Source organism: Prunus mume, linkage group LG1 (genome assembly GCF_029339155.1).
Source record: "Prunus mume cultivar Tortuosa linkage group LG1, ASM2933915v1, whole genome shotgun sequence".
NCBI lineage: Eukaryota > Viridiplantae > Streptophyta > Magnoliopsida > Rosales > Rosaceae > Prunus > Prunus mume.
The window spans coordinates 25,745,472-25,797,381 of NC_142698.1; the positions used below are offsets into that span (position 1 = coordinate 25,745,472).

Sequence of the window (51,910 nt, forward strand, 5' to 3'; positions counted from 1 at the left end):
AAGGGCTATATGTGATGGTGAGCAATGTTATGAATTCTCGCATGCATCCAACCACTCTTATCCAAAATTGATCATGAAACTAATATTTGTACGTGATTTCTTGTTATATAATACTATATGTCAAATAGCGGTGAGACTCATTTGTTTAAGTGAGATCTACTACTAATTGAGATGTGGTCTGAGATAATCAGTATTTAACCCCTTTTTTTTTTGAGAGTTTCATAAAACACCCAAAATGAGGTTGAAATTATAAAAAAACAACACCCAAAACACTTTATAAACACACCCAAAACTCATCATTACACACACTCAAAACTCATTTATAAACACACCCAAAAAATTGACTTTTGAGTTGATTTTGAGTGTGTTTCTATGTTTAAATAGTGCTTGATTTTTTTTAAATACATGTCTAAGATTGGGTTTATTTATAAATTTGTATTTTTTTTTTATGACAGTTAAACCATTAAATTAAGGCTTCTTCCTACGGCTTTGCCTTGAATCTCAATTTTCTCATTGAATTTGCAACAGGGTCAATATGCTCTTGCGCTTGCATTCCGTCCATTTTATCAATAACATCGTTAAATTGCTGACGTGGCATGAACATTTAGTAATTTTAGTTATGAACAAAATTTTAAAATCCAAATTAATCTTCAAAATGTACAATATCATAATTTAAAAAAAAAAAGCTTCAAAAAACACGGTTGTTTTCTACCCGTCTTTAACTACACATTATACATATTCAAGTATGGGTAAAGCGGATATTGATCCCCTTGCATAAACAGAATCACGACAAAGCGGACAACTGGGAGCCCTAGATAGCCACTTCTCAATGCACCATCTGTGAAACGTATGCTCACACTTAAGAACCCTGCACTTATCTTCTTCCTCAAACTCCTCCATGCAAATAACACACTCGTCACTGTGAAATCCAACTCTCTTGTCCACTCGATACTTGAAAGGTATACCACAACAGATTAGCCGTGGCCGCAGCGGCGGTCTTCTGGCTGATCTTCTCGTTCTTGGTGGTGCGGTTAATGGTGTTGTTATTGTTGGTTCCCCAGATTCAATGTCGTGCGTTGGATGTGCTCTTTGATCAGCAGCATTTTCCCTGAGGATCCCATAAATGATGGCGGCTACTATCAGAATGCATAATAGCATCAGCACCACGGTGCGTACATAACCAAGCTCTGGTGGCGGTGAAGGCGGTAACGAAAGAGGAAGAGGCGGAGGAGCTGCCGATACCATGCCGGGCGGATTGCGTGTATGAGGTGAGAGTAAGCCAGTGTGGTTGTTTGTACAAGGATTACAATTAATATATACTTGAGGAAAGCCTAAGTCCTAATGGCATAAGGAAAAGAAGAAAAAAGAAAAGAAAAGGAAAGTTTCTAGCTAGTTTAGGATTTTGGCTACAAAAAGTACGCACGGGAGGTTTGGGTGTGAGTAAGTGCAATAGTCTATATGCTTGAGCGGCAAGCTAAACCCCTACACTTGGAGAAAACAAAAAGATTGGGGTTTTTCTTTTCCTTTTTGACCGGATGTGAAAAATCCAAATAGTTTACACAAATCCTCAATTAACTATACATAATAGATATTGACGGTTGTGTGAACCTGATTTTGATCTCCTTGCACAACCCAAACACAATCTCGACAAACCGGACAATTGCTGGCCGTAGCAAGCCAATCATCTATGCATTTTTGGTGAAATGCATGCCTACAATTGAGAAAGCTGCAATATTCTCCTTCCTTAAACTCCTCCATGCAAATAACACACTCATCACTGCAAATTCCTATTCTTTTGCCCACTCGATGCATGAAAGGTACACCATGAGAGATTAGCCGCGATGGTCTTCGTGTTCGCCGTAGATTTGTCGTTGTTGGTGCCCCGAATTCGATGTCCAAGAGGGTTAACGTTTGATCAGTCCTTTGATTAGCGTGAAAGTTTCTGATGAGCAGGTATATGTTGATGGCTACTAAAATCATTAGTAGAATGACATGGTATGATTCTACAACAGCGTGCCCCAAGGAATAGTACCTATCAAGAGGGCTATGTAGCAATGATAGAATTAGGTTTGTTGCCATTGATACCTGTGAAAGCGGTGGACGAGGAGGAGGAAGAAGAGTGAGAGGCGCCGCGGATGGTCTAGCGGAGTGTGTATGTGTGTGAGAGGGAGAGGGAGAGGGAAAAAGTTCAGAAATGTACTTATCCAATATCATTCTAGCCCAAATATTAAAAACAATTAAAGTACAACCGCTTGTTAAAAAGACACAATTCCTAACATTGCTCACAATATATATGTATATATATATATATGCGCATCCCATCTCATATATATGTGATGTTGACATATTTTGCGTTCTTTTAATGGCGGTTGTACTTTAATTGTTTTTTGTATGTGGATTGCATCTCAATCCAACAAATTATTTGTATGGTAGATTGCATCTCCGATTGAAGTGAGACTCCTTAACAAAAGAGCAAAGAATAAATCCTAAACCAAAAAAACAAAACAGAGAAATTAAATGAACGCTTCAAATTTGTTTTCTAACTCTCAACATACTCTTCAAATTATATAATAAATTGTGTGTGTGTATATATATATTAATATAGCGATATGGGGGAGGGGGAAATCAAACATAAGACCTTGGATGGGTAAATACTCTTAACCACTCCAGCTATAAGCCTCTTGTATTTGTATCACAGTTATTAGTTACTAGTCTCTTCACACGCGCAGAACATGCCTTTTATTAATCAAATGCACTAAGCACGACTTACAAAATTTAACCATGCCCGTATGAAAACAGTAATTTGATAGGTAAAGTTTAGGGTTAGGGTTGGAGGAAAAGCAAACATCTTCAACTTTGCTAAGATTGAGATGCATAGTGGAATTGAACATAAAACTTTAAGCACAGGGGAGAGAAGAGAGATGGAAGAAAAATAACACCCACATTGAGATATAATTGAGATATAAAGAAAATTCAAAAGTGGACAAATTAGCAAATAACCTTCAATATAAAGAAAAACTATTTGTCTTATTGCCAAAACTCCAGGAAACTAACCAACACAAATGCTTTCAAAAGATTTCAAAAAATTATTGATTTAGTTTTCACACTGTCATATAGCAGTAACAAAAATGAATAACAACCACCTATGTACAACATCCAATTGTATCATACAAAATCAAATGAACTTGGTGCTTCAAGAAAGTACTAGAATGTCAATGACACAATTAAGTGGTCAAACGATATCGGATTCAAGTGATTTTTTGTAGAGATGATTTTTGAATGATTATCTAAAACGTAGATGGTTTGGATTAGTGAAATACAATGCGGAGTGAGCCCTACAAAGTTGTCCTTCAAATAAGCTAATTTGATTTGAGGGATCTCTCAATGGAAGCTCTGTGTGTGTGTGTGTATATATATACATATATTTATGTGTGCCTTTGAATATTAACTAGCTAGACTTGATTTCCATTTGTGGTAACGCACACTTCGAACCGAAGCACGGCAGAGAGGACAGTGCTTCTTCCTTTGTAGCCATTTATCGATGCATTTCTGGTGATAGATGTGGTTACATGTCGTCAGCCAACACCGGTCCCCATCCTTAAACTCCTCGAAGTAAATTGCACACTTGTCACTGCTAAATATTTCTGTCCTCGGCAAGTCTGTGTTTGTGTGTGTGTGAAGACCCTTAAGGCTTGTTGCGGTGTTTGGGATTCAAGACCGCAGGTTTGGTCATTCGTTGGATTATTATTTCTCTCTTTACACCAGTACAAGAAGAGGACATACATGACGGTTATAGGCAAGATTACTCGAACTATTAGTTGCATTAAGTGTGCTGTCGGTGATGGTGGTTGAGGTGAAGGCGACGGTGGAGGAGGTAGAAGAGTCCGAGCCACGGCTACCATGGTGAACTACTAGTTGTGTATGAGAGAGTGAGATCCAGTGTTAGGTACCCTGTACAGTTTTTTTTATATACATTACTTTTCCATTAGGAGCCTAAATTTTTAAGGGCAATGGTCAATGAAGGACAATCTAAAAATTGACTGGAGGTTTTGGGTGTTGTGGTAGCAAGAATCCACCACTATTGTAAATTGACTGGTTTCCCCTTGCAAAAGTACTTAATGGAAAAACTTCCCGTCGGGGAACGAATTTACTGACAATACCATGACGATCAAGGTTTGGGTTTACGTAAAGGGAAGGATATCCCTTGTCCCCCGTAAAGGTTTGGGTTTACGTAAAGGGAAGGATAATTTGCTAGGCTTTGGAATTGGCTATAAGTTCGTCTTTCTCTTGTTTGGTCTTGTTTTCAAGTGTTTTCATGTGGTCCTGTCCTCTCTGATCACTTGGCTGTAATGTTTATCGTTTTGAATGATATTCACGATTTCGACCCAAAAATGAAATAAAATGACCCATACATATCTACACACACTACAAATAGAAAAGTTATTCCCCGAAGTTATTGGTGGTAAAAATACAATGCACAAACTTACAACCACAAAAAATTCCCAATTAACAAGTAATTTTGAAGAAAGAAACCACAACATTAAAAACATTATTATTATTTTTCTTCTGTCTTTGAAATCTGAATATTGACTAGGCAGTACTGTCGACTTGATTCTCTTGTTCGGTTTGTATGCTTTGAACAGAAGCACGACAAAGTGGACATGGTGGTTTGCTTTCCTTGTTGGTTAGCCACTTATCAACGCACTGTTTGTGAAACGGATGCTTGCACTTAGCAAGCAACCGACACTCTTCCCCATCCTTAAACTCCTCCAAGCAAATTGAACACTGATGAAGATCCTCATCATCTGTGTTAAGATTGCTGCTGTTGTTGTTGTTGCTGCTTTCGATTCGATACGTGAAGACCAATTGAGGTCTGCGGGGGATCCGTTTGTGCTTCGAGATCGACAACGTTATCATTGGGCCTATTACAAAATTTGAGGAAACAGAAGGCCGCAAAGAGGCCAAACCATGCTAGCATTAAACCTAAACCAAACATGTCAGCAAGCCTAGGATTATCAATAATTGAAGGTGATGATTGGAAGCAGAGGAGGGAGAGGCGTCACGCAGTCTTCGCTGGTCGAAATAAGACGAAAACAAGGATTTGACATGATGTCTGTAAGCGTGTAAAGAGAGAGGAGATGAATTAAAGAGCTATTTAGCTTATTATATCTGGCCAATATATATAAGAAGTAGTTTCTAAACCAAATTGGCCTCGGAGATTGAAAGTCCACTTCTTCTTCTACTTCCTAAGAAGAAAGTGTGTGAGCAAGAGAAGTACTTTTTATACAAATTTATAAATAAACCAATTCTAGACATTTTTATAGAAAAACCCCAGCAATTTAAACATAGAAACACACCCAAAATTAACCCCAAAGTTTTATATAAATGGATTTTGAGTGTGTGTAATGATGGGTTTTGGGTGTGCAATGCTTAAATAGTGCTTGGGTTTTTTTTAAATAAGCCCCTATTTTGGGTGTTTTATGAAACTCCCTATTTTTAAAACCAAATTTGGCAAGGTTTTATATCAAATAAAATACATATCATCTTTTGTTTCTGCATCTCAAGTCGGTTTCCAAAACCAACATATATATGTAAACGTCCCATATCCTTGAACTCCTCGAAACAAATTGCACACTCTCTTCACTGCTACACGTATATTTTTCTATTCCTTTAGGGCCCGTTTGGTAATTATTTGGATCCAATTTAATAATTAAAAAAAAATAAGTCTAAAACTTAAAAAACTCATTTGATAGACTCCTTTTTAAAAAACCCAAACTCTCACCCAAAACAAAATAAAAAACTCGCCATTATTGAAAACAAAAAAGTGAGGTTTTAAATTTCTCTCTCTCTCTCTCTCTCTCTCTCTCTCTCTCACATCAAGGCCATTGAGGTCTCCTTTGTCCACTACCCAACAGGTATGAACCCAGGACTTCAAAATTGAGTGGGCTAAATTTACCTTACATATAAACCTATTAAAAGGACATATTACTACACGGCACAAGTGAATTTTATTGATAACAAAAAATACACATGGGAACATAATGAGCCCCTCAAAATGCATCTAGCACAACCTTAAGTAAAAACAACATTAAACTACAAGAAAAAAACCATTGGTTTTTTTTAATACAAGTGATCGTCTAAAGAGGGATGAGGTTTCTTGTAACAACCAGGTCCTTAATTAATATTTAATTATTAATTTATTTCAATAAAAGACCATTATACCCTTAGAATATTTTAATGGTTTAAAAGTTGACTTTTTGACCGGGAAGGATTTTTGAGATTTCAGTTATACTGTTGCGTAGAGCTCAGCGAGATGAGTCCGTAGACACGTAGTGGACTCAAATAGGAGTTGATCGTAAGTAGTGGCATAACCGTAAATATCTCGAACTTCAGTTTTTATAAACCCAGATTTTTCTGCAGTTAGACAGGCTGACCACCAACTTTGGGAGTTGTTTTCTCTCAGCTCTGACCCCCAATTCAGGCAATACCAGTGCCCAATGAACCACAAAACCTCCCTCTTCCAGCTCCAGCCTTTTGCCGCCTCGATCCGCCACCATAGTCGCCGGAAACAGCCACGAAACAGCGTGTTGGTCGTTTTTGACAGAACTTCCAAGCGTTCGTTCTCCGTCGTCCGGCCACCAAATCGGACGAGTGAGGTATGGATTTCTAGCTATTTTTCATGCTCTAGCTGCTAGGTTGGGTAGGATTTCAGAGATTTCAAGCGTAGATCGTTCGATTTTTAAGTTAGGTTTTAGCAGACTTTTGGGTCACTGTTTCAGCCACTTCCGGCTAGTTTTTGGGGTAGGTCCAAGAACAAAAGTGGTTCCAAATAGGGTGTTTTACCTAGGGTAGGAGTCTTGAGCCGTGGTTTAGAGTTTTTCCGGCAGAGTGTTATCGCTTTAGGCACCAAGCGCTGCGGCGCGTGGGCAGCAGGGTGGGGACCAGAGTCAGCCCTAGAATAATTTCCTAATCCCCACGAGCACTAGGATTTCGCGGATCTTAATTCGGATAACGTTTGAACCCCGAACGGATCTCGCCTAGTGGGTGATTCCGGGTTCAGAGGTTTGAACCGTTGGATCGTAATCATGTTCCAGTATGTTGATCAGGGTAATTTCAGGATTGTATATCATTTGACGGATCTTAAAACGGAGTCTCGGATACTCCAGAAATGTCAGCCCTAGAGTAAGGTTTACTGATAAAACAAACCGATTACAAGTCGAGAGCAGAGAAAGAACTACGCGTGGCTTGAATCCTCGATGAAGCGTGGCGATCTGATTATCAGCGCAGCCACGAGTTAAAGGCTCAGTGTTTAGGTTCTTGTTTTGGGCATTTTGGTCATTTACGACCCACGGTTACCAAGTGTCGTTTTAAACAGGATTCGGCCCGGATTTCAAAGTGGAATTTGGGTCGAGTCGTTTCATTTCTCACACATATACTAATAAATAATATATTAATAATGATGTTGAGAGGTTAATAATAAAAAAATACAAGCAATTAATAAGTAATTTTGTGAGGAAAAGATTAGCAAAATTAAAGAGTGGTAAATGATTTTGGTGGTGTGAAAATTTTAAAGAAATATGTGGGTTTTATAGGGAAACTTGAATGGTACAAAAACTTGAATGGTATTAATTTTCAAAAAATTGCCATTTGTATTAATTGCGATTGCACTAACAATATCCAATCATGCATGGGTAGTTGGAGCAGCTTCAATGAGTGTGAGTATTACTTTTTAAAAACCAACCGTTGGATGAGCAAAGGTTGGTTGAGTGCATGGGCACTGATGAGCGAGTAGATATAGTAGCTGCGTTAAGGAGAGTGAAGCAGCTCTTAAGTGGTGGTGTGTGGGGTGCGCTTGAGTGGGCTGGGTATTAACGTTAGGTTATAAAAGATCACAACACCTGGGCTATAGCCCAGGTTAGCATGTGCATAGGTCTGTCCCTGCTACCCGACCCAAAATTGATCAATTTTTTTCATGTTTTCGGTTTCTATTGAAAGCTCACAAATTTTCCTTTTCTTTTTTTGAAATTTCAATTTGGAGATCTAGGGTTTTTTATTTTAATTTTAATTTTTTTAGATTTTCAAAATAGTTTGGAGTTCAATACCAAACAAGTTTTTAGATCTTAAAATTGGTATTTGAAAACTCATATTTTAAAAATGAATTATAATTTTTTTACTAAAACACCTAAAATGGAGTTGAAATTATAAAACTTTTTTTAGTTGAGGGGTTGATACCAAATATTTATAAATTTGGAGTTTATTTTTTTTTAGTATGATACCTAGGGCCTAGCAATTCCTTACATATATGTGAAGACCCTGGGTGTACCTCAATTTGCACTCATTTGCCATGAACCAATCTTATTCTGACACGTCCTCTTTTTGAAAAGTAAACTACAAAAAGGTTCGAAAGATTTAGATTCTTGGTGCTAGGAAATAAAATCCCTACCTTTATTTTTTGCAAGAAGTATATACTTGTCAGAAAACAGTGCAAAGGAATTTCCTGTTAGAAAAACCGAGAGAGAGAGAGAGAGAGAGAGAGAGAGAGAGAGAGAAGTAAAAGTCTAATCCTGTAAAAATTTACAATAAAAGCACCTTACATTGAATTGCTATGCCTTTATCCAGGATTCTCTTTTATGATTCAATAATAAAACTGAATGTGGGATTTTAAGGGCTTTCTCACATACCAACATATCTTTGTTTCCTGCCAAACGATAACAAACATAGATAACAAAATAAACCATGTATATATATATGTGACAAGAACTCCCAAAACCCTAAAAAGGAAAAAAAAAGCCTACATATTAATCAATGTTTTCTTTTGCCCTGCTTACAGTTGTACGCACTAGAGACTGTAGCACGACAAAGGGGACAGTGCATCTTCTTGAGTAGCCATTGATCAATGCATTCTCCGTGAAACGCATGTTCACACTCAAGCTGCCGACATTCTTCCCCGTCCTTAAACTCGCCCAAGCAAATTGAACACTCCGAGTCAGTGTTAGTAGCAATTGCTTGGTTCTTTGTATATCGGAAACTTGACGCCTTCTTCTCCGCCAACAGCGCTGGTGTTTTTGCAGCAGTGGCTTGGTTAGGAGGAGGGTGAGGCTGTTGTGAATGATTTCTTTGTGCTTCGACATCATCAATTGGAGTATTTAGCTCCCGTATTCTTAAATACAAGCCGCGGATAATGAAGGAACAGAGGATGAAACAGGTTAGGAGAGCTGCGAGTATAAAAGAGGGGTCGTCAATCGAGAAAGGAGGAGGAGGTGCTGCTGGAGGAGGAGGAGGAGGAGACATGGTTGCTTTTTAGAGTTGAGAAAAATACAAGTGATATTATGTATTAATCTAATCTAGGGAAATGGAAAATACATCCATAACATTAAGTTTGTACGAGCGAGGAAGATGTTTAAGAAAGAGGACGAGGAAGACTTGATATATATATATATATATATATATGGGAAAAAGAAATATCAATCTATATAGATTTTCTTCCTGACAAGGAATTAATGTATAGAGGAGTCATAGACAAGGAATTGTAAACTTAGCCGTTTGCAATTAATGTAAAGAAAAAGAGAAACTACTAAACAAGAAACAAAAAAGAAAATCTACTAGATACCCCAAAATAATTTCAACAACATCATCGTTCTTTCTTTGTTTTGTACTAAGAACAGGAAATATCACGATACGATGATACAGAAAAAAAGAGAAAGCAAAACATACATTCTATTTGAAGTCCACAAGACGAGCCCCAAATAGATTTTCTTTCAAGTGAGTGGGGCCTCATGAAATATTCAAGTGTGGCCCAAAAAGCTCGTAACTAGATTATTATTATTTTTTTAAAGGGAAAGCTCCTACTAGAATATTTGTGTAAATTCATGTGAGTAAAGGTTCGAAATCTCTAGATACCTAATGAACATATGTGTAAACTCCCCTCCTTCAATCACTCGTATTAAAAAAAGTAGTATAGTAAGAATCGTGAAGATGATGTGACACGTATACTCTCTTATGTTCATAAGTCTTGGACATTAGTCTCATTTACTTTATTAATTACTTGATTGTTTGATTGAGTTTGAATTCCCACCATTTTGTTATTAACCAATCCTACCAAATTGAAATATTAGGCTACCACCTCAACATTGTTTGTGAAATTTTAATGTTTACAATCATCATCATAAAGTGGTGGTGGTGCTGCTACAGGAGGAGGAAGAGGAGGCATGATTGAGAATAATGACAAACAATAGTTACCTTATTTATTTATAAAACCCTAATCACTAATTAATTCAGCAATAGGCACAATTTCCAATCTTATTAGGATAAACATTTGTCTTGTTCGAAACGACATCGTCTTGGACGTATTTACGAATTTGTTGATAACTTGATATATTGATTCGGGTTAACTTTCCCCAATCACAAAGTCCTTTCGTTGACGCTTTTGCTCTTCGAGAAGCTCCGCTTCGCCTCCGATCAGGGTTTCACAGGTAAAGCTTCAATCTTTCCATGTCGAATTTCGCTCTCTTTCAATTCGTCTCTATCAATTGCAATATATAAAAAAGAACCCTTTAATTTGCATCCCACAGTACGGACAATTTTCGATTTTCTGTTTGATTAATGCTCAATTTTTTTTTAAGAGAACTTATTCGGTTGTGCTCTCTTCTCATCGGAGTTCGTTTCTGTTGCATAAATTTTTGCACGCAATTTTGTAATTAGACAATTCAATAGGAGTTCAAAGAAACCCTATAATTTAAATTTAAAAAATTTCGACTTATTAGGGTTCTTGTTTGATCGCGAATGAATTCGAAGAATTCTTAACTTTTGATTTCATTTAAATTCAAGTAGCTGTTGCGTTTTTCTTTTTTGTGGGTATAATTTCTGAGAATTCTGATTCGTTTGTTTCTCTGTAGGGTTTGATCTTCGAATTTCAAAATGCCTGCCACAGCAGGAAGGGTTCGCATGCCCGCGAACAATCGGGTGCATAGTAGTGCTGCCCTTCAAACCCATGGTATATGGCAGAGTGCAATTGGGTATGACCCCTATGCACCCAACAAAGAGGACAACAAGACTTCTGCGCAACCCAATTTGTCGAACTCTGAACCAGACGCTGAGAATGCGTATGCGAGCTTCCAGGGCCTCCTTGCGCTTGCCCGTATAACTGGGTCCAATGCTGATGAGGCTCGTGGGGCTTGCAAGAGGTGTGGCCGTGTTGGGCACCTCAACTTTCAATGCAGGAACTTTCTGAGTGTTAAGGAAGACAAGGAGAAAGACCCAGACACGATTCAGGCTGATGTTGCGTCTGAATTGGGTAAGTTGAAGAGGAAGCTGGGTAGGACAAATGGGAAAAACGTGACTGAGAGTGAAGAGAGTGAGGATGAGGATGAAGACAGTGAGAGTTCAGATTCAGATTATGATTCAGAGATTGAGAAGATCATTGCTCAAAGAAATGGGAAAAAGGCCGGTAGAAAGGATTCTAAAAAGAAGAATGAAGACTCAGATGGTGATGGGTCAGATATGGATTCCGGGGAAAGGAAGAAGAGAGGAAGGTCAAAGAAGAGGAGTAGCAAGAGGAAATACAATGATGATTCAGATGATTCAGATGAAGGTAGGAAGAAAAGAAGGAAGGAAAAGCGGAGGAAGAGGGATGAGTCCTCAGACGAGGATGGTGAGCGCCGGCGGCGGCATAGGAAGAGTAGGAAGGAGAAGAGGAGGAGAAGTCATCGGTATTTGGATGATTCTGAATCTGATTCGTCTGAAGATTCTCATTCTCGTAAACACCGCAGTCGGAGGAGCAGAAAGGCAGTCACACCATCTGATTCTGATGATGATTCACGGGTAGGTAGGGGCAGGAAGCGATCTGAGAAGAAGAGCCGGAAGCGCCATCATGAGGATGATGAATAAATCGATCTAGGAATGGTCTCAAACTGTGTACCCCAGGAAGCCAGCTTGAATCTATTTAGTTTGCAACAATATGCTATTGCAACCTTTGTATTGATTCTGTTCATTTGCTTGGACATGCTTCTGTTGTATTTTGCTGTTTTGCTTTATGAGATGAAACTATCACTTTGCTTATTGGAAGTTTGAACGTTTCTGGTATTAGTTCATTCGATCTTGTGCCGTTTTCTTGTGTGAACTATTATTTCATCCTACTCTTTGAATGATATTTAGTGAGCATATTCTGCTATATGTTTATAAGATCACATATTTCGCCCTAGATTTGTTTTCTGCAAGCTTTTGAACATATCACAAGTGTTGCTAATTAGTATAGCATGCAGGAGTATTGTAATTAGTTTTGTTCTGTTGATTTCTCCTCGAAGCTTTGGTTAGATTTGGTTGTTTGCACGAATAAAATTGTTACTAATTATCTACTAAGAAGCTTAATAGCTTTTTGATTTTCAGTTTCTGATGTCACTTGTGTTGTAGCTTTCTTGCTTGTGGTGATTTCCGGTGTAACGAATGCTTTGCTGCAAATGCTTTATGTAGAATTGGTCTTCCATTGGCATTTTTGTTAGCTCTAATGACTAATGCGATGTTAAAGTGAATACAAGCAAACATTTTGTGGGTTTCATCTCCTTGTGCGTATTCCTGGGGATTTTCATAATTACTTCATATTCTTGAGTAAAAGCTTTAGTTTAATGGAATAGACTTCTGCTTCACAAGCGGCCAAGTTTTTGTTTGAAGGGCCGAAACCAAGCACAGGTTATGTCCAACTCTGTCACGATAAATATAAGAACAAAGCAATTTATTCATCACATTAAGGAAGTCATGGATTGCTACATTGCTTGGATTAGTAACAGTAAAAATTCTTATCTGACAGCAACTTCAGATCCCAAGTATCTACAGAATACAATTTGCTGTTTTCCCTTGACAAAAAAGTGAAATCGTGAAAAATGGGTACAACCACTATTTGTCCGTTACGTTTTTTCAAATAAGAAAAAGGGGGAGACTCTCCAAGAAAAACAAAGAAAGGAAAGACCAAGATGGTGTGACCGCATCCTCTTGTGATTTGATGACTAATCTTGTGTTGCAGCTCCCTGGTTGAGCTCTGCAAACCTCATGCCAACACGCATTGAATGCTTTAGGAACTTCTCAGCACATCGCCTGACACAGGTTTCCTCTTGCTTCTGCAACGATTTGTGCTTGAAGGTATCGACGCAATCAGTGAAGCATCTCTCAACAAGTGAGTTATACATCCTCAAACTGCAAGCAAATTCATACTGTTAGCAGATTTGTTCCATCCTTCAGAATGGAAATGGCATCAGACAAAGCCTATCAAATTTACCACCACCAATTCATCCTACACAGAACTAGGCAAAGAACTAGTTCAAAGCTATGATAACAGTTATTTTACATGCAAATAAGCATCCAACTTAGAAGCCAGGTACTAAGAATACCTTAACTTTAATCTCGGTTGCTAAATACTAATGACTCTGATGTTCGCTCATTTCCATGCATGTTCTCTTACGCACTTTGCCTAAAATTTTAACTTTTGGGATATTAACATTACTTTCTGTACATGGTTGGATTAGCATTTCAAAATGGCGAAAACAAGTAAATGTAATACAAAATGGGGCAACACAGTTCTCTTATGGATGATGAACCTGAACATGACAAAGTCTGCAGGAATCATGAAATTTGTACTAGAAACGTCTACACGAAAAACACAATTGAAGGTACAAGATCATTCTTCTACCTAGTAACACAAATGCTTGAAAGAAACAAATTCAGGTGATCAGACAGTATCTCATATATTCTTTATCGTTTTATTTGTTACTTGGGTAAAATTCATATGCTCAGGAATAAACAACATTTGCACTAACACATAACTAGTGTAGTTCCCAAAACGTCCAGAAGCAACACAATTGTTGCAATGGTTTTAAGGAGAACTTTTATATGGCTTCACAAAAAAAGAGTTTTCACAAAATTAAACCATGTGACCCAAATAAAAGAGGAATTGTGAAGCAACAAATCTCAGTCAATCAAATGACTTGGATCTTCCATGCTTTTCACAAAATTACTAAATCTTCAGAGGCTTAGAAAAAAAGTTTTTACCCTTTGATTCCGACTTCATCAAAGACACAACGCGATAATAAACAAACATTTGAGTAGCAAATCAACTGGAAATAAAAACACAATACATTGCGCTACAGAGAACAGATTGAAGCAGACCAAAAGATCAAAACATTCCCCACTACAAAATACTTAGAAATGCAAGAACAAATTAAATCATGCAATACCTTAAATTCTATTTTAGAATCACAAGCTTCTATCTTTACAAACACATGGACAAATTTACAAACTTGGATGAACATTTTATGCCTGTGCAGAACCAAATTTCGAGTTTTTTTTTCTTTCTTCATATTATCAAGCAGAAATTCAGATTTGAGAACACACAAGACATATGAGGAAATGTAGAAACTCGAAGGGAAAAATTGGGAAATTAATTAGATAAAAATAAAAACCTGTCGCGGATCTGGAGCTGATCGATCATAGTGGCCATTCTGAGCTTGTCTTCCTCTGGAAGGGAATCCAAATCTCCTATCATGCTCTTGTCCATACTTGGATTTATCAACTATTTCAGGATTTTTGCTAAATTAGTTACTCTCTCTGGAAAATCACGAAGTTGGGGTTTATGGACCAAGATCGTTGTAGCAGATCGCTTCCCCTATATACCGAGTTAAAACCCTAGATTTCGAGGAGACGGATATGATACGGCGCCGTTTGTTAGCTCTGTCTTCTGAGTCGTAGTAAGGTGATAGTGGCCGTTGGATTTGAGCATGCTATGAAAATTCAGAAATTGGCTTTAGGTGCCTTAACTTTCTTTTTCTTTTTAAAAAGAACTAATATGAAATAATAGTCTTTTTCTTTTTTAACAAGAAAACAGTATAACTACACTAACATAATTGGAGGAGAATTCAAACTCGGGTGGAAGAGCACACTATTATTGCTAACTGAACCAACCTATATATTTATCTTTTTTTCTAACTAAGCATTTGTATTTTGTGGGATTTCATTTGCTACTTTGCTTTTTTCCTTTGCCCTTTTCTTTACTAGCTAAATGAAGAAAACAAAAAAGGACTTTATTTTGTGGGTTTACATCATAATTGAAAAGTACAACATAAAGGCTTTTTATTTTAGGTGTAAATATCGAAATGGTCCTTGTATTTTATCTTATTGGCCAATTTAGTCCATGCATTATTAATTTGGCCAATTTAGTCCATGTGTTTGTATTTTTTAACAATTTGATAATTTTTGTCATGGATTAACTAACATATACAAACACAAGGACCAAATTAGTCAAATTAATAACACAGGGACTAAACTGGCCCATGGGATAAAACTCAGGGACCATTTTAACATTTAAGCCTTATATTTTCTAGTTTTAAATGAACAAGATGTGGATTGGACTTAATTGGTTAGAATATTGTTTTGGATTGTAGGCAGTATGAGATTGGAGTAATTCAGTTGTTATGGTTTAGTTTATAAAATTTAGTCTCTTGTTTGTATTAGATCATTGCTTCATATAAACTTTATATATTTTTTTATATATCAATTTATTTTAAGCTATTGTTCAATTTAATTGTATTAGAAATGGTATTGGTAGCTTGCATATGAAGTTAGTGTTACAGAGTTCATAACTTATAGGACAATTTGTTAAGAACTAGTTAAGGATTTGGATTTGCACTACAATCCCGTTTTTAAATGAAGGAGCTTTGACCCTTTTTTCTTGTGTTCAGAATCTCTTAAGAAGTTGTCTGGTCCTCAATTTGGTGGGGTAACACCAACTGGCCGCTAAAACTCTGGACCTCCTCATCCTCTTCTCCGTGCAACAGGTATCACTACATCTAGACCCATTTCTTCTGGCCCACTAAATGCTTTTGAGGCTCCTCGTAAGGTATACGGTCCCTTAGAGTTAATGGGATCAATGAAGTACAAGGTTCCTCCATTGTTCACAATCATGCCATTACTACTCTTAGCCAGGACGACAAGTTTTCGTTTAGGAAGAGCTCCCAAAGCTAATATTATGGTCTTTGATTCTACTTTTCGTGATGGGGTTCATAGTTAGTGGTTTTATTCTAAGTGCAATCCACAATGCATATCGCCTCATTGTAGTTGTGATCCTTTTTGGTATAGTTACTACATTATTCATATGGAATGTTTGTTAGAAGTATGCCTTGAAAGCCAATCATTAGACAAAATCTTCCATGGAAACTTCAATTAAACCAATTATTTAGGTTTACACAAAAGGGCAATTATGTCAACAGAGGTGACGGTCCATGCATGACCATTGACCTATTTGACAAGTCCATGAATTTATGAGATAAGGAAAGTGATCTAATGAGATTAGATGCAAAGTGACCTTTCCCTATAACTCAATCCAAAAATGTTTTTGTCATAAGATTGTTTAACTGGGCATTGATGAACCATAAAGATCGATATGCACTCTATCTACTCAAACATGAGGATGACTAGTCTCGAGTCATTCGTAGAAAGACATTGAGATAAGTGCAGAGGTGCTTGCTACATTGAGATAAGTGCAGAGGTGCTTGCTAGGGAATGAGTTCATTGAGATAAGTGCAGAGATGCTTGCTAGGCAATGACGCAAGGTTAAGCCTTAGACATGAGACCCATCCCTCCCCCCTCCCCATATTTCTTCTCCCCTTCCCCCTTTTTGTTTTTTCACCCACAAACCCCCTTACACAAACCCAAAACCCCAGCCCGCAACCACCCATTTTCTTCTCCCTTATTCCCCCATGACCACCACCACAAGCCACCCTCCCTTTTCTCCCTCTCTCTCTCATTTGAACTCCCCACTCATCTCCGTATTTTTAATTACAACAAAAGGGAAAGAGGTGAAGTGGGTGGGCCCTTTGTTTATTAAAATGATTTATTTATTTATTTATTTTATATTTTAATAGCTCTTTGCATGCGCTTTAGCTGAAGAGGCTTTTTAAAAAAAATTTATTTTAGAATTAAAAAAGATAATGGATAGTTGTATTTTATAAAAATAAGATCCATTATCTGATTTTTCTTTAAATTTTAATTTTTTTAATATGAAAAAGTGTGAATTTATCATATTATCCTCATTTAATTAATAATTTCAATTCTTAATATTTGCATTAACCAATGGTATTTTATGGTATTTTGAATGTTTGATCATTCTCTGCCTTTTGCTTTATATATAGATATTATTTTAATTTATAAAATGGCTAATTTGCCCTCATATTTAACAGCAAATTAGATGAATGTTGAGATTAAGACAATAAGGGGGAATTGACAATAAAAATTAGTTTGTGTACTTAATTTTCCCAACAAATAAAAAAAGGTTGAGAGTATAAATTAAAAGTAACATACAAGTTCATGGGGTAAATTGAGTTTACCCAAAAAGAAAGTTTAAGAAGTTGACTGAGTTTGGTGCTAAATTCCCACACATCACAGACCCTTAATTACAGAGCCCACCACATAACACTGTAACAGTAGATCCAATTAATGCCCAAAATTAGGAGATTCAGGCAAAATAAAAACCCAACAAACCTTCCTAATTCCAATCCTATAATCTCTGTCATTTCCATCCAAATATCTCTCTCAGTCAAAGAAACCTGAGAGCCTCAGCCAACTCATGATGTGGTGGTACCTTAGCAGAACACCTTCTTCAGCTTCAAATGCCAAACCCAATGATCAATATTCCACCATTACTTTACACAATTCCATCTTCCCAGTTTCTGATTCTGGCCTTTTCAATGATATTTGCATTGTTGAAATCCCAAACAAACCCCTCATTGATCACAATAAAGACAACAACAAAAGCAACAGCAAACAAGTAGAGACCTTTCCATGTTCATCATGGGAATGGTTTGCCTATCAATTCTCTCCAACCCAATTCCATTCTGTGGTTGTCCCTCGGGCTCTGTCGCCGGTGTTCAGAATCCAAGTTATTGGGGTCCTGCCTGAACATTTCTTGTGTGCCAAGCTGGTGCAGAGTCCTCATCAGCCTCATGCCACCCTGTGTACCTATTCATGCAGTGGAAATTCACTTCATGATGTGCCTAAAATGAATTGTGAGGATCGGAACCCGTTCGGTGCTGCCTGTGCCCTTCGTGATGGCTGGCTTTATGTTGCAGGAGGCTATAAGGGCAAATCTTCCAGTAAGTACTGCTATAATGTTCATCCAGTTTCCTTCTTTTGTGTATGCCTTGGTCTTGGAAAATATATTAAATTAGGTTCACACTCAAATATAACCAATTACCCAATTAGGTTTGCTGATTGGGTACTCAAGCAAAGAATTTTCAATTTTAATTTTTAGCCATGGATCACACTAAGAATAAATAGGTATATCTGCCACATTGATAATCCTTTTGTAGATGACTGCATACTGAGTTTTTTTAGATGGATTCAAAGCCAGGATTCAAGTGCTTTTGTAACAGATATTTGCAGAAATTTCGGACACAATTTCATATAAATTGGTAACGATCTCCTAACATGGATGCTGATCAACAACTTATGTTTGAGCCCCTTTGGACCACATTTGATTTGTAGTAAGGAACCACCAGTGAAAATTAGATGACCAAAGACTTTGATTTTGATAAACTAGTCTTTGAGGCTAATAAGAATCATAATCATATTTCTCTGATCATACTTAGATTCTCTCCCAACCACACCACTTACCATGTGGAACTTGATGTGTGATATGCAGATATTGATCCTTCATCTTACTTGAATTCGGTTGAACGATTGAACCTGAAGACATGGGAATGGCAATCACTGCAAAACATGCAAGAACCGCGAGCATTTGCAGATGGTTTTACTCACAAGGGCAGGTTTTTCGTGGTTGGTGGTAGCGCAACTCTCAAGCACTCGGCTGAAATCTACAACCCCAGCACCAACTCCTGGGTGTGCTTGAAGTCATTTGTGCCCAAGGAGGCAGATGGGTTCACTGCAGCATCACTCAACGGGCGCTTAATGTTACTTACTTGGTCAGATCAGTTAGGTGTGAAGCTGTGGCTTTGGACTGTATTGGTTAATCCAAATTTGATATGCAGGTGCAGATTGATCAGTTTCTTTCCAAACCAAATTGTTGAGAGGCCAAGACTAAAATCACATGGAGCAAAAATGGTTCAAGTTGGGGGAAAGGAGGTGTGGGTTTTGGTGGGAGAGAGTGATAGATTTTGCCTGCATGTTGATGGATCAAATGCCTGGCCAGTTTTCCCAGCACCAATGTTTAGGCCTGGTGATGGGCATGAAGCTGTGCAAAAGGGTCATATCTATGCCTTTTCTTTCACGGATGGAGTTGGATTAAGTTGGAGAAAAATCCCTGTTTACTCAATTTGAGTTCTATCAGTTTTTCTGGTATTCATTTTCCCCCTAAGTAGATTGTAGAACAATGACTGTATTGCATATTTTCTTAGCATGCAAAACAGAGTTATGCTACAAAGACACAAACTTTGGTGTCTGTAAGTTAAGCAAAACTGCATAACTTTCATCTTTGTCATTCTTGTCCCGTGTTTCCTTCTTTATTAAACAGTTCAGTGCAATAAAATCCCCCTACCTCTTCTTGCATTTTATGATTCAAATCAGATGGTTCTATTTCTCAATCTTTCTGACTTGCTACTACGAAACCAAGGTCGAAAGAGATTCAGAAAAATCAGTCATTCACAAGCGTTGATGAAAGATTCCTCGAAAAGCTAAGGATTGGTAATCCTTTTTTAGCAACATTGTAATCATATCCAATTATAATAATAATACAAGTTGGGTTACGATCTATATCAATGGAAAATTCTGAATCAAAACATTGAAATGAGCAAGGGATGGACAAGCAATTAAAAGTTCAAGCCTTAACCATCTCCATAAGTTAAGATCTCATATGGAGTAACTAATGGACTAAAAGAACATGAATTTTTTTTTCTTCTTTGGTTTGGGGATTGAGACTTACAATTATAGCTACATAACAAAGTCCTAACCAAAGCTTGTACCTTTGCCCAAAAAATTAAAGAAAAATTGATGGCAAGATTAAAAAAATTGGCTTGCTATCAAAGCAAATGCCATTTCGAGTATTAACACATTCACATGCACTTGATCCACAGGCACCGCCTATTGAGGTTGGATGGAGATTCCGATGGCATTTTGGTAAAACTGCCCATTACTGAAAAAGATCATAAATACAAAAACCAATCTCTCCCCAAATGTCACCGTAGTGTTACAGTCACACACATACAAACAGAGAGAGAGAGTGAGATTGAAAGAGAGTGTGTAGGTGGTGAAAGTAGAAGAAGAAGAAGATGCCAAGAAGCAGTTTCTCAGGGATGATATCAGGGCCAAAGGTTGACGTGATAATCGACTTGGGGAACCCCTTGCTCAACCATACCGTCGATGGCTTCTTGAAGATCGGAACCGTACGTGTTTTTTTTATGTAATTTTTTATTTATCCTTAACATTTTTGTTTCTTTTCTTAATTTATTTATGTATTTTGCTTCTGGGTTTTGATCTTTGGGATCAATGCTTCAGTTCAGAACTTGAAAGGCGTCGTTTTTGTTTTTCTGGTTTTGTTCAGGTCGCTGCTACAAGAGCTGCTGCAGAGGATGCTTACTCGGTGGTCAAGAAAGGTATTTTTTTATTGTCATTATTGCCACTCCAACTGTTTGGTTCCCGAGAAACACCGAGGAAAATGAGAGAGAGGAAAAGCTTTAATCTTGAGTCTCTTATGAAAAATCACTCTTATTATGTGTCGGTTTCTTGTCTCATTTGGTTAAAGTGTTCATCATTTCCTGTTTTAGTCTGATGGTGTTGATGGTGTAATCGTTGTTGAATAAGATTTTTGTTTTGTGTTTTTTGTTTTTGTGACATTTACTGATAATTTCAAGCGATGTTTACAGGGAGCATTTCCACTCACGATGCTGAGCACACTGTGAGTAAATACTAACCAGGACCCTCCCTTATTTAATCCACTGGTTCACAATATGATCTAAGAGTTGTAACTAGTAGCTACTTTAAATTAATTTCAGCATCTTCAGTTTTTTTCTCAATTGGTTTTATTTAGTTGATCTATTGCTTCTCGGAGGTCTTACTCTTACTGTGCTAATTTGTTAAAAGAGGTGTGTTGTTTATCAGTACACGTCAGAAAAAATCCGGATATTATAGAATTTTCTAATCCTGCTAATTGGAAATGCTGTTTGTGCAGTTGAAGAAGATGTGTAAAGAAGGTGCATATTGGGGTAAGTAGAGTCATATGTCACTGAAAGTTAGATGTATCATGTATGTATGCATGAGATTATGTAAATCTTCTGGGAAAATGTTTCCACTTCCTTACTTTTGAACTTGGTGAACCGCATCAACAATTTCTTCTATTACACTGACAGGAACTGTAGCCGGAGTGTATGTGGGAGCAGAGTATGGTTTAGAAAGGGTCCGTGGCACCAGAGACTGGGTATGTCTGTTCTAGTTCTAGATAGCTAGTTCTACTATACATGAGCTTTTAGGAAAGAGCAAAAGAATGTGGTTCTTGGTTGAAATGTTAGAACTCTTATGTTCCTCAGATACCTTACTTGGCCATAATTCCTACTCATTCATTTTGAGTTTGCGCATGTAGCTTCTGATATATATTTTGTTTCAGATATCACCACTTACTAATTTATCAAACTCTAAATTCTATGTTCCTCAGATCCTCCCGTTGACTTGCTTTTCGTAATTGTTCATTTTAAGTATGCACAGGTAGCTTATGAAATTATATTTAGGAGATTACATGGTATTTTTCTTGTGAAAGAAGCTCACGTTAAATCTTTGCAGTCTTTTTTTCTCCTTTTGATTTTAATCCATATGCATACCAATTTCAACCACTAATTCATCCCAGGACTAAATTCTAATCATTGAGACATGACCTAAGAACTATCAAAGAGTTCTTGTTTCAGACTTGACTGTCAGTTTTTCACAAAGCTTCAATCATGCCATTTCAAGTTCATGTTTATTTAATAAAGAAAATTTTTGGACTTCAACTAATACTGCTGCCTCTGCTCTTTCTTTTTCTTTTGATTTCTTGCAGAAGAATGCCATGATCGGGGGTGCTGTGACAGGTGCTCTAGTATCTGCAGCCACCAATAAGGGCAAGGATAAAGTTATAGTGGATGCAATTACAGGAGGTGCCATTGCAACCGCTGCGGAATTCATCAACTATCTCACCTGAACATGGCAAGTATTAAATATTCTACCCGATCTCTCTGCAGATCCAGAAGAACTATGTAGTAGGTTTCTTGTGTCTTTTTTCTCATGAAGTTGTTGCATTGTAAAACGAATGTTCAAGTGTTCTTCAACTAAACTACTGAAGGTTGATACAATGGATTATGAATCCCATCTTCAAATATTATCGTTCTCCAGCACTATGTTAGATGCTAACTGATATTGGTGCGGGGAAAATTATACGTTTATTGTTGTTGGGGGTCAATTCATCCTATTTTCACTGGATAAAGTGAATTTATAATCTGGATGCGAATCCTTCAAGAACTGTGTATGCAACAGCCTACACTGGTTGATATGCATATTAATTGATTATTGGCGGTATGAACTTCTATTTACAATTAGATGTTGTACAAAAGTGGCCAAAAGATTCGCTCAGCAGTCAACATTTATATAATGATGAATACTGAGAGATCAAACCTCCTCGAAGATGCATAGCTGATGAAAAAACATTGAATTTTGGGGCAATCATTTTATTCTTCAGTTGATATGTCGTCAACCATAAGCATCTAGAGAGTAGATGAGTGCCTAAAAGCAATTCTCAAAGTAAACTGCAATCTGTATCCCCGTATGCCCTATCAGTGGTATCATTTGTCTCCCTCTCATTATGTGACTAAATATTGTTCTCAGCATGTGACTAAATGTTGTGTGAGAAATAGACACATGCTCACATGATGAAAAAGATAGACACATGCTAGTATACTGGCTGCACCTTCGTTGAATTCACTGAAGGAAGGACTGAGCATCGGCAGCACTTACAATGAATTGAGTTGTAAAGGCTAATCACAAACGGGTCCATTACGCATAAGAAAAGCAACTATATTACATTACATTCAACGAGCAACTTATGCATTATCTTCCATTTACATCATTGATAAACATTTTGTGTAAGGAATCAACGGTTCAATATTAATTTATTAAATGTATCAGACCACCATACAAGTTACAACTATATTACAACTCAGAATCAGGTTCGAAACTGCTCCACAAGATTCATCAGACTATAGGTTTCGGCGTCTGGCCTTGCGCCTCCTAGAATCATCCTCTTCAAAAGATTCGAATCATAAATTTTGGCCTTCACATAAGCCTTAATTAAAGTGTTGTATACAAAAGTATGTCTTGCATACTTGGCTTTCGTAAGTTCTTCAAACAACTTCTCAACGTTCCCTACATCACCATTCTCAGCGAAAGCCTCAATTATTGAAAGAGTGGTCTCCAACCATGGGGTAGAATTCCTGACACCATTGCTCATTGTCGAACTCATCCCCAACTCTAGAGTCTTAATGGCTTCCTCTACCAATCCTGCTTTTAAGCAACCCAAAGCAAGATGGCGAAAGGTTATGGCATTTGGTTTGCACCCATCCGCCATTATTTCCCTGAAAAGCTTAGATGCTTTATCGATAAGCCCATGCTTGCAATACACAGATATCATAGAATTGAACTGCTCAGTAGTTTTCAACCCTTTTGCTGCCTTCATCTCTAACCAAAGTTCTTCAGCTCGGCTCAGTTGGCTGATTCTACCAAATGCTTCAATTGCCATCACATAACTTTTAGACCGAACATGGGGGAGTTCCTTCACTAAACCCCAAGTTCTCTCTAACTCCTTCTCCTTCCCTAAGTAACCATACAACATAATTAGAACATCAAGTGTTGACCAGTTACTACCTGTAACTGACTTCTCTAAGGCTTCAACATATGCTTCAGCTGCGGTATACAACCTTGCCACTGCATGGGCAGTAGCTACGATGCAGTGAGATATTTCATTCGGCTCAACTTTTGCTCGCTTCATATTGGAGTATACCTTCATCAGTCCTTCGATATTGTGTTCGTTGGCTTCTATTTTCATGAGAATGTTGAATGTGGAGGCATGCAGAACCACTTTATCAGCCCTCATTTGTGCAAGGATTTTCACTATCAACTTTTTACGCCTTGAAGAGGAATGGAGAATAATGAGTCGATTAAATACCAAGTGTGAAATGGGATGACCCAATTCCCTCATTTTCTTCATACACTCAAGTGGAAGCCTTATTGCACCCTTATCCAAGCACGCAATCACAAGATTGTTGTAAAGCAGCTCATTTTGAAACTCAAGAGGAACGCGTGTAAAGAGTTCTTTACCTTGAGATATCCCATGAAACTTGGTTGTAAATTCCAACAGATAAGAGTAGTCTAGTTCCTTTGGCCTGTAGGGCCTTTCTCTGATCACCCATTCCATTACCTGTCAAAAGCAATAGCTTTAGCTTTAAAATCCATCAACCCTCCACCAAATTGGTCCAAATTTCAAAAGGGTAGTAAGATTGGTGGTCCTGCTGCAGTATGGCTAGTGGGAATTGGGCTGCTAGTCATCAGAATGTAATTTTGCAGGATCAATATTGCACTAATTTATAGTTTATCACACATGGAATGGAATCTTAAAAGGCAATACCTCCTTATTTATCCCAGAAAAGAAAAACAGCAAGACCTCCCTTTACCTGAGGCTAATTTCTTTGGCTATCTACAAGAGCTTATATAATATTCCCATTGTAATTTGAGAACCCAGAAACAACATAAAACGCAATGCTCAAAGTTTTACCCAAAAAAATTCACATTTTTCTTTTCCTCAATTTTCTCAGCAACTAAAAGGCAGGCAACTAAACAAAGACAACCAGTTAAAACTGCGTATTATCAAAATGAAAGCAGAGAGAGAGAGAGAGAGAGAGAGACCTCAAGAGCGCGTTTATTCAACTTGAGCTTCCGAAGACGGTTAATGGCGTGAAAGATGTCACCTCTATGAATGGGAAAGCCATCACCCATCCAGCTCTGGAAAGCAGACCCAACTGGTTCTCCATTAGGCAGCTTCTCAATCCTATAAGATAAGCAGGACCTGGGTTCTTCTCGTTTTGACTCGGAGACTTTCTCGGTAAAATCATTTGGTGTTTGGGTGCAAAGAAAAAATTTGAAGCTAGACGAGATTTTATTGGCAGGAAAGTATGGGACATAAACTGTTCGAGGTTTCGCCTGAACGAACCTGCGCTGTATCACAAGGTACAGCGTTTGCATGCTCTTACTCGGAAGCAGCAAACACTGAAAGCAATTTACATCAGGTGGCTGCTAAGTGCTAAAATTCACCCATTTACTTAAGCCCAAAATCTGAAATTCAAGCCAAGGCCCTACCTAGAAGCCCAAATTGACTAACCCAAGTTTATAAATCTCTAATTTTCTAAATGCACCCTAAAATCTGATAAGGAACAACATTGATAAGATTTTAGATTTTTCGTTTTGGTTGCTGGCTATACTACAGAAAAACTTGTGTGAAACAAGAATAATATGATTTTGCAATTATAGACTGCTACATGAAAAAGTTATCGTGACATGTTATGATTGTTCATTTCACACAACTGTTTCTTGGGTATATACTAATCAAATTATTAAATTGGTTGCTTTTTCTCTATTCTCAAAAATTTATAAGCAAATCAAAGAGAAGTATGAGCTTATTATAATGGACAAATATTTTATACACCAGTAATTAACCAGTGGTTACTTCAAATACAGAAGTAAATGGCTCTTTAACTAATCAATTATATTTGAAGACTTTGAATCCAATTCCAGTCACATCAGAAGAAATTTGTTTTAATAAGATATGGATCATGACCAGTACTTATGCTGGTGTCACGCAGACAGGTGTATAGTTTGTGTCTTCTAAATTAATGGCTCAAAACAAAAGTCAATAAGAGCTCTCATTTCATCTTCAGCACAATTTGATCTCTCATTTCCAATCCCAAGCATGCATAAGATACATATGCCTCAAAATCAAATCCAGAAGAAAGCATACCAGGAAACACATATATAATTAAGAAATATGTAACATACAGATGTAGCCACAACCCACAAAGCAAATCACAAACCCTAGCTAGCTAGCTAGGAGATCATGGATTTGCAGATCAAAAGGCAATCTTATTTTACAATAAGCACTAAAACCCAACTTGGAAATTCAACTTTAACACTCCTTTTCTTATTTATAGAGATCATGGGCTTGTCTTGGCCTTGTCATAGCTTTGATCATTTGTGGCAGCCACATGAGCTGCAGCTGCAGTTTGATCCACACTTGCAGTCATTTTCTGCTCCATAGCTCATCTCAGAACCCTCATAATACCTGCAATCATACCATGAAATTAAAACAGAGTTAATGTGCATGGAAAATTTGATGAGAGTTTTTTTTTTTAAGAACGTACATCTTCACAGGTGCAACCCCAGCAATGATGGTCTCAGTAGAAGTGGTCTCTGAGTAACTCAAGTCAGGGTAGGCACAACTACACATATACACATATGAGAAAAGAAAATTAGGCAAAACGAAAAAACAAATTAAATAATTCCTAAATGTTCTAGAGAATGATAACATGCATGGTTAGAGGAATAGAAGAGTTACTTGCAGCCACTGCCGCAGGAGCAGTTTGAGCCACACTTGCAACTACCGTTGTCGCAAGACATTTTTGTTAAAAGATTTGGTGAGTGAAAAGGAGAAGGTTGTTATAATGCTCGGTAATTGAATTCACTCAAAGCCTGGGATGAGTGTTTTGTGAGGGCCTTGGCAGCTCTTTAGAGCACCTCCACCGCAGGCATAGAGTCGGGCAAAAGGCCCCCCCAGATAGAAAACAGCTGCGCTTCCCACCAGCCAAGCTGGAGTTCGATGACGTCAGTGACATCATCGCATCCCTTTTTTTCCAACAATCCGTCCTCGTTTTTGGCTAAAAATTGCAAAAATCGAAAAATCTGAATTTTTAAAAAATACCAAAAAATTCTGTATTTTTTCCCTATAAATACATAACCATTTTATTTTTTCCCTCACATTTTTCTACTACTTTCCATTTGTATAAAAAAACAAATGGCATAAAAAATTGCAAAAATTCAAATTTTTTAAAAAAATACCAAAAAATTCTGGATGTTTTCCCTATAAATACCTAACAATTTTATTCACTTTCCACACCAAGTCTTCATCCAAAATATAAATAGTGATACTACAACCGAAAATATAATCTAAAAACTTATTAAAATTAATGGTTTAAAGTATAAAAATAGGAAATAAAGTTTAGTAATTGCTTAGACTCCAACAGGGAAAGAAAAGATACTGTCCAACAGGGAAAGAAAAGAACCCACCTCTCCAATTGAATTGATTGATATCCATCCACCTTGATTTTTGTGCTAAAATTATATATTTTCATTTCGTGACGAAAGAATATAGGGGGGGTAACGCTTCCTGTGATCGCTTTGCCAAGGTAAGATGAGAAAAATTTGGCTCTTTAAAAGGAGTTATCTTTTAAAATTAATGTGGTTTGGACACTGTTAAATTTTTTCACTTTTTTTTTTGGGAAAGTTTGTCAATTTTGCTAGAATTTGACAATTTTCAAACCCACATAATTTTAGGAGCTTTACTATATAAGGAAAAATAAGAGGGCACGAAGATAAAATGCTCAAGTGCCTCTAAATAAGAACAAGCCGTTCCAGTTATTATGACTGTTATTCTTAGACGGTGACATTAACCGTTGGTGCATCTTTTTTGTTAAAATGATTGGTCTTTAATGAAATTTTTTATTTACTTGGGTGCACTTAACATAAATATTAAAAAATTTACTTTAAAAAAAACATAAAATAAAATGAAGCAACGAAAGAAGGACATTCAGCCCAACAGTTAACAATTCAAGTTTCCAGGACTTAAAAATAATTTTCTCCGAAACCTTGTGTGCACTAGTGTTCTTTTTCTAAATAATACAGTTTCTTTCATAGCTTTGTTTAATTGTGTTTGTAATATAATTCTTAAATACTAAACTTTCAACTCTGGAGGTATCCTTTTCAAAACTTAAATACAGTACTGCCAATGTTGGGATCTTATTTCGTGTCATTCACGTCCACCACTCAAATTTGTGATCTTATTTGTGGAGGAGATGTTCCTTTTTAATAGTCAAACGGGCTTTTCATTTTTCCTTTCCCACTTTATGCTTAAAATTGATGACAGTCCAATCTTTCCATCAAAAAGTTTCTGGGTAGAAAAAAAAAATTTAAGAAAAAAGGCACCAAATGGTTGCTTTTTATTATATATGTAAGACTCATTTAGATTCAACAACTAACCAGTGTTATGACAGACTGGTCATTTTCTGTAGTTAAATTTCTAAGTGAAATTTTCTAGGTTTTGCTTGATCATATGACAAATATCTTTTGGGTTTTTCTATTGCGTACGTATGGGTGGTTGAAGACTTGAAATCCGATTCCAGTCACATCCGTAAAAAAAGTATTATGGATCATCATGACCAGTACTTGTGCTGGTGTCATGCATCCTTCCATATAGTCTGTGAAAACCCCAAACAGACATGCATCAAAGTCAAATCCAGAAGAAACGAGAACAACAAACACATATACTTAAGAAAGATCTAACATACAAAGGTAACCACAAGCCACAAAGCAAATCACAAACCCTAGCTAGCTAGCTAGGAGAGATCATGGATTTGCAGATCAAATGGCAATCTTATTATTTTACAGTAAGCACTAAAACCCAACTTTCATGTCTTTTCTTATTTATAGAAACCACCATCACAGCTTTTTCTTGACCTCGTCTAGCTTTGGTCATTTGTTGCAGCTGCATGAGCTGCAGCTGCAGCTTGAGCCACACTTGCAGTCATTCTCTGCTCCATAGCTCATCTCAGAACCCTCATAGTACCTGCAATTATAATACAAATCAATTTAATTTAATTTAATTTAATTAATTTTAACCTATTTTTAGCATATATGTCTTGAAATTAAGGAGTCTTGTTTGGGAGTGATTATTGAGAGGCCAACAATCACTTTTATGAAGAATCACTTCTCCAAATAATCACTTTAAGTGATTTTATTGGGAAGTATATGCAAGGTGCTTCTCTCGAGAATCACTCCCAAACGACCCAAAACATAGTTAATTAGCGCTCGTTTGGGACTGCTTCTCTAGGAATCACTTCTACTTATAAGCGCTTCTACCAAAAGTGCTTTTATTATAAAGACGTTGAAATTTTCATAAGAAACCGAAGTGCTTCTTGGAAAAGCACTTGGGACTACTTCTTGAAGAAGCACATGACAAGTGCTTCTCCAAAAAGCGCTTCTATGGCTCGAAAGCGCTTCTAAATATTTCTGCTAAACGTTATCAGAAACGCTTTTGATTGTCAGAAAGCGCTTTTAACTGTTCCAGAAGCACACCCAAATAGGCCCTTAATGTGCATGGAAATTTTGATGAGAGTTTATTCCTAGAATTACTTACATATTCACAGGTGCAACCCCAGCTATGATGGTCTGAGTAGAAGTGGTCTCTGAGTATTCAAGGTCAGGGTATTTTTTTCCACATCTACACATATATCATAAGACAAAAGAATATTAGGCAAAAACATTTTAATTAATTCCTAATTAAGAATATTAGGGGAATAGAACAGTTACTTGCAGTCATTGCCGCAGGAGCAGTTTGAGCCACAGCTGCAAGACATTTTTGTTCAAAAGTTGGTGAAGGAGAAGGAGATGATTCTTGTACCGCTAGGGAATTGGATTCACTCAAAAGTCTAGGATGAGTTTTCTTGTGAGGACCTTAAGCTGTCATTTATAGAGCAGTTGAAGGTTGAAGTGGTAGACATCCACCGTACACGTGGAGCAATCCTGGACGTCTAGATAGCTAGGTAGAATGAATCAAATTTTAAACAGATTACTTGCACCGGCCAACAAGGCAACAACGCAAATACTCCAACGGAGATCCATCCACCTTGTCTTTTCTGTCTTGATTTTGGGCTATAGAGCCCATGGAACTTGTTTTTTTTAAAACTAAATTAATACCCTAGCCTAGGCATACCTTATCAACCAACCCCACTGGACTGACTTTTCCTCTCTCTCTCTCTCTCTCTCTCTCTCTCTCTCTCATCATTAAAATAAAAATGAAGAGGCCTCGTCATCTCCTCTCTGTGCTGGAATTATCAACACGATGGAAGTCGTCCAAGTCAAGCCTACCTTTTAGACTATGTAGCAAATTGGCAATCACTATGAACTGAAATAGCTAATCTAATCCAGTTTACCACCTGCAGTTCTTTACTCTTCTTAGAATGTATTTACGTGAGAACATCATATTTCCTGAAACCTTCTTGACAAGGGTGATGTTTATGCGAATCAGTTGTATTGTATATGTAAAAGTCAGAAACTGGAATTTTTGGATTCCCTCTCTCTCTCTCTCTCTCTCATGATGGCAAAATAGGAATTGAAATTGACTTTGGTGTTCTTGCTTGTATGAATTATTAATTAGGGATTTTGATAAATTGATTAGTCTTTGACATGTTAATTGAAGATTTGATAAAGGCATAGTTTCTTATTTACAATTGATGACATTTTCTGGCTTTTAATTAGATATTTAACTATTTAAGTATGTTTTTATCTACATGTACTAACATTTTGAAGGGTAAGGCTCATATGTCCCCAGTGTATTTTTTTGTCATTAATAAAATTCACCCGTATTGTCAAGTTTTCAATAGGTTCAAACTTAAGACCTTTGATATGCAAGTCAATACCTTTTTCTACTGGACTAGACCTAATGCTCTAAAATTTAAATAGAGTATCAATGTTGAAAACGGAAGTTTGGGATCTAATTTCTTATCATTCATGAGCACCACCCAAATGAATTCCCTCAACTATTGGACTAGACCTAATACTCTAAAACTTAAATTGAGAATCAATGTTGAAAATGGAAGTTTGGGATCTAATTCTTATCATTCATGTGCACCACCCAAATGAATTCCCTCAACTACTTATTTATTTGTGGAAGAGTTCTTCCTTTTTCATAGTGAAATGGGGTTTTCAATTTCTTTTCCACTTGCTCTTTCCATCAAAAAGGTTCCTTTGCATAAAATTTTCATGAAAAAGGCACATGCGCATCCACCAAGTGGCTGCTTTTTCATATTCATGTAGAAACCAATGTTATGAACCAGAGAGCTATGATTATGGTTTTGAAAAAACTTGATTAGATGAAGCTAGTCATGGTTAATTGCTAGATTCAATGGCTTGTCTTTTTATTATTATATACATGAAGCTCTCTGCCTCAAGGCAACTAACCTAGGCCTTGTAGCAGTAAACAAGATAAAGATTCACTAAAATATGGGCAAAGCCTCAGACTAATAAATCCATAGAAGTATCAGTCCTGGAATGGACAGATCGACCAAACATACATGAATTGACAAAATGGTCATTTTCTGTGGTAAATTTCTGAGATTATTATGCTATGGTATCAAGTTATCAATCAACTTCGGGCTTATCAAACACCCCATATCACTCTCCTATTGAAAATAATATAAAAATAATAATAATTGCACTTGTTTTGGATAAATTAAACAATTGTCAGTTTTATTTAAATAAATTTTAATTGACCTAAGTTTTGTTTTGGCCGATAATTAATTGTCTTGGTAAATGACATCTTAAGAAGGCATGAAGTCTGCTGCTTGCTTGGAAGACTTATTAAATGCACACATCAAAGAGATGAAAGAAAATTTTGAAATGTTCTTGTCCGGGGTCCCAGAACAATTAGTATAATTTTTTTTCTTATAGACATAAACTTTGGTGGCCCCTTTGGAATCCAACCCACTACGATCTCTTAACGTCTAGGAAGGTTGATGCTAAAAGACAGTCTAAAAAGGGCTTTTGGTATGCGATACAGTTTTCAAAAACAACACCAATCGAATTGATTACATGTTTAAGGAATGATATGATAGCTCTTCTATGTGCACATCGCTAGTGATTTCTGACCTTAAATGCAAGTGGTTTCTATAATGGAGTCTGTGTATCCTTTTACTTAGTATTTTCCGACATTTTTAAGTTAACCTTGACTCGTCAAATTCTTGATTCAAATTATTGACACAAATTTGTTAATTTCTTTTTATACAAAAGAGGCCTAAAGATTCATGAGAAAGAAAGGGTGGAAGACAAGACTTTACTTTAGATATGAAGATAAGTACTCTCTCTGCACTTGCAAGTTGTGCTATGCCAAATCTCTGTCCATCCTCACTTTTCGTGTTTGATTTATGTTGTTGTAGTTTAGTTCTCCTCACATGTGTTTTGGAATAGACACAGAAAAGAGATGAAAGGAGCCTCTCTCATTATTGATCAACCATTTCCTATGGTGGGCCTTCAAGGCCTTCTATCCCCTGATTGTGGACCATTCTTTAATCGTGACTCCAAAAGTGAGATGATATTCTCTTCAAATCTCTTCACCACTTGTGGCCTACTTTTCTTTTTCTTTTCCTCCCAGGTTCTTCTCCATTTCCCTTCCATTCTTTTTTTATTAAAAACAAAAATTAATTTAAAAACAAAAACAAGAAATAAATTCCTCCAAAGTTATTCTAACTTGCTGATATCTTGTGGGGTATTAAAATATTAAACATGTTGGCAAAGTTATTATCGTCTGAAATCCAAACGTAATTGTTTTATGTGGTTTATCATCTTCTTCGCATTATTATACCTGACATTGACATGTATAAAATAGATTACATCAATGATCCAATGTCTATATAGTATATACTGTATTTCAATACTGTGTGTGCTTAGTGTCAAAACTTAGAATTAGAAGTTTATATTGAGAAAATAATTAAATAGTGACATCAGAAAACATAACAAAGGATCTGAATCGATCAGACACATAACCAAGGATCTTGCAAATCAAATCACATTAGTGAGCTTGATCTTCATTTCAATCTGGTGATTCAAACATATTTGCTAACATGATGAGTCTGTCTGACCACTAAAAAGAAAAATCATTTGTTCATATTTTGAAATTTCATTTTTGGGTTACAATACATACATGGGTATACTGACACTGAAAAGAAATGATTGCCTTACAGAAGTGTAGTTCTAAACTGAGAGTGTGATGTTCATGTGCAAAACTTAGTATGGATACTGCAAAACAATGTAAATCTACAACTCACGTTGGCTTTGAAATACCTACAATCTGAATTGAAACTCTACAACTCAAACAATTGATCATTGTGCTATGCCGGCAAAACAATATTCTTTTCTGCAGAGATATCACTAAACTTTAGTCAACCATAATTTTATCTAAATGGAGTCTGTCTGAAATTTCACCATTCACAAGCATCCTAAGACCAGTTTTTAGCTCTGGCACTCCTTCCTCCAAAACAGCACATACAGGGAATATAGAAACATCTTGCACCCTTCTTTTCAATTCTTCATACACTTCTTCAGCACCGTCTTCATCTATTTTATTTGCTACTATCAAGGATGGCCGATTTGATAAACCCTCTAGATGGTACTCAAGCTCTAAAACTAAATCCCTAAGCTGTTCCCAAGGCGGTGTTCCCTTTCTACCATCCAATGCAGAAGCCAAGTCTACCACATAAGCTATAACTTTTGTTCGTTCTATGTGCCGCAGGAATGCATGTCCAAGTCCGCGATTCTCATGTGCACCCTTGATGAGTCCTGGAACATCAGCAACTGTGAGTGAAAAGTCCTCGAAGTTCAGATTCCCCAAATTGGGTCTAAGAGTTGTGAAGGCATAATGGCCCACTGCAGGCTTAGCCCTCGATATAGCCCCTAATAGAGTGCTTTTACCGGCATTTGGCATTCCCACTAGGCTCACATCAGCAATGCTCTTTAGCTCTAATATAAGAACAGCTTCAGAACCAGGCAAACCAACACGAATGGACGACTCCTCATCATCAAATACTTTCACAGAGGACACATTACCCAAACCACCTTCCCCTCCACCAGCAATAGTTATTCGTTGGCCTTGTACAGTCAATTCAGCAACATTCAACTGAAGTTGTTCTTTTTTCTCTGTCTCATCTTCAGTGCAACTCTCAGATGAAGAAGATGAAGATTGAGAATGAATATCAGTTGATCCAACTTGGGTGGTTTTGCCAGCTGATTCCTCAACGGTTCTTTGAGGTTGAGATGATGAGCTGCCAGTATCCTCTTCTGTATTTAGGCTAGAAAGGGCACAGTGCTGGTCAGATCCAGTTGCATCACCAACAGGCATACCTGGAATCTCCCATGGATCCAAATCTTCAGAAAAATGGCTTACAACTACAGAAGGAATTTCACCCTTCATAATATGAATCACAGTGCCAATGGGCACTTGGGCAACCTACCCAAAAAAATAAAAGAGAAAAAAAATTTACTATCAATTCTGCATTCTGATTTGGATAGGTGGCATACGACAAACTATATGGCACAATCATGCAGGTAAGTAGGACTGCTAAACACAGATACCTTATCTGCTCCTCTGGTGCCAATTTTATTCTTTGAGGATCCATGTCCCCCTCTCTGTGCAATCTGGAACGACATAACTAATACTCAATAACAATGGTGGACCATAAAGCTAAACATAGTTCAGAAAGATGGGAAAGATAAGAGGTACATACAAGGTGAGGTTGCAAACCGCTGAAGTCCCAAACTCTTGGGGAACATTCCAAAATCACATCACCACCTCTTCCACCATTCCCACCTACATTAGCTCCGGGGTTAGATGGAAAATGCAGGAATGCCACAGAGAAGAAATTTTCACAATTTCCAAAAGAAAAATCATAAAACTGTTGAAGTAGCTTGATTTGAAGTAAATATATAACACGCTGCTCAATCAAAAGATGATTATAGTCATTGAACTATTATAGAGAACCAACCATCAGGTCTTCCTCGGCGATCATGCCGACTACGGCGAGTGCTGGTGCAACCACTGCCACCACCACCCCCTTTAGCATAAAGCCTGAACCTGTCTATCATTCTCCTTTCCTACAAAGAAAGAAAGAAAATCCCAAATATCCGAAGATATGTTGCTTTAGAAAAAGACAATCAAATGAAGAAAACTGGGAAGAATAAGGCCTGATGAGAGAGAGGCAGGAATGTAGCAACCTGTAGAGGGGCAAGCTTTGACTTCTTGTGAGGAGCATCACAGTAGGAAGAAGAACACAAAAAAAACCATGGAGACTTGGAAGGCTGCCTCAAGGCCTTTATGTGCAAAAGCGATTTTGTAAGGTGCGCCCGCATCTGTCTTATTTTTCTTACCCCTCAAACTCTTCTTATGCCTTCAATGTAAACCAGCTATCACCTTGCTATCATGTGATGCTAGAGACGCAGAAAACAAAAACGGAATATGATATAACAGTGAGAAAGATGTTTTCTTTCTGAAATTTTTAGTCCATTGCATAAATTAAGACGGCCTTTCAAACGGACAAATGAACAGCTACACATCTATACAAGAAATTTTGTGCTATTTAATGCATAACTGCCACTAAACTCACCACAATCATCACCAACCTTCAAATTTATCATGGGTTTAATCTAAGAAATTAGCCAGAGGTCACCCTTTATGTAAATTACCTTATACACTATATTATCTATGCGAATCACAAATCCCTTTTACTTAAAACTACCAGCAGCAAGAAACTGTATATTACCAGAGGAAACAAAAAGGCAGGAAACAGTATAGAACGAAGTCCCAGAAATTATCAGTAATGAATAGAGATAAACAAACTATATGTTGCAATCAAAGTAACAAGGATAGCATCTGAATTAGAACACTGTTTATGCTTGAACCCACAACTCTTAAACCCCATGAACACTAGTGGTTAAGAAAAATATTCGAAATACCAAAAGAAACCGAAGCTAGTCAGCGTTGGGGAAAAACAGAACCCACAAAAATGTCCTCATTGAATATAGCAATAATCAAGGAGAATCATAGAGAATACCCACCTTGTTAGGCGTCGCTGTTGGATTAGAGGATGAAGGAGGTTGAAGCTTGCAACTTGCGACTTGCGGGGGAGAGAGAGCCTGCAACGAGAACGAGGGAAAGCAAGCGCTTGCAGGCTGCACAAGAAGAACAGTGGGTGGGCTGGTGGGCTGGTGGGCTGATGGGCTGATGGGCTGGGAATGATTGGTGGGCTCTAAGATCAGATTAAAGCTTTAGAGCCACAATATTTGGAAAATTACAAATCCATGTACAAAGATAATCGAGCTGATTACCAAGATTAGTTAACTCATCTGCTACCATATTTGCTAAGAAAAAAAAGTATAAATATTTAAATTTGTTAAGTAGTAGTAATATATATATGATTTTAAAATAAATTAGAAAAACTTTTGCATATACCATAATAAATTTAGAACAAGCAATGTCCCGTCCCAAGTTTCGGAGAGTGACAAATTTTTACACTAGAAACCTTTTGCATTCACTAAATTTGAATGCACAGATGACATTCAAGTACAATGACATCAAACAAAATCTAAGGTACCTACATATGAGATATTAATAAACTACATACAAAAATTTCTATGTACAAGGCTTAAGCTAGCAGCTTGTGATCTGGCCTAAACAATATCAAATACAAATAGCTTCATCTAATAGTTCATCAAATATCAAATCCTCAAGTTCAAGTGCCACACACTCAGTGTCCCATTGCAGGTTCATCCAGCGATCACCCTTTGCCAAATCTCGAGCCACGACATCATCCAACGACTGGTCCATCTCCGGCCTCAAGCTCAGGTATGAGCTAACTCTTGTCCATACATCATCAAGAAGATGGTGCCCTTTGGGCATTGGACGGATGCATCCACTCAAGGACAAGGCTCTTGGGAAGTAGGTGTATGATCTTTCATAAACCTCAAGCAGTGTCTCATTAACTAAATCAAACAGAAGCTGGTGATCAAGTTCATGCTGAAAGCAAGCCTCCAGTTCCTTGAATAATGCAGGATCTAAAGGCTGGTCCTGTGAGTGCCATGTCCCAAGGTCCTCATGACCTATGAAGCCTGACAGCTCAAGAACATATTTCACATAATTGAATTCAGAATCGGGATCATCCACTTTATTGAATACAAATCTCGCGGAGTGATTGTCCACACTCTTGTGTTCAATTTCAGTGTTTACAATGTTGCGGGAGGCTGCTAAACAGTCTGACTCGTTCACATGGGAGCTCCTAGGATTTATCTCTGAACCTGATACAATTTTGGCAAACCAATTAGATCAAATCATACATAGCACGAAAACGATGCATTAGCACTTGATCATTGATAGAGATACTTAGTTTTTTAACATAATGAAACATAGAATACTCAGAACTCTGAGGTTGAACACTGTGCAGAAAGTTGCTTACCTTCTGAGGTTGAAAACTCTGCATGGCTAGTTGTATAGTCTGAAAGATTAGGTTCAAGAATAGAACTTTCAATTGGTTGTGCTAGCTCACTTTCTGGATTCATTCTTAAACCAATCTCTTGTTTCTGGTGAGTTCTGATTTCTCCTATTGCTGGCTCAACTAAATGCTCATCAAGGTCCTCTGAGTCAATAATATTACCACTGCTTTCACTTCTTTCTACCATGTTATTCTGAAACTCTGTCTCTGTAATAGCATCTAGTTGTTCAGACTTATCTGCTGTATCTACAGGAAAGCTCACTGTCTTGGGATCAACATGACCATCACTTTCCTTATTCGTATTGTGGTCCACAGCATTTTTAACTGGCATCCCTAAACGAAAAGCATCTTTCGGTGCCCCATTTAAGGTGGAACAAAAATAGTCAAGATCAGGCAATGAGAGATTCCTTCTAGTGAATTTCTGAGCATTCCCAGTTGAAGGAACTTTTTCTTCACTTTTCAACTTTAAGCTCCTAGAGCGATCCCACTTGCTTTGATCACTGCTGTAGCTAGACTCAAACAACTGAGTATATCTATTCAGTGACTCATCTAAAGAGGAGGTTCTTCTTGCACGGCGAATTCTTGGCTTCCCAAGATTATCATCAAAACCATCCATCTTGTTTCTCTGTTGTCCCATGGCTATATCCGGAGTTTCAGACAATTCTTTCTCATCACATCCAGAAGGGTCTTTCCGGAAGAGTGCCTTAATGGAAGGGTCAGCATTTTCCTTCTTGCCCTCCTGAATTGCATGCATTAGCTTCTGCGTTATATCTTTGAAACGATTTATGACCAACTGATTCCACCCTTGGTGACTAAATCCCTCAGGCAAACCCGGAGAAGAAAAGCTTGTTTCTTGTTTCATGACACTGCTGCCTACACTGATATCACCAACCACGTAAGGCATGGACTTCATAGAATAATCCTCATGAGATTCGGATGTCACTAACTTTGGTGTCTGAGTACCAGAAAGCAGTATTTCTCCTTTGGGGAAGGACCAAACTTCATTCTGCTTGTGTTTAAGTGTGCTCTTAGGCCTAATATTTCTAGCTTGAGATGAATCAGCTACAGGAAATGACCTTGATTTTGTTAGTCTGACTTTGTTCTTGGAATTTTGCAGGCCATGAAACTGGTTTGTATTAACATCTGGATCTTGTAGGATTTTTAAGAAAAATTCCTTGTTTGCCTTAAATATCTCCAGAATATCAGCATGGTCATTAAACTGGTCACTGGAAATGTCTTTATGTGCCTGGTTAGTCTTTGTTGGCTTCTGGTTCGGTGCCAATTCCATGACTTTTTCACTTTCTTCTGTAGAAAGTGCCTGTTTCTTGCTGGGACTAGTGCTGCCTCTCTTTCCTGTTTTATCCAAACAATTTTCTGAAGGCTGTACATCATGCACTTCGCTCGTACGCCACAACCATGATTGCACATGGAAGCTTAAAATCCAGCTTTTGGTGCTTTCTTCACGAGGTTTCTCTTTAGCACTTGATGCTTTTGTGCGAGATTTACCAGACCTTTTCTTTGCTGAGCTAATTTCTGTACTGGGACGTTTGACCTAATATAAAACATTAAGGTACTGTCAGCTTATGTTTCATAACAAGTCAGAGAAGCACTTCTGTGTTCTGTCTTGAGGTTATTGATAACCACAAATACATGATGTCAAATCACAACTTGCATTTTTGAATTCTGTATTTAATCAGAATGACATGAACTTACCAGCAAAGGTTCAGCATCAGCAGCTGAAAATTCTTCGCTTTGACCAATGTCACGACTGTTCAAAGTTGCTTTCCTACTTCCATAGTTGCCTGCAAGCAAGAAATGTATTGTGCTAAGCTCATATAAATCAAATACTGATATGTGAATGTAAACAGCCGTCTGTGCATTAAGAGAATGATTTGCTAAGTGAAAAGTCTTTGCACCTACTGTACCATTTGCTACTCTTAATTCAAAATGATGGTTGTAACGATGCCTCTTCTTCGTTCTTTACGAAAAAGTTGAATTATGAAATGGTAAATAATTCGTATCTAAATAGACATATAGGTAGAAGCAGTTCTTCCGTTGGAAAAATATATATTGGTTTCAATAGTTCCTTCTGTTTTGGCCTATAGGCCTAAAATAGTTACTTCCTAGATGGGGCATCTGATAAGCCGCTTTAGAAGCAAAATAATCTGCATAAGTAAGAGAACAAAAATCTAGCAATAGCATTGCAGAATTAACATTGGTTCATCCCAAATCAAACATGCACAGGACCACAAATCAAGCGCTTCACACTTTCATAAACTTAGAAGCTTTGCATGAGATATCATTACAGAAGATTTTTCACTATGAGTTTTCTGTATCAAGTTATCAAAAACAGGATCACACATGAACAGCGGAAAGGATGTGCTGGGGTGAATTGAGTTGGCTTACATCTGACTCGTCTCCCTCCTGCGCGCTTTCTGTGTGGAAGCATATTTTTGACATTATTCCAGTGATGGTAATCAAGCATATGCATTAGGCTCCACATGCAGCCTGGACGGTTGCTCTCAACACCAGAGTCCTGGCGCTGCAATTGCTTTCCCATTTTTGGTACAGGAGAAAGTCTACAGACCAAAGAAATTTGAGAGCCACTTGAGTCTTAATCTCTCAACTTCTAAGACACGTCTCTTGAAAATCCTGGAAAAAACATAGAAGACAGAAGTTAGAACCTCCATGTACTTCAATCTCCAAAGTTGAGTATTTTAACCAGTACTTCAACCTCCTAGCATATAAATTCAGATTAAATTTCCCCAAAAGCCTGTCAGAAAAACATATCAAACAGATTCTAAACAAGATGGAAAACAGGCTTTTAAACAGTGATTATGATATTTTTCAGAGCCTCTAATTCAAAATTCAAAGGCGGGAGCAAATACCCAATTTCATTTTCATAAAACCAACTCAAAAAGCTTGCAACTTTACCAAAGTTCATAACATCTATACACGTTTGAGGTCCAAAAGCTCGAACCCAAAACATTAAAAAAAAAGAGAAACAGGGATGAAAGAACTTCCGTTATAAACTTAAGAATCAAGCAGAGACAAACACAAAGAGAATATTTAAGTGACAAAACCAAAGGGAATATTTAATGGCTGCACAAACAACGCTAGCAATTAATACATGAATTAAGCAACCAAAAGGTAACAGAAAAACAAACAGAGCTCTGAACCTTGAGAAGCTTTGGAAGCATGCAACAACAGTTTGCAAAACTATGGCAGGCTTTGAATAAGGTAAGGGACAAGCTGTGAGCTCAAAAACTTCGGAGCTTAAAATGATATATTGGTAAGTGGCGTATACGATATGAGAAACGAAAAGTAATAGTTGGTCTTCCAGTTAGAGAGAGAGGACCCGGGAAAGAGAAACAGGGACCTCTTACCCGCCAAGAATTTTACAATGAAATGGTCCAAGCTCTCTCTTTCAAGCCTTGGTCCAAGCTAGCTATGTAGATTAGATCAACCTAAAAGTATGAGGATTTAAAAGGGTTTGGCTAAAGTTGATTAGATAGTATTGGTGGTTAGATTAGATTATTTGATTTAGTTTTATGGTTGATGTTAGTTGAAATGTTTTTGTTGTTAGTTGAAATGTTGTTCAATTCAATAAAAGGATAACAACTTAGTCAACTGATATTCAATCACTTATTTGCATTGTTCCAAGTGCCCTTGTTGTCTCCAATATACTACAACAAGAAGCTCAAAACTCTTTCCTAACACTATTATAGCATTGTTCATGTATTTGGATTCTTTGGTCTTACTTATTAGTACTTTTGATCTCATTTCCAGAAGCATCACATGCATCAATCATGCTGATCTTGATGTTGGGAGACCAAAAATAATTTGATCTTAATGTTGGGGGTCCCGCCTCGTGTTGGCCTCTCGTGTGTGTACTATTGTTTCCAACTTAAGGTTCGTTTGGGAATGTTTCTTTACTCTTGAGCGCTTCTAGCAAAAACTCTTTTATTTAAATCCCAACAAATTCTTTATTAAAAATCCAAACGTGGCATGAAAAGGCACTTAGAAGTGCTTCGTGAATCACTAATAGGTTTTAATTTTGTCTATCAAACGTTATCATAAGTGTTTTTAGTTATTTAAAAGAATTTTCAGTCATTTCAAAAGCAGTTTTGAACATGCCCTCAAATACCTAAGTATAGCATAGGGTGAAGATAAGACCAATGGACCCATCAAGTGTGCAGTTTTATCTCAAAAGGATTTACTACAGCTTAATGAAATAACCGACTTATAGTTTAAGTGGTGTAGAATGATCTACACTCTGTAAGGTAGTTCTACTTTCATAATGGCTATGCACTGCTAGTGTTTGCAAAACAAAGACATAAAGTTATTGAGAATCATATCAAAGGGTAAACAAATCTTTTTATATATATAAAACATCTTCAATACTGTCCTAAAAAAGAAGAAAGGGGGGAGAAACAGATTAGGGTTGAAACTTGAAAGCCTTGATGAGTAAAGTTTTTTACTTGGCCTCAATATGAATAATTAAAGTTCTTTGCAAATGTATGCCACTTGCAATATTTTGACTTGTTCAAACCCATTGTGCAGGTCCACACACTCGAAATTGTGCTTGAATATTTCAATATTCTGTACAAAATGTTAGGCCGGAAAGGGACTTTGAGCAGCTAGTCAAAGCTCAAAAGGATCTTGCATTGCAGATCACTTGGGATAATCATAACAAGTTTATGTTTATGTTTTCAATGTTGTATAATGTTGTTTTACCATTTTGCATGAAATAGTAAGTCTGAAACTTAAAAAATTGCTGCGCAGATATAACGTGTACGATCTGCACTTGTTGTTGGTTTTCTAGAAATTGTGAAAGTTGACTTGGAAACACATGAACTAGAATTCAATTCAATGCATGAGATATTTGTTGGATTGGAACTGAATTTAGGTCAACAGAAATGTGGCTGCTGACTAACTTTGTCCTTGTTGGATTCAATTCAATAACGTATGAATCCTAGAAATTTTGGCAATCTAAATAGTCTAAGCTTTTAAATTTGGAAGTAATTTTTAGTGTGATAGTTTCATTATTATTATATGGTGTTATTATTCTATTGATGTTGTAACACGTATATTTTTTATTATTTATTAATATTGTATTCTAAGTCCACAATATAAATGATGTGATTCACTCAAAATTTAATACGTGAATTAGCATCACGACGAAAAATTTCTCCAAATTTGGAATTTTAGACTATTTGTGATACGAACCAAGCTCATCACTTGGTTGGAGTTTTCCTTCTTTTGCTGGATTGTAGCAATTCAGATGAAAGTGCTTATGTAGTGTAGTTTGTCTCATATACTGCTTTCTATGAATTCCTTGCGTTTGCCTTTCCGCTTGGAATCTAATACATGGTTGACCCGAAAGAAAAAACCAGAGCTCATCACTTTGAAATGGTGAACGACAAACAAAGACTACCTAGTCAGAGTCTGTGTCCCAAAAAAGCCCAAAAACCTACAAAAGCCTATAAGGTTTGGCCCAATTCTCCTAGTGGTTAAGAGGCTTATTGGAATTTACAGGCCTGCCCAATTTTATTTTAATTTGATTCATTTTTCAAAATCCTTTATTTTTATTTTTTGCCTTTAGTTTTTCATTTGGGCAGAGTTTCCATTGGATTAGTTATTGGAGTCCTTATTTATTTGTATAGAAGGAAGGATTATGCCCTCTCTCTCTCTTCCCACAAGCACCTTGAAGATAAAGATACAATTTAATCTATACATCCATTGTGCGGATCTAGAAAATTTCATTCCTAAGAGCAAAAACTTGTAAAGTCTGGCCTAGGTTGCATTGGATAATGGAGTATACCAACAATCTGTAAAGTCTTGCCTAATGCAGCCCAAGTCTTGTCCATTCCTTTGCCCCTTTGCCCTTCTTTGAGGCATTTTATCAAACAGTTTGCCCCATTCAACAGAAAATATCATGAAAACTTGGCACCTTCATATATATAGAACAAGACTGAGTGGGGGCTAGTGCCTTCACTGGCTCCTTATTAGATTCGCCACTGTGTACAGCATACATGTCACATGTCGTTAGTTAATAAAATGGTAAGTACAAGAAATCTTGTAAACTGAATCCTAGGTTCGAATTTTTACCATACAAAACATGCCAAATTTACTTCACGCATGTAGCTTTGGATATTTGCACGTATCAAATTTTTATCTTAAAATCATGTACACGAAGGGTTACGCCAATTTTCTTTGTTACTGAAAAAAAAAGTACAATGTGAGCGACGCATGCAGAAGTTCCCCAATAAATCGATGCTTCAAACCCACCATCACACCATATTCTATCCTCCCCAAAGGAGCAACTTCTGCAGATTTTGCTGCGCCAAATTTTAAAAATCAGGCTTTGTTGGGAAAATTTGGCATCATTTGGCAACCTTATTAGCAGCTGTAAGATTCATATGCAAGTTTTTTTTTTTTTTTTTCTGTTTTAGACAAACAGATATTTGATATGCAAGTTGTTCTGTTATTCCTGTGAAAGCAATATTTTATGCATAAAGCAACAAAAATAAGCAGAAGCAGAGCTAAGCACAGCCTCTTTTTTGTTTAAATTTGTTCCTGGGTCAGTTCCCCACTTCTCCCGTTTGCTCTAAGAACATATGATTGGAATTTCAAAAAGCACATTGTCCCTCGCTGTACCAACATGATTCTTTTCAAATAAAATTAATAAAAAGTTTATTGTTATCTTGATCCATCCATATATGCCCACCTTTTATACTAATAAATTCAAAATTTATAATTAAACTAGAGGAAATTTTTCTATGAAACATTTATATGAACTAAATTCAATAGTAATAAGTAAGAGACTTAAAGCTCAATTGGTTAAGAGCAAGCTACAAATCTTCTCAGGCTGCATCAAGATCTTCTCATAAGTATGTGAAGGTAGGGTTAAGAGCGTTTATTTCATCCATGCACCAAAGATCTCGTGTCGAAAATTATAAGAATTAAATACAAATTACAATGGTCCATAATTGCGTAAGGTAAATAACTTTCGAACTATATCGAGTGGCATATCTCCTTATGTTGCATTGAGACTATCTCAAACAAAGTCTAACACTTCCATTTCAGATCGAGCCATCAAACGAGATAAGGAGTCTAAATTTGGACTACTTTAGCAAATTTCTCAGTCCTCACATAGCAATTAGTTTAAAAACAATATCCGTACAGACGAGGGAGGAATTCTGAAAATATGAAGCCCCAAATAGTATGCAACATCACTTTAAAAAGCTTTCCTTTTCCATGATTATGCTTACAGTTCCGAATGCCAGCATGAAGAGTACCAATAATTGCATGTGTGCAACTTTTTCCTCCTTCTCCCTTTTTTTTTTTTAAGACAGACATGCATTCACGAATTTGATCTCTGTAGCAAAATGCTTTTGTGGAGGGTTCATTGCAAAATGCTGAACACCCATCTCAATCATTTATATCTTTTTCAATTTATCCGCTGATACCTTCTAAGTTAATAATAAAATAAGTTTGTCCCTACAAAATTAGTTCCGTAAGTCTAAGGTGATTCTTGATCCGTTGATCCATGAGGCTTATAATACATTAACGGTCAAATTGTGCCTAAAATTGTCCGAATGATATGACCAACAATCACAATGCATTAACAATCAAATATTATCACTGATAACAAATAACTAACCATCACAATGCATGAGCAATCAAATTTTACCGTCAGTAACAAAATTACTTACCATCACAATACAGTCAAAATTTACCGCCACTACAAAATTCAATAAATTACCCGATTATGAACTTCAGAGCTTCAGTTTTTTTTTAAGTCCATGTGTGTGCACTCGAAGCTGACCTCAACTTAAACTCACCGCCCAAATACAATAAACTCCAGTACAGTTTCCGGACTTCCCATGTCCAACACTTTACTATCCATTGACAGCTAGCACAATTCCACAGCGAGTACCTCCACAAAAGCATCTTCTGCGAGTGGCTAAAAATGCTATAACAAGTTTTGTTTTTCTGCTTTTTCCCCCTTTTATACGCAAAAACAATGAGCATTATTCCCCTCCCACTCCTCCCTGGCCCATCACCAACACACCACACATCATCGCCGTCCATTTGCATCATCATTTCCATTGTCATCATTCTCTCCTACTCACTCACTCTCACACTCACACACACACACACACTCTCTCTCTCTCAACTTAAGGCCACCGGACACCAGAAACGCAGACACTCTCTCTGCAGTAGAGAGAGAGCCATCCCCACCCTCCCGTCCACCCCCACCCTACCCAATCCAAAAGACAATGGCCATAACTTTTCTCATTTCCCATTTTACCCCTACAGCCCTACTCTATTTCCTCATCCTGTCCTCCTCCATCCATGCCCTCAACATCACCACCCTCCTCTCCCCTTATCCTGACTTCTCTGACTTCACCGACCTTATCTCCTCCTCCATCTCCGGCGACCTCCTCCCCCGCTCCTCCCTCACCCTCCTCGCCGTCCCCAACCCCTTCCTGTCCTCCACCTCCGCCCTCACACGCCGCCTATCCCCCTCCTCACGCGCCGACGTCCTCCGCTACCACGTCCTCCTCGAGTACCTCTCTCCCGCCGCCCTCCTACGCATCCCCCCCTCCGGCAAGCTCGTCACCACCCTCTACCAGACCACAGGCCGCGCCACCAACAACTTCGGCTCCGTCAACATCACGCGCGACCCCTCCACCGGGGTCGTTTCGATCCGCTCCCCGGCCTCCTTCTCCCCCTCAAACGCCACCGTTTTGTCCCTCGTCACCAACCTCCCCTACAACGTCTCCATCTTCTCCGTCAACTCCCTCCTGGTCCCTTACGGCTTCGACCTCATGGCCTCCGAGACCCGCCCCCCTCTTGGCCTGAACATCACCAAGGCCCTCATCGACGGCCACAATTTCAACGTCGCCGCCTCCATGCTCGCCGCCTCCGGCGTCGTCGAGGAATTCGAGGCCGACGAGGGCGGCGCTGGCATCACCCTCTTCGTCCCCACGGACACTGCGTTTTCGAATCTCCCATCGAATGTGAGGCTCCAATCGCTCGCAGCTGACAAAAAGGCCGTCGTCCTCAAATTCCATGTCCTCCATTCATACTACCCACTGGGCTCGCTCGAGTCGATCGTGAACCCGGTTCAGCCCACATTGGCTACAGAGGACATGGGAGCCGGCTCGTACACTCTCAACATCAGCAGAATCAACGGGTCGGTGGCGATCAACACTGGGATTGTGCAGGCCTCGGTCACCCAGACTGTATTCGATCAAAAGCCCGTGTCAATTTTTGGGGTTTCTGAAGTTTTGCTGCCCAGAGAGATCTTCGGGAAGAACCCAATTTTAACTCCCAAGCCCGGGACGCCATTGCCCGGTAGCGGTGGAGCTCCGCCTCCGAACATTTCTCCCTCACCGGAGAGTCTAACTGGGCCTCCATCGCACCTCTCTTCGCCGCCGGGTTTTCGCGAAGAAATCAGATCCGAAGCTGCGGCGGCCGTTGGTGGGCTGGGGAGCTTTGGGATTGCATCGTGTTGTATAGGACTGTATTTAATGGTATGAGATTTTTGTTATTTTTGCTTCTTAATTGCTAGATTTTTGGTGGTTTTTTTTTTTCTTTTCATACATTGAATTGAATTAGGCTGCAAAAGCAAAGCCTTTTTTGTTTTTGTTAATTTTTTTTCTCTTGTTGTTCAAATTTATGATGTTAAATTGTGTTAATGGCCCTGAATAATTAATGTATATCAGAAAGAACCAATTTTTTGTTTCTTGGATCTGCGGTTTTCGTCCTGTAAAGAGATTCAAAGTCTGATCTGCTTCTGCATAATTGCATTCATCTTTCTACTTTTCTGCTCTAAAACTGACACTGGAGAAAATTGGGTAGCTCTCCTCTTTTGCCTTAACTCATGAACCCATCAAGTCAAAAGGAGAAACACTTACATGAAACGGAATTAACTTTATTTTGATATTCTCGACTAAATATTACTTGTGATAAATTTTTCACGTGACAGTCTGTGATTCGCAAATTTTAATTTTCAATAACCCAAAATGCAGAAAATATCTTTAGATTTGTCAGAATAGGAAAAGAAGGAAGAAGGAAGGCAAGAATCAATTAATTTGGGATAAAACTTGTTCGGTTACTATATTTAATTCTTGTTGCCTTCTGTCATATTCATAAAGTTATAAAGCTTGTTTCCCACAATATCCCCTGTGAACCTTTTAGAACCACAAATTTCCCAGCACTTTCATTTGTTTGTCCAAAATAATATGGTCTTTTTTGGGTTTTCCAACAGCTAAATTTCCGTATACATGAAATTATTTAAATTGGTTAGAACAGATGTACTCTTCATCCTCTTTCTCTTGCAACTAAGTTCGAATCTCTCTTTCCACTCCACAACTAAATTTCCACTTTTTATTATTTATTTATATTTTGAAGGCAGAGAATATAGTTTGTATTTTTATTTATATTTTGCTGGCAGGGCAGCTAGCTAGCTTTGCTTAATGGCTGCTTGATTGTTGGGACCAAAATAGAATGTGAGAAGGAGAAAAGAGTTATTTACCAAAAAGAAATGTGAGAAAATTGAAAATTGAAAAATTGTTGGTAGGGTACTGTAATTAGTGAAGAGGAAAGTGCATGACAGAGGGCATGGGGTGGGTCCGCAAATGGACGGTGGTGATGCGATACAAGTTGAAGATATGCTGCTCTACACGCATTTCTATGGCATCGGATGTTGATGGGACTGCCAGAGGACAGTGTACGGCCAGATCTAGTGAGGGTTATTTGAACAGAGGGGTAGGAGATCTACAGTGTGTGTACTCTCAAACGCCTTTTCGGCCGCTCCATTTCTATTTGTGGACAAAAAACTTTCTTATAAAGAGATAACACTATTTTGTTATTTTCCCACCAATAACATAATAATACATAAAAAAATTATTTTATGTGTAATTATGTTATTGGCCGAGAATAGCACATTGCTATCCCGTTGTATGAGATTTCTCTCTTATTTGTGGGTCAGTACAAACTGATGCTGTTGGCTTCTAGATTAGACACACAGATGAGCGGGGGTCCCTTTGAAGAGCTTTCAATTGAAACCCTTAAGTTTACTAATATATAGTTCGCCCTAGATAGGGATCAACTACTCTCCTTAATTTAATTCTTGATAAATTCTTTTATGTATTAGATAACAGATTTTAGTGCTGAACTGGTATAATTTGACGAGCTAGTAAATACAGAGAAAGTCAGAAATTGAAATCTGAACAAAACTAGTGATGCAGAGAAGGTCAGGAATTGGATTTTATTGTGGAACTCATATATTGAGTGACACTGATCCAAACTAATGCATTTGAGGCAATCAGTTACGCAGTTTTAATTTGGAAGACAGTCCATTTAATCTTCAAAATGGATGGTATTGGGCTTGAGCCCATTCCCCATTTGTGAACTCATGGTTAATTGTTAAGCCTTAGGGTAGGGTTCATGGAGGAAATCGAATCCTGAACCCATCAGAATGAGTTTTGTTTGGTTGTGAAAAAAAGTAAGGCTTGACTCAAACCCTATCTAAGAGATAGCGATTAAGAACATGCTCAAAATATTTGATTGGTGGGTGGTAGAAGCGTGGCTTAGCATCTATACAAACACAATTTTATTGTAATTTTTCAAGGACGTTTGGCCACTTCCACAAAGACATCTTGAAAGATATCACTTGGATGTGGCCGAGGATGAAAATAGAGGAGATCAAGCCGCCGCCTGCCATGTTCTATGTGTTTGTTTTCACGAGATTTCGATGCAATTCCCCGAGAGCATTCAATGATCTTTGATTATGTGGTGTGTCGGTAAACATTCTGAACACTTAGCATTGATCTCATCTTGCATGTTTCTAATGTGGACTTTGGTTAACACCGTGTTGAATTAGTTCAAGTTTGACTTGAAAGTTGAATGAGAAAAGCTAAAAAGAAAGTTTGACCTGCAAATTGGCAAGCCAACCATGTTGGTATTGAAACGGGCTTTAAAACACACTCCATTCAGCCCATCACAATGTCTTCCGTACAAATCAAAACTACTGCGCCTTGTTGATTATGTTAGATAACTCTTGGCATACAAGTTTATGAAATTTGTTATTTATTTTTTAATTGGACAAATAGTTGCTCCCTTGGTTGTTCAAATAAACTTGAAAACTAGTCCCTGTTCCAACACACTATAGAATTTACAATGATCCAACAAAAAAAACAAAAAAAAAACTATGATCATTCTTCTTTCCATCTGGGAACTGGTTTTGTTGGTGGTTTTGTGGAAAAAAAAAATGTTGATCAATACAATTGATGCAAAGTCCAGCCCGTGATTACTGCCAATGATTAAAACATCGGTTCCAAATTTTATTTATTTTTGCTTATTCTGAAGTCAAAAGTCAATATTCTATAATTTGATTACCAATTAGGAAATGATGAATGCAGTGCAAAACTATCTTCATGCCTTGTATGCGAAGGTGTGAAGCTAATTTTGAAGTGCAAATAATAATTCCTTTCGTCATCACTAAATGGCGTGAAAAGAAGAATCATAGATTTCTTATATGAAAATTCCAAGATTACTTTAGCAAATAAATTGGTTCAGATGATTGAAAGTTATGATTTTGAATACAAGTCGTCACATATTTATCTTTCATATAAAAAATAATAATAAAAGAAACAAAATTGTTGATGTCCCCAAGTTTCAAGAGAGAGGGAGAGGAAAACAAAGGGAACAATGGGTTCGGATATCTCAGCCAAACCCTCTTTGTCAAAGTTGCCAAATTTAAGGGCAAGATGTGGATGGCATAGAATGGAGACAACAATGCTAGTGGTTGCTAGTGGGCAATGGTGGTGGTGGTGATGGTGCTGCTTAACCCTAATGACAATGACAATGACCATGATGCATATAAATTCCCTTTCTGTCAAACTATGTAGATTGTGTTTGCTCTATGGCTGGCATTTATGTTCATTAAAAATATCTTTTGGAAGACTCTGAGAAATTTCAATCTTTCCTTGCCAATCAAGTTTTCTTGACTTTGCAACAAACAAAAAAAAAAAAAGTAAAAAAAAAGAATGAACATTCTCTTTGCAGGTTGAATTTATAATCTCAGGATGAATTTTGAAGGTTCAAGTTTTTGTCTATGTGCATTTGGAAAATGGAGAACTTGTAAACAAAAGTCAGAAATAACAAGAGTTGTCTTAACCCTCTGTCATTAATTTAATGATCATTTGATTGACTGGTGTGCTGCCTTTTACTTTTCCCAGTTTGCGCTCTACATGATAGAAACTTTCAAACAACATTCATGAACCATAATTGTTCTTTTCACCTTTTTTTTTTAAAGGCTCCCTTTTCATTTCTGAAATTAGGTAACCTTTGTGTTGTGTTTATAATTTATTCTCAGTTGAAAGGCTTCATGATCAAGCCATATAAACTGTATTTTATTGGCTTCAAACAAAGCCAAATAGTTTGTAATTTATTTTAATAATAGGGTAAAGGAAAAAAAAAACAACAGATTGATTGCCAAAGATGACATGCGCATTATTGGAGAAATTATATAATACTACGGTAGGATGGTTACGTGGTATATTTTATACACGTGTTATAATATGGATGGATAACATGATTTATTTTTCCCATTTTTATAAATTATATCAATAAATATTTACTCATATTATAACACGTGTATAAGATGTACCACATAATCGTACAACCATAACATTCTATAATCATTCACATTAATCGCCTTTCCTTAATTACTTAAACAAAGGTTTAGCTGATGTGGATAGCATTAGGAGTTCATTAGTCAACAAACATATGGTGGCAGCAGACATTACAAAAAGGTTCCAAAGGTAAAGAAGTAAAAGCCCATCAAACTGAACAAAACCAAATCATAAAAAAAAGGTGAAACCATTAGATGTATCTTCTTTTACCATATATTATATGGCAATAAAATAATCCATAAAATGATTTAAAGGACCCAAAGCATGATAATTTTTTTATCTTCAAGTTGATGAGTCAATGCATCACCATGATTATCTTTCTTTTCTTAATTTCTTCTAGAGTTGTTTTAAAAAGGCACACTAATTGTGCGCCCTAAAAAAGAAAAGAATTTGGATATGCATGCAAGTCATCATTCAAATATATATGAAGCTATTCAACTTTAGGTAGCTTCATTACATGAAATTTTATTTGATTTATTTAGCATTTGAAGATTGAGTCCAAGATTGTGAAATCTTTTACAATATATAAACGGAGTTGGTTTTTTAATTGATCTGCAAGTCAAGGCTTTTTTATATTGGACTAAACCCCGTTAGCATATATGAATGGAGTCTTAATTAACAAAATAGTAAGTAAACTAATAGTTTATTAATTGGATGAAAATTCACTTATTCACACAATAACAAGTCTACTAAAACTAACATTTCCCAACATATGAATGGAGTTTAAATTAACAAAATAATAAGTAACTCATATTTTAAATCATTGGATGAAATAAGTTAGAGTGAATTATTTTCTCAAAACCTTGAGCCTTTCAGAGTACATATCTACACAAG

The 51,910-nt window shown here is 37.3% G+C and overlaps 11 protein-coding genes across 14 annotated transcripts; 4 read left to right on the forward strand and 7 right to left on the reverse strand.

Moving 5' to 3' along the window:
• Positions 1–729: 729 nt before the first annotated feature.
• Positions 730–1,245, reverse strand: LOC148921442 (RING-H2 finger protein ATL79-like). The gene has a single exon (XM_089048838.1). The coding sequence runs from the start codon at positions 1,243–1,245 to the stop codon at positions 730–732; it is 516 nt and encodes a 171-aa protein (XP_088904964.1).
• Positions 1,246–10,316: 9,071 nt separating this feature from the next.
• CXIP4 (CAX interacting protein 4) lies at positions 10,317–12,089 on the forward strand. The gene is made up of 2 exons (XM_008225364.3): positions 10,317–10,472; positions 10,896–12,089. The coding sequence occupies exon 2, from the start codon at positions 10,918–10,920 to the stop codon at positions 11,884–11,886; it is 969 nt and encodes a 322-aa protein (XP_008223586.2). The 5' UTR covers positions 10,317–10,472; positions 10,896–10,917; the 3' UTR covers positions 11,887–12,089.
• A 621-nt stretch (positions 12,090–12,710) lies between these two features.
• Positions 12,711–14,690, reverse strand: TIM9 (Tim10/DDP family zinc finger protein). The gene is made up of 2 exons (XM_008225355.3): positions 14,448–14,690; positions 12,711–13,185 (listed from the first exon to the last, which is right to left on the reverse strand). The coding sequence occupies exons 1-2, from the start codon at positions 14,540–14,542 to the stop codon at positions 12,999–13,001; spliced, it is 282 nt and encodes a 93-aa protein (XP_008223577.1). The 5' UTR covers positions 14,543–14,690; the 3' UTR covers positions 12,711–12,998.
• Positions 14,691–17,513: 2,823 nt separating this feature from the next.
• Positions 17,514–19,542, forward strand: LOC103323351 (uncharacterized). Its single transcript, XM_008225344.3, has 2 exons — positions 17,514–18,131; positions 18,680–19,542. The coding sequence occupies exons 1-2, from the start codon at positions 17,606–17,608 to the stop codon at positions 19,312–19,314; spliced, it is 1,161 nt and encodes a 386-aa protein (XP_008223566.1). The 5' UTR covers positions 17,514–17,605; the 3' UTR covers positions 19,315–19,542.
• A 618-nt stretch (positions 19,543–20,160) lies between these two features.
• On the forward strand, positions 20,161–22,336 carry OEP16-1 (outer plastid envelope protein 16-1). The gene is made up of 6 exons (XM_008225332.3): positions 20,161–20,375; positions 20,534–20,585; positions 20,856–20,887; positions 21,161–21,194; positions 21,339–21,406; positions 22,019–22,336. Exons 1-6 carry the CDS (start codon positions 20,262–20,264, stop codon positions 22,157–22,159), a joined length of 441 nt encoding a protein of 146 aa, XP_008223554.2. The 5' UTR covers positions 20,161–20,261; the 3' UTR covers positions 22,160–22,336.
• A 754-nt stretch (positions 22,337–23,090) lies between these two features.
• LOC103323331 (Tetratricopeptide repeat (TPR)-like superfamily protein) lies at positions 23,091–25,310 on the reverse strand. Its single transcript, XM_008225321.3, has 2 exons — positions 24,913–25,310; positions 23,091–24,427 (listed from the first exon to the last, which is right to left on the reverse strand). The coding sequence occupies exons 1-2, from the start codon at positions 25,246–25,248 to the stop codon at positions 23,177–23,179; spliced, it is 1,587 nt and encodes a 528-aa protein (XP_008223543.2). The 5' UTR covers positions 25,249–25,310; the 3' UTR covers positions 23,091–23,176.
• A 707-nt stretch (positions 25,311–26,017) lies between these two features.
• On the reverse strand, positions 26,018–26,774 carry LOC103323321 (metallothionein-like protein type 2). Its single transcript, XM_008225310.2, has 3 exons — positions 26,615–26,774; positions 26,421–26,498; positions 26,018–26,341 (listed from the first exon to the last, which is right to left on the reverse strand). The coding sequence occupies exons 1-3, from the start codon at positions 26,674–26,676 to the stop codon at positions 26,248–26,250; spliced, it is 234 nt and encodes a 77-aa protein (XP_008223532.1). The 5' UTR covers positions 26,677–26,774; the 3' UTR covers positions 26,018–26,247.
• Positions 26,775–28,575: 1,801 nt separating this feature from the next.
• LOC103323310 (metallothionein-like protein 1A) lies at positions 28,576–29,801 on the reverse strand. The gene is made up of 3 exons (XM_008225301.2): positions 29,641–29,801; positions 29,468–29,551; positions 28,576–28,897 (listed from the first exon to the last, which is right to left on the reverse strand). Exons 1-3 carry the CDS (start codon positions 29,685–29,687, stop codon positions 28,804–28,806), a joined length of 225 nt encoding a protein of 74 aa, XP_008223523.1. The 5' UTR covers positions 29,688–29,801; the 3' UTR covers positions 28,576–28,803.
• A 3,168-nt stretch (positions 29,802–32,969) lies between these two features.
• On the reverse strand, positions 32,970–36,057 carry LOC103324067 (GTP-binding protein Obg/CgtA). Of its 2 annotated transcripts, none has more exons than XM_089055922.1 (6): positions 35,935–36,057; positions 35,095–35,307; positions 34,866–34,974; positions 34,608–34,690; positions 34,456–34,518; positions 32,970–34,330 (listed from the first exon to the last, which is right to left on the reverse strand). In XM_089055922.1, the coding sequence occupies exons 2-6, from the start codon at positions 35,227–35,229 to the stop codon at positions 33,263–33,265; spliced, it is 1,458 nt and encodes a 485-aa protein (XP_088912048.1). In that variant the 5' UTR covers positions 35,230–35,307; positions 35,935–36,057; the 3' UTR covers positions 32,970–33,262. The 2 variants fall into 2 exon arrangements, with proteins under 2 accessions (XP_088912048.1, XP_088912051.1); XM_089055925.1 differs by having other exon boundaries at positions 34,456–34,532; positions 35,935–36,025.
• A 237-nt stretch (positions 36,058–36,294) lies between these two features.
• On the reverse strand, positions 36,295–40,683 carry LOC103323299 (protein TRM32). The gene is made up of 5 exons (XM_008225289.2): positions 40,544–40,683; positions 39,771–40,016; positions 39,078–39,166; positions 37,329–38,916; positions 36,295–37,170 (listed from the first exon to the last, which is right to left on the reverse strand). Exons 2-5 carry the CDS (start codon positions 39,922–39,924, stop codon positions 36,557–36,559), a joined length of 2,445 nt encoding a protein of 814 aa, XP_008223511.2. The 5' UTR covers positions 39,925–40,016; positions 40,544–40,683; the 3' UTR covers positions 36,295–36,556.
• A 4,831-nt stretch (positions 40,684–45,514) lies between these two features.
• On the forward strand, positions 45,515–48,299 carry SOS5 (Fasciclin-like arabinogalactan family protein). 3 transcript variants are annotated; one of them, XM_089053728.1, is made up of 2 exons: positions 45,521–46,909; positions 47,833–48,299. In XM_089053728.1, exons 1-2 carry the CDS (start codon positions 45,650–45,652, stop codon positions 47,839–47,841), a joined length of 1,269 nt encoding a protein of 422 aa, XP_088909854.1. In that variant the 5' UTR covers positions 45,521–45,649; the 3' UTR covers positions 47,842–48,299. The 3 variants fall into 3 exon arrangements, with proteins under 3 accessions (XP_008223499.2, XP_088909854.1, XP_088909853.1); XM_089053727.1 differs by having other exon boundaries at positions 47,838–48,299; XM_008225277.3 differs by lacking the exon at positions 47,833–48,299 and having other exon boundaries at positions 45,515–47,127.
• Positions 48,300–51,910: the final 3,611 nt, after the last annotated feature.

Excerpts from the sequence above, each read along its gene's own strand:
- LOC148921442 (XM_089048838.1), bottom strand. The coding sequence starts at position 1,245 with ATGGTATCGGCAGCTCCTCCGCCTCTTCCTCTTTCGTTACCGCCTTCA.
- CXIP4 (XM_008225364.3), top strand. The coding sequence starts at position 10,918 with ATGCCTGCCACAGCAGGAAGGGTTCGCATGCCCGCGAACAATCGGGTG.
- TIM9 (XM_008225355.3), bottom strand. The coding sequence starts at position 14,542 with ATGGACAAGAGCATGATAGGAGATTTGGATTCCCTTCCAGAGGAAGAC. Across the intron at positions 13,186-14,447 it reads CAGCTCCAGATCCGCGACAG|TTTGAGGATGTATAACTCAC; the intron begins GTTTTTATTTTT and ends ATTTGCTTGCAG.
- LOC103323351 (XM_008225344.3), top strand. The coding sequence starts at position 17,606 with ATGATGTGGTGGTACCTTAGCAGAACACCTTCTTCAGCTTCAAATGCC. Across the intron at positions 18,132-18,679 it reads CTATAAGGGCAAATCTTCCA|ATATTGATCCTTCATCTTAC; the intron begins GTAAGTACTGCT and ends TGTGATATGCAG.
- OEP16-1 (XM_008225332.3), top strand. The coding sequence starts at position 20,262 with ATGCCAAGAAGCAGTTTCTCAGGGATGATATCAGGGCCAAAGGTTGAC. Across the intron at positions 20,586-20,855 it reads TTACTCGGTGGTCAAGAAAG|GGAGCATTTCCACTCACGAT; the intron begins GTATTTTTTTAT and ends CGATGTTTACAG. Across the intron at positions 20,888-21,160 it reads CTCACGATGCTGAGCACACT|TTGAAGAAGATGTGTAAAGA; the intron begins GTGAGTAAATAC and ends CTGTTTGTGCAG.
- LOC103323331 (XM_008225321.3), bottom strand. The coding sequence starts at position 25,248 with ATGCAAACGCTGTACCTTGTGATACAGCGCAGGTTCGTTCAGGCGAAA. Across the intron at positions 24,428-24,912 it reads TGAATAAACGCGCTCTTGAG|GTAATGGAATGGGTGATCAG; the intron begins GTCTCTCTCTCT and ends TGCTTTTGACAG.
- LOC103323321 (XM_008225310.2), bottom strand. The coding sequence starts at position 26,676 with ATGTCTTGCGACAACGGTAGTTGCAAGTGTGGCTCAAACTGCTCCTGC. Across the intron at positions 26,499-26,614 it reads TCCTGCGGCAGTGGCTGCAA|TTGTGCCTACCCTGACTTGA; the intron begins GTAACTCTTCTA and ends GTATATGTGTAG. Across the intron at positions 26,342-26,420 it reads GGGGTTGCACCTGTGAAGAT|GTATTATGAGGGTTCTGAGA; the intron begins GTACGTTCTTAA and ends GTATGATTGCAG.
- LOC103323310 (XM_008225301.2), bottom strand. The coding sequence starts at position 29,687 with ATGTCTTGCAGCTGTGGCTCAAACTGCTCCTGCGGCAATGACTGCAA. Across the intron at positions 29,552-29,640 it reads TCCTGCGGCAATGACTGCAA|ATGTGGAAAAAAATACCCTG; the intron begins GTAACTGTTCTA and ends ATATATGTGTAG. Across the intron at positions 28,898-29,467 it reads GGGGTTGCACCTGTGAATAT|GTACTATGAGGGTTCTGAGA; the intron begins GTAAGTAATTCT and ends TTATAATTGCAG.
- LOC103324067 (XM_089055922.1), bottom strand. The coding sequence starts at position 35,229 with ATGCGGGCGCACCTTACAAAATCGCTTTTGCACATAAAGGCCTTGAGG. Across the intron at positions 34,975-35,094 it reads CAAAGCTTGCCCCTCTACAG|GAAAGGAGAATGATAGACAG; the intron begins GTTGCTACATTC and ends CTTTCTTTGTAG. Across the intron at positions 34,331-34,455 it reads GCACCAGAGGAGCAGATAAG|GTTGCCCAAGTGCCCATTGG; the intron begins GTATCTGTGTTT and ends TTTTTTGGGTAG.
- LOC103323299 (XM_008225289.2), bottom strand. The coding sequence starts at position 39,924 with ATGGGAAAGCAATTGCAGCGCCAGGACTCTGGTGTTGAGAGCAACCGT. Across the intron at positions 39,167-39,770 it reads AGGAGGGAGACGAGTCAGAT|GCAACTATGGAAGTAGGAAA; the intron begins GTAAGCCAACTC and ends TCTTGCTTGCAG. Across the intron at positions 38,917-39,077 it reads CTGATGCTGAACCTTTGCTG|GTCAAACGTCCCAGTACAGA; the intron begins GTAAGTTCATGT and ends GTTTTATATTAG.
- SOS5 (XM_089053727.1), top strand. The coding sequence starts at position 45,650 with ATGGCCATAACTTTTCTCATTTCCCATTTTACCCCTACAGCCCTACTC.